This window comes from Hyposmocoma kahamanoa, unplaced genomic scaffold (genome assembly GCF_003589595.1).
Source record: "Hyposmocoma kahamanoa isolate Upper Pololo Valley unplaced genomic scaffold, ASM358959v1 204, whole genome shotgun sequence".
Lineage (NCBI taxonomy): Eukaryota > Metazoa > Arthropoda > Insecta > Lepidoptera > Cosmopterigidae > Hyposmocoma > Hyposmocoma kahamanoa.
Genome location: NW_020653728.1, coordinates 669753 through 726576, shown reverse-complemented (window position 1 = coordinate 726576; position 56824 = coordinate 669753). Strand labels below are relative to the sequence as shown.

The 56824-nt window shown below is 35.2% G+C and overlaps 4 protein-coding genes across 4 annotated transcripts in view; 2 read left to right on the top strand and 2 right to left on the bottom strand.

Annotated features, from left to right (window-relative positions):
• Nucleotides 1-3886: 3886 nt before the first annotated feature.
• On the bottom strand, nt 3887-5452 carry LOC113227243 (serine protease inhibitor 77Ba-like). The gene has a single exon (XM_026460137.1). The coding sequence runs from the start codon at nt 5450-5452 to the stop codon at nt 4259-4261; it is 1194 nt and encodes a 397-aa protein (XP_026315922.1). The 3' UTR covers nt 3887-4258.
• An 18223-nt stretch (nt 5453-23675) lies between these two features.
• LOC113227241 (leukocyte elastase inhibitor-like) lies at nt 23676-30462 on the top strand. The gene is made up of 3 exons (XM_026460136.1): nt 23676-24123; nt 24206-24331; nt 28958-30462. The coding sequence occupies exons 1-3, from the start codon at nt 23676-23678 to the stop codon at nt 30193-30195; spliced, it is 1812 nt and encodes a 603-aa protein (XP_026315921.1). The 3' UTR covers nt 30196-30462.
• A 4220-nt stretch (nt 30463-34682) lies between these two features.
• Nucleotides 34683-48454, top strand: LOC113227237 (probable phytanoyl-CoA dioxygenase). Its single transcript, XM_026460132.1, has 9 exons — nt 34683-34959; nt 36051-36170; nt 36429-36540; nt 38041-38139; nt 39299-39379; nt 41078-41224; nt 43724-43870; nt 45799-45939; nt 47856-48454. Exons 1-9 carry the CDS (start codon nt 34925-34927, stop codon nt 47907-47909), a joined length of 936 nt encoding a protein of 311 aa, XP_026315917.1. The 5' UTR covers nt 34683-34924; the 3' UTR covers nt 47910-48454.
• Nucleotides 48455-55336: 6882 nt separating this feature from the next.
• Nucleotides 55337-56824, bottom strand: part of LOC113227240 — a 108236-nt gene continuing 106748 nt past the window's right edge. The window contains exon 25 of the mRNA XM_026460135.1: nt 55337-55954. Within this exon, the coding sequence (XP_026315920.1) occupies nt 55777-55954 (178 nt within the window). The 3' untranslated portion in view covers nt 55337-55776. The remainder of the gene's footprint in view (nt 55955-56824) is intronic.

Sequence of the window (56824 nt, the reverse complement as noted above, 5' to 3'; positions counted from 1 at the left end):
TTTATTGCCGTGATCCTGGTCACGACACATTAGGGTTTACAACCTTTTCAGAATTAATGCCATCATTGCCGTTCTATTGACAATGAATGAATGAATGAATGAAATGAAAATTAGCACACTTGGGGCCCAGGCACTAAATAAGGCAAAGTCTACTGTTCCTACCTAAAGGGTGGAATTGGAACGAAGAGTTGGATTACGAACCTGCTAAAGAATGGCCTTCGCGAGTGACGTAGCATGCTAAAACTCAAACAGGCCGCACGAGCTCTTACGTACTTTATTGTTCCACTACGAAGAAACATAATTTATAAATACAATATCAAAGACAAGGCAAACTTGATAATAACTTTACACACGTACCTAGTGTCACATTAAAATGCCGTATCCATGTACATGTGACATTATCAGGAAATGATTATGGAAATAAGTGTTTCCGAAATAATTGATTACGCAAAACAGATGTTACTTTTCTTTGTTTTTTCATTTAGTTTGTTTGCCTATTGTTGTCCTGTATTTTTTTTATAATATCAAGTGATGGGACAAACAAGTCGTACGCCTGATGATAACCTGTCCATTACAGTTGGAGTGCCACTCAAAGCTTTAAATCACAAAAATCTGAGTGGCACTGTCACTGCGCCCGACACCCTGAGACTTGAGTTGACAAGTCTCATGTGCCATAATTTCACCAGCACCCTTACCCTCCAAAACCGGAATGCAGTAATGTTAACATTACTGCTTGGTGGCAGAAATAGGTAAGGTGGCAGTACTTCCCTGGACGAACCCTTTCACAAGGAGCTCTGATGCTGCTAAGTATAAGAGAGTGTTGTTAAAATATTTTTAATAGAGTCATTTGCCTGTCAAGTATAAAAAAAACAAAAAAAAAAAATGTTACTTTCAATATGTGTGTTACCAGATTGGAGCTAAAACTAAAAGAGAATTATTATGAAACTTTTGTACAGTCTTTTGTAGTTTACGTTGAAATTTTTAACCGACTTAAAAGAAATTAGGAGGACTCATAGGATAGGGTACCTCAGTAGTGGCCCCATTTAAATTGGAAGAAAATATTCCACCTCTAAGATGATGAGATGTCAGATGTCATTCCACAAACTTTAAGTGGTTGGTTTTTTTAGTACTCTGTACGGATATTATTTTTATATTTCTGTCTACATTTATGTACGTACCTACAGGGAGTCCCACGGCTATGGGACTCGGAAGGAAAGTAACGTAAAATATTTTAGATACGATATTTTGTTTCATACAGACATTATTTTGTTTCTAAAAGTAAATACGACTGCATTCAAAGACGTTTAAAAGTTGATTGCCTTGTATGGAAATAAAACCGATCACATGTGAAAAAAAACATTTTACGATGCCGATCGAAGAGCTAATTTATAAGGATTAGTTCATTAGCAATAACATAGTATCATAATGATGAAGACTAGATACCAATGGTAATTTTTTACATTAATTTGAATTAAAGCATCGTCAACCTTACAATTTTGTGGAATTACGTTTATTTACCAAGGTTTGTTGAAATCCAATAAACCTAGTTAACCTAAAAGAGCTCCTTGTGAATGAGTTCGTCGAGGGAAATTCTGCCACCATATTTATATCTGCCGCCAAACAATAACGTTGGCAGTACTGCATTCCGGTTTGGAAGGGTAAAGGTGCTGGTGAAATTAGGCACAAGGGACTTGTCAACTTATGTCTCAGTGTGACGGGCGCAGTGGGAGTGCCCCTCAGATCTTTGCGATTCAAAGCTCTGAGTGGCACTGCAACTGTTATGGACAGGCGAGTCGCTTACCATCAGGCGCTCGATTTGTTCGTCCCATCACTTAGAATTATATAAAAAATAGAGATTTATACACATTTGTCATTTACTATATTTATTTCAATCATAAATCGAGACAACCTTGTAAGAGCTAAACCGGTCACTGTAATAGATTTTTGTCATTCAATTACGCAGAATCTTTATAGTAAGTAAACTTTGGTACGAAGGTTTTGACTCACTATAGTTTTAAACCTCGTCAATGGCAAATTTTGAATACAATCCGGAATCTTATTATTGAGGCGTAAACATTGCCCTTTGTGTCTTTGTGAAGACGAGTGTCAAGTACTGCCATTTTATATATATATATTCCTTGTGTTAATAATGATAATGTATGCCTGTCACTACATTTAATCAACAAATTACTTATTGTTCTTAACAATGAACTATACAGGGTTATTTGTAAAAACTAACAACCTTGCAAGATTATATTACTAATCTCTTATACGACAACTTTTGTTCCATAAATTTTAATAATTCAGATTTTACTTTCGTACGAAAATAAAAATATGTAAATAGATCCCTCTAAACGGCGATAACTCTGTGCAGTAATAAAAGAAAACACTTGAACGTTTAGCGCGGTTCGTATTCGTATCGAATCCGAGACTATACAAATCCAAAAAACTCGGTCCCACTTCGGATGTCGCTTGTACACCTAGAAATAAAATGATCCCCGTGACATTTCGGACTGTTATTTCTTGGAATCGGAACTGATATGAACCGGGAACGTTTGCTCACTAACGGACTAACTAACTTACAGATTGACTGCATTTTTGCAGTTAATGAGTGAAGTCGTAATCAACTTCATGCAGCTGAGACCTCGACTGTATGAAGTTGATGACGATTTCACGCATTAACTGCATGCAGTCGAAACTAAACTGCGTGCAGTTGAAACTTCAACTTCAAGGGTCGATGTGAACGATAGTCCGGTAATCAGAAGTAGTAATTGACATTCTTACTCAAACTTAGCTCCTGAGCGGCCTGCAGCTAATGTCGACTGCGTGCTTTCGGTTTCGTCTGCACAGAGTGATATTATACGGACGTATGCAGTTCGTTTAGTAGCAGCCTAAATATCAGTCCGATGCAAATACGGGAGCGGGGGCGCGATCGTCGGGGAGGAAGCTTGCACGTTTCAACTCACTACCTTATCTACCCAATTACAGATCTAAAAGATATTAAGCACTACAACAGAAACTTAATAGTTATTTTGTTATGCAAGGCTGCGAAGTTGTTGTGTGACGGAACTGCTTGTATTGAAACCAGAACAAGCGAAGGAAGCTAAGATGGATTCAAAAATGGATTCTTGAGTATAGCGAGGGCTTCAAGGCTCGAGACGAGATTTTTCACATCACTATACCGAGGAAAATGGTAAATGAAAAACAATTTGAACTATAAAACATCAGTTTTCTTTAATTGGAAGAAAAAGTTTATCTACGGATACGTTCTGAATTTACACCTTATCAATGTTTATTCTTGCTTGTACTTTTGTTTTGTGTGATTATTGAAATTATTTCAGCTCTTCGATGAATTAAAGCAATTTAATAAACACAATTAGTTATCATTGTCAATTTAATGTCAACAATAATAAGAACAAAATATACCAACGGACCTAAACTACGCAAGTAAGTAATGTACGACAAATCGCGTAGTTGCACGTGTAATTATCTTTTTTTTTTCATCGAAAGAAAGAGTTAGGTGCACCACGTCCACCGTCAAGTTCGAATTTCAAAAACCTTCTCCACGCTAGCGTGCAAGAAAAGCTTTTGTGCCCAGATTTCTAATGAGAAAGAAAGCCTTTCCAAGTTAGTGGCGTGAAAAAGTATGTTTTTGGTTAATATATGATGTCTTGTAAAAAGTCATGGAACAAAAGTTGTTGTTTATTATGATAATAGTAATATAATTTACAAATTATCATGTATTACTATATCGAAATTAATAGAAGTATAATAATCTATAGGTATGGAAGCCACACAAATTGATACGGCACATTAAACCCGATTGAAATGAATACAATGCAGTATTCAGTACAGGCTCAATGTAGCGGAAAATCTGGCTTGAGGTTTTCAGGAGTCCACCCAACTATGAAATCGTTTTAGATCTAAAATCTTTTCAGTTCAACAGTTTGCTATTTACAGTGACGTTATTGTATGTATGTAATTACATTTATTAGTTGCTGAATTTGGACTACTGCCAAGTCGCAATATTAAATAATTAATGTCTCTGCTGACGTTATGAACGTTCGTATGTTTGTAATGTTATAACTGTACATGACTGTACTTATTTATAAATAAACATCACTATTAGGGTTCCGTATATCAGATTTTAACAAATAATAACCACGGAGTCGAATAGATAATGTTTAATAATTACATAACTTAATTTTTTTTAAACTGATGATTCTCAAAATCTTATAGATCATAAAGGAATCGCTGATTATTGTTTTGATGGTCGAGAATACATACCGGCAAACAAAATTATGTAACTCTTTCTATCTACGAGCATATACGCAAATGGTCTGTTAACTTGGAAATCCACTACCTTAGCAGGATCGAACAGAAACTCCGTTTCTATACTTGCCTGTACATAATGTTCTGTAACTTCTATCTTGGCTAATTGCGTCATCAAAGATACATGGATTTTAAAATCACTTATGCCATTTAACTGTGCTTTCTCGGGATAGAACGCTCTTTCCACTCCCAAATCAATAAGTAGCTCTCGGATATTCGATACTTCTGTGTCAATTTCAAATCTCGGCACGCTTATATTTGCGGGTTTTAGTTTAAAACTATTGAAAATGCCTTTCAAACTTACATGTTTTAGTAAATAGAACAAGTCCAAAATGGACTCTCTCAGAGGCAAAAATATAAGTAAAGATATATCGCCTTTACAAGGTAGTTCCAAAACTTTAGCATTTATAATTGGTATCTGTGTTACATTAAATGCTCCATATTGATGCATCATATTGACATAACCATTTATAACGTTATTTTCAGTGTAAAATGGTTTAATTTCAGTCAAAGCAATGTTAAAGGGATGTTTCCATGCGCTCTTTAAATAAGCAGCATCTGACATTATAAGAACTCTGTTAACAAAGTCATTTGGATACACGACATCGTTCATAACTCCGTTTGTGTTAAATTTGATAACTTCATTAGCTTCCGCGGCTGATTCTTCCATTTTATCAAAATTTAATGATAATACTTTGGTATTTTCCAACATTTCAACAGACCTTTTGAAGCCTTTCTTGACTTTATAGAACTCGTCGACAATTATAACACTGGATCGTTCAGAATCAATGTCTAAATTGTTATTAACGTCGTTGACAATTTCACGAAATTTCTTTCTGTAACAAGGGATTCTTCTGTGTCTAGTTAACCTAGCTGTTGACAATATTTGTTTTAAAGTGCTATTTCTTGCACCTTCTGCTAAAGCAGACAATTGCAACCAAGTGTAAAGAGGAGAATACACAAAATGACCCTTAGCCTCGAATGATATTTTGTCCAATAACCTCACTGAGAATTCATAGACTGGTCTATGCACAACTTCCAAAGCATTTTCCTTTGAACATCTTTGAGCTGTCACTGACAGCATCAAAGACAAGAAAATAGTAAATACTTGCACATACATGGTTATACCTTGCACACTATAACACTAGTAATAGTAATGTCGAAACGGAACTAAATAAAATTAATGAAACTACTTCCTTTTTATACAATACATTGAATTTGAGTCACCATTTATGTACTGTATATAATAAGGCTAATTAACTGAATTAAATAGAAATACTTAACAAGGAAGATAAAACAATTTCGTTATAAATATAATAGTGAATATAATTTATGGTTATTATTCATAGGTTCATTTCATATACATTATGCCATTATTACAACTATATTTTGTCCGGTTATTTGTAACAATAAATCATGAGATTTAACTGTAAATTAAAAATTCAACGAAATTAGTCACTGTTAAAACGAGTTATTAAATAATGTTTTAATTAACCATATAACTATTCTGTGCGCTGTTATTAAAGTATTTGAAATATAATAATTGTTAATATTTTATTAGAGTTTCTACTTTAGAGTTTCTGTTGACTGAGGCGGGATAATGCCTGGATTTGCGCGATCTTTGATATTAAAGTATCTTTCTTCGCGGGATTCACTTTACACACACTTTTCACTTTAATACTTTATAAATATTCCCTTTTGTGTTGAATGTGGAAACTTTATTATTTCTGTCCAGATTTAGGATTTAATGCTAAGTTTAAGAAACAAACTTTCTTAAGTTTGGTAACACTGTTTCTTTTAATTTATTTCATGAATGTTCCGTGAAATAAAAGTTGAATATTTTCTTTCTTATTGTATAACTATTCGAAACCACGTCATCATATATGTGAAAAAGCGCAAATATTCACTTAAATCGTGTTTTCTGTCTCTTCAAGATAACGAATCTTTAGAATGTGCTGCAGTATTCACTTTAATATTAACCTGTTTTAACTTTGTCTCTGCCACGATAACCTCTCACAGGTTTCTTAAACAATTTTTATATTTTTTATTTATTTATTTTCAACTCTCTTCAATAATGTCTGTGTCCAGCAGTGAAACATGTATAAAGTCTCAACTTTGAAATCACAATTTTTATTCACTTTATTTTTATTTTAATAAAAAATCCGAAACTTTTAAACAGAATAATTTAAAAACCAAGCAAAGCCTAGTGTACTAAGTAAAGACCAAACGTCAACTAAAATCTAGTGATCAAACGTAGACGTGATCTCAACAGGAGCTTCAAAATGTTGTCACAGTATACCAAAATGCAGTCATTCAACGTTTCGGACGAGATACAAAAATAGACTTCATCATTATCATTTTTCAAATTTAAAAATAAAAATTTATCACAAAAGGAATATAGCAGCAGTACAGCTCCTTGAGAAAGAGTTCGCCCAGAGAAATTCTGTCACCTTACTTATGTCTACCGCCAAGCAGTAACATGACCATTACTGTGTTCCGGTTTAGAAGGGTAAGGGCGCAATTACAAGGGTGAAATTACAGGCACATGAGACTTGTTAACTTAAGTCCTGTATCCTGATGCAGGCGCAAGTAGTGTCCCTCAGACAGATATGAAACGGATAGTGATTTGGCCGGAACCCTGATACCGGATATCCGGCCGCCGGATATGTGACCCACTGCCGTACGAGTGATTTGTTGTGGTCACTTGGTTTTATAAAAACGATTAATTTATTCTATAATACAAACAAATACATAACAAAAAAATGTTAACAGTGAAAAAAAATTGGGCAATATTTTAAAAATCTGTGCCGTTTGTTTGTGGTGCCGAATGCAAATTTCTCGCGGTTGAGAAGGAAAAAAGCAATTACATCATCATTCTCTGACTATATTAAAACTTCTAGTTATATACTTGACGCTCTTCATAAGCCCGTTATTATTTAAATTCTAAGCCTTGATAATTCGCAAAAAAAAATATGCATACACTTTTCATTATTGTTGGTTTACACATTGAATTTGAAGACAATTCAAATCGATCGTGATCGCAATCCTTTCATTTGGTCGTCTGACATAAACCAAGTAGTACTGAAAATTTAACAAAGTTTATAGTGAAAAACTGTCCTCTGAAACTGGTCTCGTTTATGAAAATAAATAGAAACGACTTTTAAAACTGCAAAAACACTACATAAATGCATTAAAACAGCTACGGCTTTTATTGAAATTTGAGTACTAAATTAAACAATAACGTTACCGTTATCAAACTTTATAGTACTTTCAGTTACAAGTCATAAACAGATTGTCAATGCTCTTGTAGTTGCTGTTTATCCTACTACTATCATCTTTAAACAATAATTGAATTTCTTTGGCGTACTGATTACGAATTTTTATCAGTTTTAAACATCCGGTATCCGGATATTGTTCTACTACCGGTATCCGGCCATCTGGCCGTCTATCTAGTAAAAATAAGACGGATACCGGATAGTTACCGCATATCCATTTCATCTCTACCCTCAGATCTTTGCAATTGAAAGCTCTGAGTTGTGCTGTAACTGCTATGGACAAGCGTGTGACGGTGTGACCTCCTTTCATCGTAATCTCACCTCTTTGCATCGCCTCTCTCCTCTTGTATCTTATCATTTTTTTTATTTTACTTGTATTTAAATTTTAAATTTGAATTGTTCCATCTTCCTTCTCTTTCTCATTCTCATTTTGTTTTCGTACCACGGTCACTCCCAGCTCGACCGCGACAAGAGTCGGAGCGTTAATAAGCTAATCATGTTTAACATTTTATAAGTCATTTTACCTTCATGTATCTATTTCTGTTTCTATTTCTGTAATTCAGTTTCTCGGCCCTTTTGTGGTAAGTGTACCTGTTTTTCTATACATACCTTTTTATTGTTACAGTCTTACTCCTTTCTTTAAACTTTTTTTTACTTCTTTAATAAATTTTGTGGACCGGAAGTTTCCCATTTTAATTCCGTGAACCTGTTCACGGCTAGTTAGGGTTACAACCCTTTCAAGCGTGACGCTTAACAGCAGGCGCACGACTTGTTTGTCCCGTTATTTGGTATAATAAAAAAATAATTCATAAAATGTTAACAAAGATCAGGTAAATCAGCTTCCCATTAATATTTATTTTGAAATCTGCTAAAATAAATTTATAACTACAATGTATTATAAGGTTCGATAGGCAGATGTCCCAACTCGTATTAGACTACTGTAAAGGACCAGAGCCTGAAGCCTAAACTCATTTCTTAGATATGGATTTTTCCATACTATGTCTGTCAACCTTTATAGCATTAAACCGAAGGTCATTCTCGTTAATCCAGTGATAAGCATTCCGGGCATAATGTTTCACTCTCTAATAATGTGACGTATTTGAAAAAAAATGAAACTCACAAAACAGATTAATAAATTTTTTTTCCGTGCCCGAAAATTATTGATCCAAAACATTTTTTTATAACATCAAGTGACGGGACGAACAAGTGCTGCGCCTGATGGTAAGCTACACGCCTGTCCACAACAGTTGCAGTGCCACTCGGAGCTTTCAATTTCAAAGATCTGAGGGGCATTACCACTGCGCCCATCTCCCTGAGACATAAGTTGACAAGTTACCCTTCAAAACCGGAACACAGTAATGCTGACATTACTGCTTGGCGGCGGAAATAGGTAAGGTACTTCCCTGGACGGACTCTTTCTGGAGCTCTACTGCTACTAAATATTAGTAAAACGGCATTATTAAAAAATAGGGTTGTCGATATGTCACCTAAAATTGACAATAAAATCCCAGGCGGAACAAAAAACCTAATGGAATGCGATTCAAACATGTATTAAAACAACTAAGATTAATTGACAAGTGTTACTACAGCATATGACAGTTCCTTAAAGTAGGCAAATGCTGAAAGATGGATACCAATTATTAGTTATTAATATTATTCTATTTTTTTGACATTGTACCAATTATTTATTTTTATTACTTTTATTTATGTTTGACATTGAATTCTCATTTCATTTCATATTTCATTTCATCTATATCATGTACCTGTAACATCGAATGAATAAATTAATTGAAAAAACAACGTACCTGGCGCCAACCTTGTACAAGCCATTTGTCTTGTGTCTAGTTATCTAGCTCCAGTAAAAAAGTTCGTTCAGGGAAGTACCTTGCCGCCAAGCAGTAATGTGAGCATTACTGCGTTCCGGTTTTGAAGGGAGGGTGCTGGTGAAATTACAAGCACATGGAACTTGTCAACTTATGTTTCAGGATGACGGGCATAGTACCAGTGGCCCTGAGATCTTAGCAATTTGAAGCTCTGAGTGGCACTGCAACTGTTGTGGACAGGCGAGTCGTTCGTCATCAAAAAAAACTCGGATCTTACTACTGACTTACCAAGACATAGATTACCCTTGTCAAACTTTATCAATGTGTAGTAAGTGTAAGTACTTACAAATGGCAACAACAGTGAAAATCGAAAAAAAAAATATCTTTGTGTACTACATATTAGTGTTGCTATTAATATTAAATTTCCTGGTTATATTTAACTCATAGATTATATAATTAGAAATAGAGACGAAATAATGGTCATCCATTCCTGGCAACACTTTTAAATATGAACTTTCCTTTGCGCTAAAACCTCAAATTAAAAAGCTGCAATAATACAGCGCCAACAACTGACCAGCGTGTACGTCACCGTATATTTCAAAAATATTCTGTATTTATTGTAATAAAGATAATATCTCTAACAGTGGGGGGCTGTTCGATTCGGCGGTGTGGGAAAAACAGCAAAACATCTAATTACAAAACAAACGAAATCACGTTTAATCGGTAATTAAATATGTAATTTTTCAATTTTCGTCCATTATACCAATCCTTAAGTTAAACTGGTTGATTTGAAGACGTACTTAAGTTTAGTGCTAGTGGGCTCCGTAGTTTATGGGAGAGATTTTATCATTATTATTGATCCTATGTACATACAATAAAATAGTGAGAATTTATTTTTTGCCTTTCTAATTGGTTCGATTCCCGGTGAATGCAGCTATTCGTATTAAGAAAAATAAAAGAATATTTTCTTTTAATAAAATTAGCTATCTTCCTCTTCATGTGCCATTGATTTTTTCCACCCTGTATAGTGTGTGTGTGTGTGTGTATTATGTGAAACACTATACAAATCCCCAAGATAATGCAGTGTTTTTTGAAAAGTCTGGAAGGTTTAACTTTTTTTATACCAGGTCTAATTTGAAAATAAAAAATTAGTGGACTGTCACTTTTTACCTACCTACTGATACAAATTTGTCGAGTTGTTCTAGGTTGGCATTGCGTTCTTGTAATTTCCGTAAACTTTAGTTGACAAAGTTTTTTATTTATTAAACCTTGAATTAACCAACGTCAAAGAGTTATAATTTTATAACTAAACTAAAAAAGTAATTTTGTTCAATTTTGATATTTTTTGAATAAAGGTCAAGTAAGGCTTGTCAAAAAAATATTCAAAATTGTTTTATTCAGAATCTCAATCATTACATTCTTAGTTGTATGATTTTATTGTGGTTCGAGGCTCCCTTTTAAAAATATATTACGCTTGTGATAGGAATTCCCGGTCTTTCTTCCTTCCTTATGCTACCTTAAAAAAAATTAAATTAAAATTAAAAATTTACCGTGAAAAGATTACAAAATATAGAATGATTTTCAGATTATATAGTATGTAAGTGTGTGTCGCGTGGTGTTTTTTTATAACATCAAGTGACGGGACGAACAAGTCGTGCGCCTGATGGTAAGCTACCCGCCTACCCACAACAGTTGCAATGCCACTCAGAGCTTTAAATCGCAAAGATCTGAGGAGTACTTTCACTCCGCCGGTCACCCTCATACACAAGTTGACAAGTCCCATGTGTTTCTGTAATTCCACCACCATCCTTGAAAACCGGAACGCAATAATGCTCACATTACTGTTTGTTCGGCAGAAATATGTAAAGTGGCAGTACGTCTCTGGACGAGCTCATTCACAATGAGCTACTGTTACAAAGGACCTCTACAGCTGTGTGCGTGAGTTGTTTGAAAATATTTTGGCATGTGTTCTGTTTCGCTTGTACTTAGTCGTCATTAAAAGATGTTAATTTAATTGCTACTTTATGCCTAATTCTTGTTTATTTAAATTGGGTCTTAGCATCCAACACCCGTTTCTGCCCGCCTCCCGGTTCTGGGCCTGCTGCTTTTATCCGAGGTCCTTGAGATCTTTCTGGACTTCATCGCTCCAGGGCTACTTAAGACGTCCAACCGGTCGTCCCACCAGCTCCCTTCGCAGCACGATCCTTTCCCATTCTCACCAATTCACATTCTCTCCACGCGTCCGAGCCAAAGGAGTTTCGCAGCTTTAGTTTACAATATTGGGACCGGACATCAGATCTTCAGGGTATGGAAGAACCTTGAGAATGAAGATCTGGAGATCTTATATCTAAATATAAACGTTACTGTTTTATATTCTCGCTTCTTTTGTTTCTTTAAATGTGTCGATGCTTAATGTAAATTAACTTTTTCAGTCAAAATTTACATTCGTGATAAGGAAACAAAGTGTCTCCAGACGTAATTTAATGCTCTGGTATCCAAAGTTCTGGGAATTTCCTAGTTTCAAGGACAAATAACTAATCTGGCGCCAGGCATATTTATTTACGTTACAGTGTTTGCTTTGTTGGCCTTGCTCCTCCGCACTTCCATTAGCAGTCAGTCAAGATTCAATGTTATTAGAATCTAAGAATTTAGGTCAAGTATGATATTTGGAAAAACATGGTACAGTTTATGTAGGACAACTTGTATGAGTTGATACCAATAGTGTTCTTTTTACAAGGCCTATTCTGGTATATGTCTAAGACCCGTCTGGGAATTTTTAACGAAGTAATACACATAGAGTGCATAATACGTATTGACTAAACTAACGGTTAACTCACGGATTTAAGTATTTTGCTCGACACAATCGTGATTTTTATTCGTGAAATTCCGCGGCAGTGACTCGACGAAAACTGCATTTGCGACTTAAAAATGATCATTTTCGCCGAGTCAGTGATCAATTGTAGGAATAGGGTAACATATAAATACAATGAGTGACATGGATACAAATATAAATTTATTAGTTTTTTCGAATACTAGATTTCTGGCATAGTATTTTATGCAATCGTTCAATAATGAGGGAATCATATAGTCGAGCACCGTGTCTAAGTAATAGGTACGAGATATTAAGACCTAATTATGTAATGGTTGCATACAATACTTTCTCTACGAGTGAATTAAAATAATATTTAAAAATTAACTTGTCAAAAAACACGGTACTCTACTTTAAGAACCCTCATTACGCAACGATTGCATAAAATACTATTAACCAATCAGGAGGCAGTAGAGCATTTGGTGAGCATTGAGTAGCGTCTTTGATGTTTTATACTGTTTTTAAATACTTCTTTTTTGCCAAATGGTTAAGCCTTTTTACCTCTTATGTTAAATTTTATGGTATTATTTAATAAAATAATTTGACTTTTAATAATTACGCGCGTGGCTCCGCGCTCGACTGGCTCATTGCTACATCTTCTCCATTCTGTTGTACGAAGCAGAAGCTTGGACACTCACAGAATCAATGTGCAAAAAAGTGGAGGCCTTCGAAATGTAGGTGTATAGAAGAATGTTGAGAGTATCGTGGAGAGGCAAAGTCACGAACGAAAGGGTATTGCAGTATCCTTGTGCTGGCCGAAAGAGAAGTGTTGAATAACATCAAAAGAAGGAACTGGAGTATCTGGGTCATATGCTGAGTAACCCAAAGTACGGCCTATTACAGTTAATAATCCAAGGCAAAATACAAGGAAAGAGAGGTGTAGGGAGATGCAGAATATCCTGCCTCAGAAAATTCCGCCAGTAGTTCGATAGGAGCTCCCGATCACTATTCAAAGTTGCAGTGTCCAAAGCTCAGATTGCCAACATGATCACCGACCTTCATTACAAGATGGCACTTGAACAAGAAGAATAATAATTTCGCAAACATAGTGACGTTATTCTGTTCTAGAACACAGTGACGCGTTTAAGGAGAGTCTTTTAATTAGCAAAAATACAACCTTCTTTTTAAAAATTCGAATTTCCGAGTACCATAAACAATAGAATTCTGATTTTAAACTAAAAAGAGCGCCTTTGTGACATGGTTCATGAAGTTAAATGAAAAGATTTAAAGTACAGGAGTAGACAAACTATTACACAGGCAGTTCTACCGCTACTATTCATTCTTATCGGGGAAATCTGGCTTACGAATGAGTAATAGAGTATAATACTTTGGAATAGCCGATTTCGCGTCGTGTGGTGTTTTCCTCAGAAGATGAATCGAAACGTTTTGTTACAAGGAGGAAAGACGTAATATGTAATGTCACCAAAGCTAAATATAGCCGTGGTAGTCTAATGGTTTGACCTAGTGGCCTCAAGCTGATAGTTGTGACTTGCACTTGCACTGAGTGTTGATGTTAATTTGAAATTGACCATGAACTTTTCGATGAAGGAAAACATCGTAAGGACACCTGCACACGTCTGCAAAGAAATTTAATGATGTTTGTGGAATTTCCAATCAGTATTGAGCCCGCGTGGGAAGTATAGCCCAATTCGTCCCATTGTGAGACTTCTCTCAGGCCTTCGCCTGTGCCCAGCTGTGGGACTATTATGTAGGCTAACTATTATCATTATTCCAAATTCAGTTTTGGTTTTTTTTTCTTAAATTACAAACTCATTTAGACAATTTTTTAAATAGCAGTAGAGCTTCTTGTAAAAGAGTTCATCCAGGGAAGTACAGTCACTTGTACCTATTTCTGCCGCCAAATAGTAACACTTCTGCGTTCCGGTTTGGAAGGGTAAGGATGCTGGTGAAATTACGGGCACATGTGACTTGTCAACTTATGTCTCAGGGTGACGGACGCAGTGGCAGTGCGCCTCAGATCTTTGCGATTAAAAGCTCGTGAGTTGCACTGCATCTGCTATGGACAGGCGTGTAGCTTACCATGAGGCGCAGGACTTGTTCGTCCCGACTCTTGATATAAGTAAAAAGTTTAAAAAATAAATTTAACGTTACATTAAAATTCAAGTAAATTAATGCTAAAATGAAGCTCAACAAACAAACAAAATAATAACAACGAGAACAACATAATAATAACATACTTGCTTCTGTATTTTGACAACCCTAACTGGGTGAAGTCGTAGAGGGGGTGGTGCTGGTGTCGTTTGGGCCAGTTCAGTTTATCAGTCAACTGACGTGGTCCTATGATATGATGATCGTCTGCAGGGTTACCATGTCGAAATAAGAATGCGAAGTCGATTAACGAGAATGCATTGACAAGTTACTGACTAAATCATTGATAAGAGTATTTCCCTCAACGTTTCCCTTACGATTATATTCCGATGTGTCCTTTCTTTATCCTATCTTATCTAACCAACCTCAAAAATTAGTGGAATTAGAACATCTATTTGCCAAACCAAAACAAGGAAACATCGCCAGAAATTGCGCGAAACCTGATTCATCCTGGTTAGCCTCTCTTAGAGGTAGAAATATTTCCTTCAAATTTAAATGGGACCAATGCTGAGGTACCCTCTTTCCAAAAAAAAAAGAATCATCAAAATCGGTTCACAAATGCCGAGTTATCGCGTAACATACATACAAAAAAATGCAGTCGAATTGAGAACCTCCTCCTTTTTTTAAAGTCGGATAAATTTTAAAAAGTAAAATAAAAACTTCAGTATAAAGATGAACAACTCCAAGAAATACGCTGTAAGACCCCATACCATAACTTGCTACGACCAATTTTGACGGCGCGTCTAATTCGTTTAATTAGCGGCTTTGTGCACGCAGCCTTACAATCTCGAAACCTGATAAAAACTAGAGCAATAGAGTAATGGAGCGATATTCCACATTTTGTAAATATGAAACATAGAGTCGTGAGGCTCCCGGTCACGAACGGTGCCATTAAACTCAGTTACAAATATTTCCCTGTTCAAACGGCCTTGTTTGGAATATATGTTATACATTGGGTCCGTGATATCCAAAGTCCAGGAACCAAAAAAACTCATGCACGTAAAATGTAGAAAAAATATACTGTAGTAAAGCGTAGTACGGGTGACAGACGAAACCAAACTTTCTTCCGTATAGCACAAGTTTATTGCTTATACAGTCGGTACAACAGGTATTACTATAGAGTAGTAAAGTACTACCCCTAGACAACACGAAACGGAAGTACCATACACTGTTTCAAATAAGAAGCGAGTCAGGGTGCAACCGCTGGTGTTCAATAATACCCTTAAGCCTTAAGTCACTAGCGATAGATGTGTCGATCGTGTTCGATCTAATCAAAAAGATTTAAACCGCACCTGTGACCCGATAACCCGGTTGCTAGCTTCTAAATAACCCGATCATTTTATAACTTCTTGAGTCATGCGCGCAATATTCGACTTTATCCCTATAATTTTAGAGATTATTCAACAATTCACAACATTATTGTTGTCTCGTTCACTCTCACGAGAAGTCCCCACTCACGACACGGTTCGCCTTCTCACTCGTCGTTTTGGGTTGATAATTTATGCGATAGAGCATTCGGTCAACAGAACCTTCGTTCGATCGAACCAAAAAGTCAAGCAATTGATCAATGAGTCAACGCGTCAACGGGTTAACGGATCAATGAATCTACCAATCATTCATCCTAATTGCTCCGTGGCGTAGTGTTTATTACATGGTAATTTTGTAAGTTTCATCTGTTTTTCGGTATGTTGTGTTTATTTAAGGGTGCACGAGCTAATATTAAAATATTAATGAATAATAAATTAATAATTTTGAATGCTCATAAGTTTTTTGTTATGTATTTTTGTTTTGTGACACCGTTAGTTTTCCTAGAAGGAAATTTTAGTGTCTTAATTGATTTATCAATTATGCACTTGGCTATAGACACATTACCCATCAGCAGGAAAGAATAAAAGCTAATTGTATAATTTGACACTTTAACGCCATATGGAAGTATCATAAAGGAGGGGTGACCCGCTAAAATATCGAACATACGATCGAATCATTTGACCCGATCACACTACGCATGGGTCATAATCGACCGACACAGGTCTAGTAGTACTAGATGCGTACGAGGTATATAGTAGGCTCCTCACATTATGTTCAAATCGCCGACAGTGGTCATTCCGCTAGGGAAAATCTTAACCCCGCGATGCAGAATTTGCGATTTCACCGCCATCTAGCGGTGCGTGACGGAACCAATTTGTGTTGCATGTCATGTGATTTTTTTACAATACCTATTATGACTGAGTGGACTCGAACCATTGACTTTTGTCATGCCGGAAACACCGTTTGATGTGCCAATAGGTACCAAATGCCCCGCTACGCTGTCTTGTATCGCGAATGGCAGTCCTATCGTATTATTGTCCATGATTATATTGAATAGAAACAAGATACTTAAAACTTGCTTAACTATTAATTTTTAATCCACGAAACGCAACAAGCACTGCCGCTGCACTTAACTCTACCTCATTATTACGAGCTATTAATTACTTAAGTGGCTCTTGATGGAGCCATTGGACGCCTTTATTATGGAACTTAATCAGAGCTTAGACTGTGCTTGGAACTAATAAGTAATTTTGCCCTGTATAAGGCTGCCTTTCCACACACAGAGATATCCGACGTAGCAAGGCGGTGTGCGAGGAAAAAATCCACCAATAGGATTACTTCATTTTCCTAGCCTCGCAGCTCCGGTGGAAAAGGGTTAACGGAATTAAGTATTTGTACATACGCAATAGCGAGAGATGTGTGCGAGGAATGTGTACAAAACGGTGTAGGAAACTAAAGCTACTGAAAGTATGACACTAACTGACACTGACACATCGCCACCGCTTACCACACCACACCGTACCCCGCCCGCGCATAGCTGGAAAGAGTCCGTAACGCATCCTGACACCGCGCCGCTGCACACCCTCTCACTGCCTCGCTGCCTCGCACATCTCTGGTGGAAAGGCAGACTTAACAAACTGGAATGCGTATCGACTGAGGTACCGCTCCGAAATTAACATTATGGTCGAGCTCTCGCGTATCAATTATCTTCATCATCATCATCGTCTACTCATTATACGCCCCACTGCCTCTGTGACCATGTAGGGAGACGCTTCGGCGTCGGGAAGTGAGCTAGGCACGCTCACTTAGTCCGTCACTAACGAGGAAAGTTGGTACTTGAATTTAGATTCAATGGCTTAGCGGTGGCAACCGTTAGTTGTGCAATGAACAACGAGAGGTGAGTGTGCCAACCACAGTTGAGCAGTGGGTTAAGACCTGATCAACCCGTCTGAGTTTTAACCGGGTTTTTACCCAAAGCGCTGGGTTTTGACCCATTTCTGCCCAAAATTGAGGGCGGAAACCGCGAATACAGATTTTAGTATAAGTCCATAGGTACTTATTATAAATTTCAATGTAAAAAATTATTTTTAAACGAAAAAGACTCAACCCCACCTTGCCATTATGTATACGTATAGTCTTCGTTATCGATTTCAATAACAGCTACCCTTTTAGATTATTTCCTAGGGTGTGCCTTCGGTTATAACTCGCCATACCGAATTTTGTATCCGATCACAAACAAAGCAATAAAGTTGGCCTGCTGAGTTGAAAATATATGTATAGGATGGCTTCGGTCTCTATTTACTCATTTGACGTTTTTATTTTAATGTTTCGATTGGCTTTTGTTCAAATATTTTTACATTTTTATGGATAGTACTCGTAGACCGCCAAGACAACCTATGTGTCCTTTACGCAAGTGCTTTGGTTACTTACTTTATAATCGGAGCATCGTATGTGAATGTGATGTTGTCTAATATTTATTATTTGTTTATCTACCTTCTCATTTTGCAGGTGGCCTTATATTTCAGGCTAGATATTTCACAAAGGTGTGAAATATCTAGCCTGAAATATAAGGCCTGAAATATAAGGCCACAGGTTCCATTGGTTAAGCAATTAATAGATTCAGGCCTTACTTTGCGGAAGTCCATGTCAATAAAAATGGAAGTAAATTAATTTGCTACTCCGCAAATCGCGTGAGAGAGTTGTTTTGTTCTAATTCTTTCTTAAACTTAATTTTTGGATGTTTGTTGGTAAGGTCGTTTACAAAATTGTCCAACTGTCTCATACTTACCGTCCAACAAAATATCAAATCATCAACATACCCAAAGTAATATAATATGTATCCATTACCTGCAATGTATTGAGTTTCAAAATGAACCATAAATATGTCTGCTATCAAAGGACAGAGAGAAGAACCCATTGCTAGGCCATCACATTGCAAGTATTCAAATTCAAATTCAAAATAATCTTTATTTCATAGGTAAGCATTATTACACTTGAAATCGTCACAATGGTTAAACTCTACCGCTCATTCGTAAGGCAGATTCCCCCGAGAAGAATGAGCAAGAAACTCTAGGGGTTGCTCTTTGTAAATAGCATTTGTACACATTCAACATTTACAATATATTTTTTTTTATTTGAAACATCAGAGATCGAGACTACCTCCATGAGCTAAACGGGTACTACCACGGATTTTTGTCATCCAAGTACGCAGAAGTTGTATAATAACCTGCATAACGGACAAGTAATATTGTCCGTTAAACCTAAAGTAGTTTTGTTATAGTGCAAAGAGATGTCAATTCTATCAACTGATCAACTTCACCTTGATATAGTCGTCGCCTTTCTAAGTGTCGGGTATATTTTTGATGGTGGTTTGTGACGGTAGCTCTTGCGCTTATGTTATTTATTTTATTAATTTTATGAGGGTGGAATAATTAACTGCATGAGAAAATATTCAACACACGCGCAGCTATTTTGCACGATTTAACCTTCACTGATTTCGCGGAGTAGCAAATTAATTTATTTCCATTTTTATTCCACTGGTTGACAAGAAAAAGCAAACAGCGGGTGGTGGAAAAAACTCTTAAGGTGGTGGTTTTCTAATCAAGGTTCCTTCACCATTAGGTAACAGATATTGCTAAGCAACCATTGCAAATTATTAATAGACTATGATCATCGGCATCTCGAATGATATCATGTGACCAAGACCCTGAGCTTGACTGGTTACGACTTAATATGCCACTTTGGCTTATTGCAGAGATTCCATAAAATTATTATTACCATCTATATCATGTACCTGTAATAACGAATGAATAAATGAATTGAATTGAATTGAATTGAATAAAGATGTCGAGACGTAGTTCACCTACTGATAACTGAAGTTTATTAATAACCAGTAATTTTAACAACTCTCAAATGATCAAACCCAGTATCTCTTATTAGAGTTGAATCGAACTTTTATAAATTGGTCCTTGTCTCGTTTTTTTTAATTTCGTTGCTCTGCTACTCGTAATACAGAGAAAATCGTAATGTGAGATCAAGTAATTAGCGTGGTTCTCTATTACGACGAAGAAACAAAGAACAAGTCCTTGAAACTTATTTGCCATCTCTATAGTACGTACTGATCACGCAGCTTGTCATGCAAGAACACGAAACATTAGAGTGTACATTTGGAGTATTGCACTTTATGGATATGAAACATGGACACTGACACAAAGAGATAGGGAAAGATTAGAAGCTTTTGAGATGTGGTGCTGGAGGAGGATGAAGAGCATATGTCGAATAGAAAAGAAAACCAATGAAGAAATATTGAAAAAGGTAAACGAGAAAAGAACGATTCTGAATACTACAGAGTATAGACGCGGGAAAATGATTGGATACTTGATACGACACGACAACTTCTTTAAGACCATTTTGCACATAGACCAAATAAAGGAAAAGGCCAGTGTCAAGGAGCTGGCTTGTAAGAGAGATGACTGGAAGGTGCTCCACCGACAAAAGTAACGGTCAATGGAAAAGTACGTAAAAGAGAGTCGGTACCCAGAGAACGAATCGTTACCGTATCCATTGTTGTTCTGTTTTTAAGCTATTTTTGATAAAATACTTACATAACTATCAAATCTTAGAGTTAGCTACACACGACGACCTTGAGCAGCGATGCAATCGCCTATAAATAAATCCCAAACGTAACGATGTAATCGCGCGTTTGCATCGATGCAGCAGTAAAGGTAGACGATTAGCGACTGCATCGCGTTTGCGTCGTTGATAAAAGTCACCGTGTGTAACCGCTCCTAGGCGTGTCACCGGAGGAGAAACGGAGAAAAACTGTGTAGTATCAATGTTTTATTTATTTACGATTAAATAACTTAAGGTCTTACAAAACATTTACAATAAACCTAAGGATATTGTCTAAAAAATGTGCTAGTTTGGTACATGACAGGATGTACTTTACGCGATCATATAAAATCCCGAACGCAAGTAAAATAAACGACTAAATCGAATTATGTAAGAATTAAATATCTAACTTTGCACTTAATTTTTATATGGAGATATTTCTCTTTATGTACTACAAGCAGCCTGCTAAATTTTACTTTTCAAATGAAACCCTGTAGTTAGTAAATTCGCATTTATCCTAAACTTGAAAATTGCCCAGCCAGCGATTTAACGACACGTCGCGCAGCCCGATGCCCCATACTTCGCTTCGCTTCGCTCGCCAACGTCGCTTGTCAAGGTCGGATCTGAATAAAATTTTCTCCACCCACCTTATTTAATCATATTTCTGCGCGTGGACTGCGAGACGCGCGGGCGCCCTCAAATCTCCTAAAATCTCGGTTCGCGTGGCAAAACTATATCAGAAATATGTGCTTATTTTGATGACGACTACGATTCAAGGAACATGTGAATCGCTAAATGTTTCGGTGCTCTAACATTATATAAATCAGAGCAGCACTAGGTGTCTGCTGTGCTTCAATATTGCCCCATTAGTTTACGGATCATGTCTGTTCAAAAACCAAGCAGATTCAAAAATATGTATCAAAATGTATTCTATAGCATTTAAGTTTATTTGAAAAGAGCAATCATTAGAGCTTCTTGCTCGTTCTTCTCAGGGAGGTCAGCGTAGTAAACGAGCAGTAGCTTAAAAAATGACGTTTTCAAGTGTAAAAATTTTACCTATGGCTTAAATGTTTATCTGACTTTGACTTTGACTTGTACACATTTATGTGTTTCTGGCATGTAGTTTCAAGAGAAAATATCGTTACTAGTCATCGTATTAAAATAATAGGGGTTAAAGTATGAAATTGCCGATTTGTACTGAAAATCTAAATTGTTTATTTTTTAAATTTTTAACAAATTTATTTAATCAAAATAGTTGCCATTATTATCTATAAATTGCTGCCATCTAATGGGAAGGTTATTAATGCCTTTGCGATAGAACTCCGACGATCTAGACTGCACAAACTGTGTGAAAGCATTTTGTACTGCCTCCTGGGAAGAAAACTTCTTGTCACGTAGATAATTGTCCAAATCACGAAAAAAATTGTAGTCCGTTGGAGCAAGGTCTGGTGAATACGGAGGATGACGAATGGTTTCTAACTGCAGTTCCTGAAGGGTCAAAATGGTTTCTCGTGCTGTGTGAGGTCTCGCGTTGTCGTGGAGCAATAATGGTGAAGATCGATTCATGAGTCGGGGCTGTTTTACTGCTAGTTTTGTCAACATGGTTCGGAGTTCGGCACAATAGACATCTGCCGTTATTGCTTGACCAGATCGGAGAAAACTATAGTGAATAACACCATGCTGAGACCACCAAACAGTTACCATTACCTTTTTATTGGTAAGTTTTGCTTTAGGACACTGTTGTGGCATTTGACCTGGGGTCAGCCATTGCATTTTTCTGTTCCGGTTATCATAAAGAATCCACTTTTCATCACATGTTACAATTCGATCCAATATTCCTTCATTTCTGTACCGGTTCAACAAGGCAACACAAGTTTCAACACGCGTTTCTTTCTGCAGATCACTCAAATCATGAGGCACCCATTTTTCGTATTTTTTTATTTTATTGATTTGACGCAAGTGAGTCAATATTGTGGGTAAGGTAACGTTAAACCATGCCGCTAATTCTTGGGTAGTTTGACTAGGATCGGCTTCCACTATCTCTCTTAATTCATCGTTATTCACCCGTGTGGGCGGTCTTCCTCGTGCCTCGTTCTTTAAGTCGAAATTTCCATCACGAAAGCGTTTAAACCAAAATCGCACGGTGCGTTCATTAGTAGACCCCTCTCCAAACGCAGCATTGATATTGCGGGCTGTTTCTGCCGCGTTAGTTCCGCGTCGGAACTCGTATTCAAAAATCACTCGAATTTTCGCAGTATCCATCTTTCTTGTCTAAATTGAATAACAAAAACAATTGAAAGTCGATATTCAAATGTTTCAAATTAAAAAAAAAAAAAATCACAGAAACCATTTGAAAAAAGTTTCATTCGAAAACCTCAAACCATGAAGATTCTATGAAAATTCAAAGAACCTATTGCAATAAAACGGCAATTTCATACTTTAACCCCTAATATGTGTGCTTTTTACATTCTGTATTCAAAAATATGTACATTTAATATTAAATTTATTAAATCTTTTTTGTGAAATTACTCCGCTAGTTTGTTATAATTACAAACAAATATCAAGAAAAATTCCATCGATCCGGCTTTATTCGAACCACGCCTTCATACACTTATGTCTAACAGTGTCTGAGTGGCACTAGTATTTATTTGGTCTATGATGGCATTGCAGCTGATATGGGCAGGCGTGTCGCTTATCATCACGAGATGAACAAGTTGTGCAACTTGTTCATCTCGTGATGATAAGCGTATATGTGTATTTCATCCAAACTAAAATTGTAAACGCGAAAGTAACTCTGTCTGTTGCGTTTTAACGCCTAAATCATTGAACCAATTTGGATGTATTTTGGTATAGAGAAAGAAAATAAACATTACAGGGTGTGAAATAATGGATGAAATTTTGTATACAGAACCAATAAAACTATGAAAATAGTATAGTACGCAAGGGATGTTAGGACGACGTACCTCCACGCGTGCGAGTGGCTTCCATTTCTATGTAATCTACTTGCATAGGAAGGGAAGACATGAGCCGGTACATCCTGGGCAACTCCTAGTAAATGCTTGGACTTTGTTCGAGCATTTGCTAGGCGTTTGCAAAAGTGTCGTCACCCAGCCTAAGGGTGTCAAACGTACCGTGCCTAAGCATGCGTGTCTGGGGGGGGAGCCCAGCTGCTAACGGTGCAACCTCGATATCAGGACACCTCGGGGGAACTTTATACCCTTCAGCCGGCAAGCGGGGCTCTGCTGGCTGTGACCTTTTAATTCCCTAGCTTCTCGTGGGACGTGTATGGAGAAAGAAAACATAAATATTTACGCTTTAATTTCCTCCTTGGAGAAAACGATTGCTGAGATGGATAGTCCAACCAGTAATAACGACGTCACTTCGGTCACGGCTATGGATACGAACCAAGCGGATCCTTCGGATCCCCTAGTGTCGGAACCCAGCGCTCAGCCGCGCATTCAGCTGAGCGGGTCTCGCCAGAAGAGACTGCAGGGCCTGATGAGAACAGGTATGAGCTACGCAGAAGCTCTGCCTATATCTGAAAAGCCCTGGAGTGATGTTCCGGTGTCCAAACCACCTTTAAAACCAAAAGCGCAGAAGCGTGAACGGTCAGTGGAGGCGTCGCCACGGGAGCATGTCGGAAAGGCTCCCAGGGCCATGGCGCCAGCTGATAGCAGGAACAGACCTACTTTCAGCGAAATGGCGAGCTCCCTGCGCGTGGGTATCCGGAATTCGGAATCCATGTCAGAGGAGCAAATGGAGCTGATGGAGCTGTTCCTGGTCCACACTATAGCGAGTACTACATGGCGAGGGACCGAAGTTCCTGGGCCTCTCTCACAAGCTAGGCTGGATTCTTGTGACCTGAAAGGACCAAGCAGGTGCAGACTGGCTTGTGGGAAAGATCGGCAATTTAAAGCCGTGGCCGGAAGCCCCGCTGTCCTTGATTAAGGAGAGCAAGCTTCCGAAGCCCACCACCGCCACCACCTACATTCCCAAGAAGGGATGTGAGTCGGTGCAGATGGCCATCAGCCTGCTGGGGACCCAAATTAGGAGGCCTCTATTTTGGGTCCCCAGCAATATATAAGTCCGGCTAGCCTAGCCGGACTTATAGCCGGCTGACATGTTAGTGACGAGACGTCGATGTCGGATCATAAACACATAAAATTTTATCTGGGAGCAGGAAACGTCTGCCACCCCACTACATTTAGCCTTGGGCCTTGTGCGACACGCCTACTAATCCAACAACGACGCTACATTCACCTCGCAACGAAGACTGGAACAGAGCTATAAGCTCGTTTAAATCGTATAACTCACCAGTCACATTGGGCAGTCCACAGCGTGTCGCGTGCCTGCTTGCAACGGAAGCCATGTCCACCACATCTGGGGTAGCCCTAAATGCATTGCTGAACCTGACTCCTCTGCATTTATTCATACAGAGGGAGACCATTACCAGCATGTACAGGTTTTCATGTACAGACATTAAGATCAGCCCAAGACTCAATTCTGGAACACTCTGTTCTGGGAATGATTTCTGATGTAATGCTTCCCAAACAAAACTTTAAAAATCTCTACCAGGTAGAATTTCCAACCAGGGAGGACTGGGAAACTAACAGTCTCACCTGGAAGGACGGCAGCCTTGTATGGTATACCGACGGGTCTAAGATGGGACCCAACGTAGGCTGTGGTATACACGGTGTGAGACCCAGGCTCAGCTACAAGCTGAACATAGGACGACTCTCTTCTATCTTTCAGGCTGAAATATAGAGAAGCTCTGTCATTGGACAGGAATGGCATAAGAATGCTCACTAGAACCTTAACAGGGTATTGTGGCTTAAACAAGCACATGTCAAATATTGGGCGGAGAGAAAATAGAGAATGTACATTCTGCCACACGGAGGATGAAACTCCTATGCATCTACTCACCCAATGCTACCCCCTGATGGAAGTACGAAGTTCCGTACTGGGAAGGCACATGCCACAAGCAGAGGACATTAAATCTGTCGGAGCCAGGAAAGTCCTTCAGTTTTTCAATGCTTTCGGCCTTGCCTCTGCACTGTAATTAGTGGTGATCACAATAGATCAGTCAATGGTCGCAGTGATGAGGGGATGCATAGGCCCTGAGAAATAGTTGTATGGCCTACAATTATTTCTCTCGTGAGTTTGGGTGTAATTTGTGGTTGTGTATGTGTGTGTCCATGGCACCCGCGACACAGGGTTTCCCTAGTGCGGGGCTATGTTGAGTGCGTGCGTTATTTATTTATTATTTATTATTTATTTATGCAGACGAAGTCACGGACAGCAGCTAGTATCAAATAAACTAATATTGAATACTTAAGTATGTTTAATAAACAATACAAATTCTTGTCTGTGGAATCGACTAATAAATATTTATTATTTTTATTTGCGACCATAAAAATGTTATTCAGGAACCAAAGCTTAGGTGTGACATTTAGTGGCTACATGTTAACAGTAGTGTCTTCGATGCCACCAACATAAACAAACGTACTTCCGTATCAGTTTATTTATAAGTCACAAACAGGCATTTGTGAATTGAAGCAATAAAGTTTTACAACGTTCCGTAGTTGTTTATTATTTTAATCAACTTTCTTTTTGTGTCATATTTTAACATTTTCATAAAATAAAATACTATAAGATTGTAAATATGTATATGTATATTTATTTTACAAATGTTTTCGACTGTGTTTAACCTAAGCCAAAAAACTACTAGGTATTGAATGAAAATGAGTCATTTTTAATGAAAAATGTTTGCGAGAACATGGGAACGGGTTCAATAGACTATCGCAACAGAACACGATTATACCACAATTGCGAACAAAAATAGTGCTATATAACTCCCTAGATTTGAACATGATGCAAACTGAGACGATACGGTTTGCACAAACATCTTTTCCAAGAGCTTTCCGTGCTCATCGACCATTCATATTTGTAATTATTGATAGACAGACTGATATTGCAAAGGGATGAGTCACATTACTCGAACGATACAAAACGGTAATTTAAAAGCTTAGAAAGAAACAAAAGTGAACAACGACGACATGACGGTAATGACGTGACACGATGACGTGCGATGGCGACGAATGGACCACGAAGAAATTTTACGCAGACCCCAAAGGCTGAAAGAAAGAAAAAAGAATGAACAACGACGACGTGACCCGATGATGTGTGATGGAGAAGAATGGATCACGAAGAAATTTTACGCAGACCCCAAAGACTGAGATATGAACAGGAGGAAGACGAAATAACCTGTTCCAAATGACAGTAGAAGATCAGAAAACAAGGATTGCTTAAAAAAATTAATGTATATGAAGACAGAAAACAACGAGGTGACGTGTAATAGGGACGAATGGACAACGAAGACTTTTTACACAGACCCTAAAGATATGACTAGAAGGACGACGAAATAACCTATTTCAAAGGTCAGTGGAAGATCAGATAGACGGATAGTGGTGAAAGAACAACAAAATGTCGTATGATAGAGACGAGTGGACGACGAAGATATACTGTGCCGACTCCTAATATCAGCAACATAATGATAATCTTTATGCATGTTGGTCATTGATATCTACTGGAATCGTGATTTATGCCGGAACTAATTTTAAAAGAAATATCTAGACAATGTAATGTTGAACTCATCTTTGTTTTCAATCAGTTTCATAAATTTAGCTGTAGCCTATGAGTAAGTTATTTAATACTAAAATTAAAGATATTTATAAAATCTCAAAGCTCAAAATTAGAGATGCGCCGAGTACAAGTTTTACCGAACAACCGAGTACCGAATATTACTCGGTTTAACATTTACCGAGCCGAGTACTTGGCCAAGTTACTCGGTTCATTACAACTGAAACGCGATGATCCAAAAGTCCCATTGCTCTAGAATTAGACCGATATGTCAATGAAAGTATTTTGTCGCGAGAGCAGAGTTTTTCCAATGGTAATTGGAAAGGACATAAAACAAGATATCCAAAACTGGCACAGTTAACACGAGTGTTTTTATGTGCACTTGCTAGCACTGTTTAAAGCGAGCAACTATTTTCCGAAGCGGGTAATGTGTATGAAGAAAATAGGAACAGACTATTACCTGAACGCGCAGAAAGTCTTGTATTCCTACATCATAACTTGTCTTTGTTAAATTTTAAATTAAACATTTTACCTTACGTGAGAGATGTTATAGACAAGATCGAAAGAGTCCTCAGGCGTGCATCTATCAAAACCTATTTCAAGCCCCTGAGGAAGATTTCTCAGTTCTTGAGACCCGTGAAATGTAATATCCCCTTACGGGATGCAGGAGTTTAGAAGCTTGACTGTGAGTGCAGTCTCTCTTATATTGGACAAACGAAGAGAAGTATTTGTACCCGCGTCAAAGAACATATAGCTGATGTCAAACACCGTCGCGTAAACAAGTCTGCAGTCTGCGAGCATGTCATAGATAAACCTACACATTCAATGAAGTTTGACAAACCCCAGATCATTGCAAAAGAAGTCCGTTCTACAAAAGATGCTGCGAGAGGCCATTGAAATTAAAAAAACATCCTAATTTAAAAATTCATTCATTCATAAAATAATTTATAAAACGTAATGTAGCGTAAATTGGAATGTTTCTTTGTAAAATTAAAAATAAGGTATTTAATTAATAACTTTTGTAACTATAGTGAAAAAAATAGGGTGGTTTGCATTAATATTAGACGTAACTGGTTGATGACTGTACCACGTCAGTCAACCATGACCATGGGACCTGTAAAGGACCCGAAACGTCGGTTTGTTTGAAATAACAAATATACGCGATTCAAATGCGGAAAAATGGTTTCATTTCCTATGTGCAACAATCGCGAAAACCTAAGAACTCGATAAATTTTAAATATTAGTAATGTAAACTTTCTTTTTAAATTACTAAATTGCTACAAATTGTTACAGTTGTCTAGAATTTGTAGTAATAAATCTCTTTTGATTATTTTAAATGTATTGTTGGTGTTACTTTATTATTTCTATAGCTGTAATGCTTTATTTTAACCGAGTACTCTTCTCGTGAACCGAGTTATTCAAGTACCAAGTACCGATTAATACGAGTAGTAAAAAACGGCCGAGTACACCGAGTACCGAGTAGCAAATAAGTACTCAGCGCATCTCTACTCAAAATCATAATAAACAATTGCACTAAAAGAACGCAAAGAAGTATGCCAAGGTGAATGTGGAGTCTTTGACCTGTTACTGAGAAATGGCGGAGACGTTTGCGATTTTGCACGTTGACAACATTCATAAATGAGTAAGAGCAACTTTTTGAAGACTGCAAAGTTTACTAAAGAATCTTTAAAATTTTAATCAGGTAATTGTTACATGACGATTGATGTTACATTACGAACTTCTATTCGTAGCGGAACTACTTATTGTTTCGTAAAACGTATCGTATTTTTGTTCTAACTTTTGACCTTTTTTATCTTTTTTAATTCACGAATACGATTCAATAAGGTACGATATTAAGTTTTAAGATTTTTATTAATAAGTTCCATTTGAATAGACCTCTAAATACCAATTATTGTTAAATTTATTATCTTCGGGTCAAATTGTGATAACTCGCTCTTATTTTCAACCATTTGAAATGACTATATCAGTAGTCGCCAATCAATTGCCAAGTACAGTCATGGCTTTAATACTGGTGGTACTTTCGGTAGTAATACCAGGAATATTTTCACAGTGTACAGTTCAAAATGCAAAACCCTACTTTCGGCGGTCAGTGTATGAATTCACAACGGATCTGGTGCAAAGAATAGCTACGGAAACAGATAACCATTTTGTGACGTCAGCTCTATCACCTTGGACATTGCTTTCCGCTGTATCTTTAGGAGCAACTGATGAAACTTTGGATGAAATAATTGATGTGCTAAGATTACATCCCCACCAATGTTTTAATAACAAATTCTTTGAAATCGTTAAACAAATGACGGCTACAAGTGAAGGTACGGTGTTTGAAAGAAGTTCAAGTCTATTTCTCGATGACAGATTCCCATTAAATCCAGTTTTCAAAGCTAGAGTGAAAAGAACTCAAGTATGTAATATAGAAACCTTGCAATTCGATAACTTTGCTGAAACGGCCAATACTATTAACGAATTTATAAACCAAGCTACACATGGAACTATAGATGAAATGATCACACCAAATGACTTGGAAGGAGTTTACTTAGTTCTTGTAGACGCCTTATATTTCAAAGGCAGTTGGATGACCAAATTTTCGTCAGCTGACACCGAAACAAGCGCGTTTTACGATGAAAACGGTAACCAACTTGGAGACGTAAATCTCATGTTTAGTACACAGACAGTGAATATGGTTTCTATAAGACAAATTGGAGCAACGGTATTAGAGCTGCCATACGGTGTCGATGGTAGATTTTCAATGCTGTTTATTCTACCGGACCAACATAAAACTATTACTTCTGTGATTGAGAAACTTAAAAATATAAGTCTAAGTTCTATTTTCATTCTATCCAAACAACAAGGACCTCAGCATGTAATGGTACAAGTACCAAGATTCAAAATTAGCACAGATTTGAATAATTTGAAGGAATTATTAACAGATATGGGCTTGAAGACTTTGTTTGATAATGTTAAAGCTAAATTAGCAGATATTTCAGATTATTCTCTGTACATTTCTAATATTTTCCAAAAGGCTAATATAGAGGTCAATGAGGAAGGTAGTGAAGCCAGTGCGGCATCGGCAGCATTATTCGAAGGACGAAGTGCAACTGTGAGAATTGAACAATTTGTAGCAAATAAACCATTTTTATTCATGATTGTGGATAAGGAAACGGAAATAGCCTTGTTTACTGGTGCTTATTCTAAACCTAGCCTTTATTAAGATTGAAAAGAAATAAAAAGGCGTTCCTCAAGGTTCACCACTAAGCCCGTTCTTGTGTCGCACGTAAACAAAACCTACCAGTCATTTTATAAGAGCATATTCCGAATTCACAACTTTATGTTTGTATTGTATACGTACCACTGCTAACGCACTAAGTCAAAGTCAAAGTCAAAGTCAAAGATTATTTATTCCATAGGTAAAATAAATTTACACTTGAAAACGTCACATTTAAGCTTAAGCTACTGCTCGTTCACTACGCTGACCTCCCTGAGAAGAACGAGCAAGAAACTCTAGGGATTGCTCTTTTCAAATAAACTTAAATGCTATGGAATACACTTTGAATCAAATTTGTGTGGATTCTGAAGCCATGTCGTCTTTCCATACATCTTTATCTAACACGTAGTTTTCAATTTTGTAATATGATTTTTCGATCAAAATATTTTTAATGTAGTTTTTAAACTTAGGAAATGATAAACCTAATATATGCTCCGGAATCTTATTGTAAAAACGTATACAGTTCCCCATAAAAGAGTTGTTTACCTTGGTTAAACGAAATCGTGGTACCATGAGTTTGGACTTAGCTCTAAGGTTAATATTATGGATATCTTCTTTCTTATTGAAATTATGTATATTTTTACGGGCATATAAAATATTTGAGTAAATGTACTGTGATGCCACAGTCATGATACCAGTCTCCTTAAACTTTTCTCTGAGAGATACCCGAGAGCCTAGACGGTACACAGAACGAATCGCTCGTTTTTGCAATACAAATATGGCTTGAATATCTGCCGCTTTACCCCACATGAGAATCCCGTAGGACATTATACTATGGAAGTAACTAAAGTAAACTAGTCTAGCAGTACTAACATCGGTAAGCTCACGTATTCTGCGGACTGCGTATGCAGCGGAGCTTAATCTGCTGGCCAGAGACGATAATGTGGAGTTGGCTAAGGCCATAGTCCATTACGCAGATTCAATGCAGCTTGACTATTTCACAGTGTTCAATTTCTACATCGTCCTCTAAATAGTCTTAGCTTTCAAATCTTCTTCTTTGGGTTCCTTTTCTGATAACCGCTCTAAAGAGCGAGATGGTATTCCCTCAAATTCATTAACCACCACCACCACAGGAGTGCCGCTTCCACCAACACTTCGTTTTCCTGCGATTTTTCCCTGGATTAGTACTTATTGTTCTTCATGACGTGGCCGAATTGCGACATCTTCCTGCGCTTAATAGTGTTCATAAACTTCCACTAAGATCTTCACTAAGGAATTAAAAATAAATAGTCTACTTTATGTACGTTTATTTTTTCACTACAACTGTATTTCATTTATATTTCTACATCATCCCTCCTTTTCTCCTCCCTCCTTTCTCTAGTGTTCACGTTTTAGGGTGTCACTACACTTGTTAACGCGGAATCAGCTTGAACACGTCAGAAAAAGCCTTATATGCATGACGCACAACTTTTTCGGACCGGTTTAAGACGAATCACCAGAGGAGAAGCGGAAATACTGTTTTGCTAGACCAAATGTTTTAGGTATTTACTATTAAACAACGGTCTTACAAAAAATATAAGTCATACCTCAGGATATCACCTAAAGAATGTGCTAATGTGTTACACGACAGGATGTACTTTGTCCGATCAAATACAATCCTGAAATCAGGTTAAATTAGACTTTCTAAAACGAAATATTTAAGAATATCTATCTACCTTTGCACTTTTACATGTAGATATTTCCCTCTAAGTATTTCAGAGAACTTGCTAAATTTTGGTTTGGTAAACCCTATTAAATTCACATTTGTGTCAAAATTTGCCCAGCGGTTTAACGACACGCCGCGTCGTCCATTCCCCTGTCAGTCGCCATCTGGCGCTTGTCGACGTCGGATCTGGAGGTCTACTCTCGATCTCCGTCCGACATCCATCCGAAACAATTACTGTCAAATAAGTAATATTCGACAAAATTAAAAGACAAGTATCAAGAATGAAGCTTCATTCGCATCACGCGTCTTTTCATTTGGTCAACTATTGCTTATTTGGCAATAATTGTTTCGGACGGAGATCGAGAGTAGACCCCCAGTATCAAATTTTCTCCGCCTGTTCTTATTTTATTTATATTAATTTACAATGCGCTGATTGCTGGAAGCTAGGGGCAACCCCCGCCCCGACCTCATAGAATGTAGGCTCGCGTTGAAATGCCTAGCTTTAATTCAATTCCGTGTCGATAAGTGTAGTAACTCCTTTAAAGGATAGATTATTTTGAGTCATTAGGCAATAGAGATTTTTTTTAAAGTATATGCATACAGAAATCAATATCTATCGATATAAATTGAACCTTATGTAACATGAAAAAAAATAGAAGGTTAAATTTTTGACTCATTGTTAGATAAGTTCGAGAATACACACGATTATGACAACATAGTTCTGTTTATCTACTTAACATTCGGTAGGTATGCAAAAATGTTAGCATAATTACAAGTTACGGCAAACTCGAGTTTTTTATTTGTTTGTCGGTAGCTTTTAAGGAAACAATGAAGCTAATGATTTATATGTACGAGCAACGATTCATCTCCCTTACACGTAGATTTAAATTCAACTACTTACGATGAGACGGTTCAAATACAAAGTGTACGCGAGATCAACGCTGTTACTATCTAACCCAAATAAATAAAGGAATTGGATATAGGAAAGGAATTCTAGACATTTTGAAGGTTCAGACAAGCCACGAAAAAAATATGATGTATCCTACACAAACATTCATATTAAAATTTTAATTTCAATACCTGAATTCGTGAGATGCTCTGATTTATTCGTTCATTTTAACATTTTTGAGTTTACTATAACAATGGCATCAAGCGTTCTAAATTCACTGCCTTCTTTTCCGCGATACTCCAACTATAAACGGTTGTCGTCCTGGCCAACTGATTGGCCGCATTCGTTATCCTGACTGAAGTCGTCATTCGAGAACTCGACTGCATGAAGTTGATAACAATTTCACACATTAACTGCATGTAGTCGAAACAAACTTCCTGCAGCCGAGATCGACTTCTACAGTTAATAAGCAGTCTCATTTATTCTGTTAGCAGCCTATGTGGTCTTGTTTATTATTTTGTAGTTTACTACAAGTTATTTGAATTCAGTAACGAATATAAATCTGTCTCACTCTGTTAGCTTTTTTTAGTTTCAGAGGTCCTTGGTCTCCCTGTAATATCGCAATGAGCCCGGTCATATTGCTCTTTGTAAAAAATATTTGCATGAGTATCCGAACATAAGTATTTGTAACGTGTATCGAAACATAACAGCTGTCAGTTTGGCAGCGACTTTCACTAGAGATGGGCAAACAATCGCTAGTATTAGTAGGTATTATATTTATGAGTAGCGCGAAATGAAAAAAGATGTAATAATAACCTACCAATAGAACTAGATGTCTAAATTACATACTTATACTAATACAACCGTATCATATAAAAATAACAAAAATGCTTTATTACAGTGTATTTTTTTCTTCTTGATTTTACTTTTGTACTCGTAAACGTCACTTTCTAGTCTAGCTTAAAAGAATACAAATTAGAAAGCTGTGTAAACTACGTAAAGTACAACTTTGAGAAATTAATTTGGAGACCAGTTCTATGTTTCTTTTTGGTTTTTTATTTTTTATTCGTTTCGTTGTGTGTACTGTTTAGGTTCTCGGATTTCTCTCAGAGAAAAGTTTAGGGAGACTGGTATCATGACTGTGGCATCACAGTACATTTACTCAAATATGTTGTTTGCCCGTAAAAATATACATAACTTCGTTAAGAATGAGGATACCATAATATTAACCTTTGAACTAAGTCCAAACTCATGGTATCACGTTTTCGTTTAACTAAGGTAAACGATTCTTTTATGGGGAACTGTATACGTTTTTACAATAATATTCCGGAGCGTGTATTAAGTTAACCATTTCCTAAGTTTAAAACTTACATTAAAAGTATTTTAATTGAAAAGTCATATTACAAAATTGTAGACAACGTGTTAGATAAAGACGTATGGAAAGACAACGTGAGTCTAGATTCCACACAAACATGATTCAAAATGTATTCTATACCATTTAAGTTTATTTGAAAAGAGCAATCCTAGAGTTTCTTGTTTGTTCTTCTCAGGGAGGTCAGCATAGTGAACGAGCAGTAGCTTAAAAAATTATGTTTTCAAGTGTAAAAATTTTACCTATGGAATAAATGATTATTTGACTTTGACTTATTGCACTTTTAACAGATGATGACATTTTTGAGGGACTGAACATAATACCTAAACTTGTTACCTCCATCTCCTTTCCTTTTTTTTGAAGTGACAAGTATTAAATTAAGACGAAACACTGGTTCAAACTCAAATAACATAAACCTTGATATCGTATAACAGGTACTAAATACATCACAAACTTACGTAGGGATATTACCTAGTATACAAAAGTAAGTACTTTGTGTACTACAATTTATTTATTAACACCCTAGTAGTTTGATAATAAAAATATTATTAATGTGCCTCTGTAAATAATTTTTATCATTGGTAGTTCAAAGATAATATTAATTAGTTGATGCTATTAATGTTGTGAATAAAGAACAGTTTAAAGATAGCCATTGAATTTTTATTACATTGTTATTTAAAATTTATTATATACCTACATATAAATTAAAATACAACAAATTTTCAAATCCTTTATTATTGGTCTAAAAGTATTTTTTTGTTGCGAAACAATGTCTTCAAGGTCTTTAAAAGTGATGCCGAAGCTGTAAGTATACCTACCTACTTATTAACTTAATGAAACTTGTTGCTTAACTTCAATTTTAGACTTAGGTAATTAAAGGCAGTCAATATAATGTAATACTGTGAATAAGACAGGCAGTACAAGTTTCAAGGTTTACATCATAATTACCTATAATTACTGCGACAAATGCCAGTGACAGACAGACAAATGGATAGGTAAGCTAACTTTTAAAACTGTAAAAATAGGTCAATACTTATGCTCAATAATGGTAGATAATTATGTAAAGTTGGGAGATATTGCATATATGAGTTTTTCAGTCCAATATCTACGCTCCACATGCAAAATTGGTGCCTCAACATAGAGTTGCGGACACTAGCTAGTTGTACAATTATCATATCTACACCAAGATTATGTCTGTAAACCACAATGAAGTTGTTCCAATGTGGATTGGAGGCCTTGTATAAAATAATTGGAAAGAATTTAACATTCTTACATGTTCGGCCAAGGAGACAGTTATTTTATTTATTATACTGCTTCTGCATACTCAGGTATCTCGTTTAGCTCTTGCAGATAGGCTCAAAATGTTTGAAATAAATAATGTAAATGATAAATGTGTTGAAATATATATTTACAAAAAGCAACCCCGCTCGCTCATTCTAGATCTACGCTACCTTCATCTTACATTAAATTTAAAATCAGGCTACCTTCTTAGATTGGATAGCTAAGTCACTCGCTTGGATTCAAGATCTACACTACCTTCTTCTCTTATTACTGTAATAAACACCATATTGAACTAGGTATTTTAGTAGCAGTAGCGTGCCCTGTGAAAGAGTTCATCCAGGCAAGTACTTAACCTTATCTATCTCTGCGGCCAAGCAGTAATTTAAGCATTGTAATGTTGTAACATTCCGGTTTAGAAGGGTAATGGGACTTGTGAACTTATGTCAGTGGCCATAAGTTCTTTGCAATTTAAAGCTCTGAGTGGCACTGCAACTGTTATGGATCGGCGAGTCGCTTATCACCAAGCACGTCTTGTTGATCCCGTCACCTGGTATTATAGAAAGAAAATTATAAGTAATTAAAATAAGTACTAATTACATTGTTGTATTCTTCAGGGTATCTGCTGAACTTCCTCAAACATACACTGTCTCGCCAGAGCAACTACAGTTCTATGCTGACAATGGGTATCTGGTCATCAAGGAACTAATCGATTTCACTTCACTGTACAGCTATAAGTGAGTACTTAATCTACCAATATTATCACTTATAACAATTATTACCACTGCTTGACATGAATGGTTACCATGCCGGACTGCCACGCAGAGGTCCCAGGTTCGATTCCCGGGCCGGGAGAAATATTTGTATGGCCTACAATTATTTTTCTCGTGAGTTTGGGTGTAATTTGTGGTTGTCTATGTGTGTGTCCATGGCACCCGCGACACAGGGTTTCCCTAGTGCGTTATTTATTTAATTTATTTAACCTATGTTTGCAGACAGCGCTTCGTGCAAATATGCAAGGGTATAGTAGACCGTGGGAGTATCAGATTCATAAAGGAACCTTCTCTTGTCGGCGCGGGGGCTAAGGGAGAGGATGCTGTCAATAAGGTGATTAATTCTAAGGGCTCCCACGTTACTTTAGGACACCAAGATTCTTGTTGCCAACATACACTTGGAATAAATAAACGTAGTACACCAACTGGAAAAGCATTTTGAATTTGCAACAAATCCAGGCTTCCCGATATTTAAAAATATACTTTGTTTGTAGCAGTAGACCTCCTTGTGAAAGAGTTCCAGGGAAGTACTGCCATCTTACCTATTTCTGCCGCCAAGCAGTAATGTCAGCAGTTTTGTGGGCATAAGCCTTAATAAGTTACTACTGTCACTAATAAATAAATAATCAACGTAAAGAAAGTTTGTAAAGTATGCTAGCCACGTTAAGGCAACAGTCGCTGGTTTGATCCCAAAGAATTTCTCTTTAGTTAATTGTTTATTTATTTAATTATTTATTGCCCAGGAAAACACAAATCGCATTTAGTAAAACTGGTACTGCTTATTTCTAAAAGAAATTTCTTGCGGCATCGGCAGACTAAACTGTACAGGCCACATTAATTACAATAAAGAGTTTACGTGCGCAACAAAACAAAATGAAATTATGTAATAAAATAATAATAGAAAATAAATGATAAACAAAAAACAATAGCAGAAATATTAAAAATAATTTCAAATTTAAACTGTTTATTTCGAAAGATTACAAAAGTTATTTCACGTTACTAAAGCTATAATTTTTATGTTGTAAAATTATGCACCTTAGTAAAGTCCACCACAGCGACATCTTGACATTATTACTTATTTCAAAATCTAGTATATTTACTTACACAGTTCTTATGTAATATTACTCCCTAGCCAAGTGTTGTCTAATTTTATTTTATTTTATTTTATTTTATTTATTTGGCACAGCTACAGAGCACAAACTAATAAGTAGACTATACAGGTAGATACATAAAAACAGTAACTAAATTTGCATTCCTTATAACAGCTATGCACAACATTTGAATAAGATAAATTCATTTAAATTCTAATCAATCTGATACAGATGCTTTTATTTGTTGATTGTAATATTTGTACCAAGTTCTTTGGTACCCTGTTTAATACATCTGGAAGTACAAATGACCATATTCTCCTACCTTATACATTGTTATAATTTGGAAGTTTAAATGTACGATTGCTATGCAATATTCTTAGTCTTGATGGTCTTTTTCTCTTGTCCAAAAATGGAACTTTTTCATGGTACTCAGATACAATTGCTAAATTCTCAATTACTACATTAGATAAATACATATTTCATATTATAATATCTATAAAATGGATGGAACAGTGGATAAATAGTACTGCTTGACTCTCATTTTAAAGACAACTGAGGATTTACTATGAACAGTAATAAAAAAGTGCGTTCCATAGTCTGACCGTGTGAATTCTTTGTGTTTATTCAATTTGCATCAATAATAATAACAAATTAGTGACGTAAGTTACTAATTTGTTATTATTTAAGTTTCGAAACTCTGGAACTATAAAAATAAAATATTGCATTCTGTTTTTTTTTTTCAGATTCAAGACATTCTCTTCGATGACGTGTTCAGCCAATATATCGAGAACCCCCGCCTTCTGCACGTTGTATCACAGCTTATTCCTGGCGACACCAAAAAGGTATTTTTGTCAAAATACTATCGTAATCCAAACTCCTGCTGTATTTTTACATTCGTTGCAATTTTTATGTGCTCTATGTTTATAAATAAGATAATGAAAACGTGGTTTCTCCGTACCACCAATATTTCCTCTATTTCTCTCTATCTCTACATTTGATCGTCCACTGAAAGACTTTGTAGGAAGAATATAGAGACATGGTCTTGTAATAGGTATATTATGTTGTAATTTATAGATTATTAGGTATAAGTATTATTTTACAGAAATGAATAAATTACATAAACTTAATGCATACAATCATCATATTGACATAATTATTATTATATTATTTAATATGTTCCTATATTATTTCGCATAACTACATTGACTATGTTAAAATTACGTAGTACAAAACTTGTACTGGATATTTGTAATTTTTTGAAATGTAACATTTATTACTATTTGTAACGATTCTTGTAATATAATATATTGTATATAATAATGTAAAGTTTACAAGATAATAAATAAATCTAAATCTATTGAAAAAATCCCAAGCAGACATATGATTTCATACAATTTATTGAAATGTTTTAATTTATTTCTAATTTTTTCATAATTAATAAATTAAATTAAGTAAAAATTCATATTGTTAAACTAATATATAATAAATAAATAAACTGGAATATTCTTTAATGTTAGACTTTTTTTTATGATATCAAGTGACGGGACGAATAAATCATGCTCCTGATGGTAAGCTACACGCGTGTCCATAACAGTTGCGGTGCCACTAAATCGCAAAGATCTGAAGGGCACTGCCACAGCTTCCGTCACCTTGAGACATAAATCGACAAGTCCCATGTGCCTGTAATTTCACCAGCACTCTTACCCTTCGAAACCGGAACACAGTGATGCTGACATTACCGCTTGGCTGCAGAAATAGGTAAGATGGTGTACTTCCCTGGACGAACTCAAGGACTTCACAAGGAGCTCTACTGCTAGACATAATTGATGGATAACTTTATACCTGTAAAGGACCGTTGGTTTGTTCGAAAAAACTAACATAATTGATTTAGATCCCAAAAATAGTTAATTTCTTATATAGATATAAATATCTCTAAACCCTAAGAACTCAGTGTGTAGTATTGTCTATTAACAATAATTTATTTCTATCCATGGCTTCTAGATAGAAGATGTTAGCCTCACAGCGATGCACACCATGTTCATTAACAAACCACCAGGCACCGGTCGCCATCCTCCGCATCAGGTAAACATTCATAAAATTTTGTTGCACTCTTGGAATTCATTTTGATAGGCACTTCCGTACATTCATCCATAAAGATAAGTATAAATTTGTTCTACATAAAAACTTAGCTTTAAATACATGAATCTTATTAAATAATTTTTTCACCTCACTAGCTCGGAAAGGCTTTCTTTCTCATAGATAATTGCGTTTATTAAATTATTTTAATTCGTCGAAGAACTGAAATAATTTCAATAATCAATCAAATAAAAGATTGATAGATAGGGAGGGGCACTATAAACAAAACTTATGTAGAATGATATGGAACTGCTCAGGTCAGGTCAGGCACAAACACTCGCGTCGAACAACAACTCTGCAGCCTTGCATAACAAATAACTTTTTGTTTACATATATGCATAGACTATTGCAAACAGTGAAACGGTTATGTTTGTATATTTGTTACTGTAGAAGTCCGTATATTGGTTAATCTTAGGTTTTACTTAAGTAAGTATTTATAAAAGACTTGACTATTGTTTCGGGCTTTTACCATTACAATTTGGTGCATGCTAGGTTTTACCATTGACGGTTGGTAAACGTTGGTTTTACGAAAAAAACAATGAGTACTTTTTAATTATATATCGTCTCATTCGTAGAACAAAGACCTATGTGCAAGACTGCTTATTCGCACGACATTGTACTTTTCGTGCGCTGCTCTGAGCTGTGGATATCAGATCGACCTTTGATCGATTTTATATTTCCGAAACGAAATAATACATAAAATTCTGAAAACACCTAGGGCCGAATTTTCAATAACGAGATTATGTATTTATCCTCTTTTCGTCGTATAATCACATCGGCTTCTGTTCTTCGGTTGACTCGATGTTTCAATGAACTGTCGGTCAAAACCTTACAAGTTTTTGTGTATCATAAATGAGAGTAATTTATATTAATCATTTATATTACTAATCAGTCAAATCCTTACCTATTTCAAATTACTTTCATTTGGTATTTTTAAACGACTTCAAAAAAGGTACGTAAGGTACGTAGGTAAGGTTGGAAAGAGGGTACCTCAGTTGTGGTCCCATTTAAATTGGAAGAAAATATTCCATCTCTAAGGGTGGCAAATTAAGGGATGAATGACTTTTGAGATCGGTTTTTTAGTACTCTGTTCTGAGATTATTATTTATAAATATTTATTAACTAGTCATTTTAAAACACTTTAAAATATGTCTTACCAATTCGAAAAACGAACTTATCTACATTACCAGATTTTATATCGCTGCTAATTTAAGATCAACTTTATGATGTGACTGTTTGGCACATTATTATTTTTATGACTATGGTGTGGTATGTAACAATTTACTATTTAAATGGCGATTTAAATTTGAACCTTGCACTGATATTGACTTTTGACGTCAGGAAAAAATGCATCGTCTGCTTAAAGATAAAACCACATAAGTGACAGTTTCCACAGAAAGTCTCTAAATTATGTACCTGTTGTAAGAAAACCACCATTTTTCTGAAGATAAAACTCTTATTAAGTTTATAGCTTTTTTGTTATTGAGTTTCACGTGCAGAAAGATAATGATTTTTGTACCATAGCTGTATAAATTAAAGACTTTTTGTTTAAAATGTGACTTATGTGGTTTTACCTTTAAACTGACGATATGCATGATGAAATGAAAGTTATAATTTTCTCTTATGTCGTATTGTCATTTGCAGGATCTGTACTACTTCCCATTTCGTCCCGCGCATAAAATCGTGGCCGCGTGGACAGCAGTGGACCATGTCCATCTGAAGAACGGATCCCTATACGTCGTACCAGGGTCACATAAGCTAAACAAACTTTACGCTCATGGCAATGTCAAGGTAAGTCTAAAGTAATCAAAATCAAGACTAAGCAATGAATTTACTAATTTGTATTTATTTAACTATACTACAACTGCAAGTATTTCCGTCAGAAAACATTTTATACCAAAGACAAAGTAGTGCGACTTATGCACTAAAAAAAATTAAAACCTGTCGTTACAGATTCCATACTACGACAAACATATTTTGCATATTTCCACTCCATAATGTCGTATGGTACCATTCTATGGGGTGACTCCACTGATTCTGACAGGGTATTCATTATTCAGAAACGAGCAATGAGGATACTTGCCGGAGTAACACGAAGAGTCTCTTGTAGGGACTTATTCGTGAGACACAGGATAATGACCATGTATTCGTTGTATTTATATGGAATAATCACATTCATACGAAAAAACTTACACAACTTTGAAAGGTATGAAAGCCGTTATAACACCCGCTCCACAGGACGACTGAGGGTCGTACCGCGACGGTTAGCACTCACTGAAAAAAATCCGCGCGTAATCGGCCCGGCCTATTATGAGCACCTACCCGTTGACTTAAAAAATGAGCCTAATGATGAAACATTTGATCGTCGACTGAAGGACTTTTTGTTGGATAATGCGTATTATTCCACTGAAGAATATAGGGACATGGTCTTGTAATATATGTTGTAATTTATAGATTATTAGGTATAGATATTATTTTACAGAAATGAATAAATTACATAAACTTTATGCATTCAATCATTATATTGATATAATTATTATTATTTTATTTAATATGTTCCTACATTATTTCACATAACTACATTGACTATGTTAAAATTACGTAGTACAAAACTTGTACTGGATATTTGTAATTTATTGAAATGTAACATTTATTACTATTTGTAACGATTCTTGTAATACAATATATTGTGTATAATAATGTAAAGTTTACAAGATAATAAAATAAATCTAAATCTAAATCATAGTCTTCTTTATTTCATAAATAAATTACACTTCAAATGGTCATATTGATTAAACTCTACTGCTCATTCACAAGGCAGATTCCCCTGAGAAAAATGAGCAAGAAGCTCTAGGGGTTGCTCTTTGTATATACGGGGTGTAATCGTTAATTATACCCTAGCGATTATTCCATAAATATAAGAGATATCAAAAAGCTTTAAACTGATATCGAAAGTACGTTACCTAAAGAATAAATCGACATCGAAAACTTTTTAAAAATAAATAAATATTTGACCCACTTCTGCTATCCCGATTTTTTTCGTTCTCTACAATGAAAATGACCCTTACATAAAAGTGAGTCGATCAGCACTAAAAAAATTGATCAATTTTATTCGTTTTATGAACAACTCGCACTTGACCAAATAATTGACTATGCCATTCTATTTTTATTCAATTAAAACATACTTTTATTACTTTATTTATAGCAGGTTTGTTATCTGTTAACTTATTGGTACCTCTTAGAGTAGGAAAACTAAAGCCTTTCTACGAATGTCATATTAAATGTATGGGAGCGTTTAATGTTAAAATTTTGGATGTTTCCAGTTTTATTTTCAAAAAGTTTTTGATGTCGATTTACTCATTAGTTACCGTACTTTCGATAAAGGTTTCGAACTTTTTGATATCTCTTATATTTATGGAATAATCGCCTGGGCACACTACGATTACACCCTGTATACATTTGTCATTACAATATTTATTTCAAACGTCTTAGATCGAGAATACCTGCAAGGGCTAAATGGGTTTTTCTCGTCCTAGTACGCAGAAGCTGTATGAACTTTTAGTATAATCTCATTATTCTCATTCTTCCTGATTCTTTTCAGGGGAATCTGGCTTACGAATGAGCAGTAGAATTTAATCAATATGACGGTTTAATAATAAAGATTATTTGACTTTGATGTTACCAAAAAACATTTGCTTTTTAAACCCGAAAATATAATTAAATTTTTATTGAATTGATATTCAATTATTTTTTGTGAAATTACTCCACTAGTTTGTTATAATTATTAATACAAAGATCGAACACTCAGAAAAAACACTCAGAAAAAATTCCTTCGATCTGGTCGGATACGAACCGACGTCTTCTTGCATACCGTGCCAGACGCTATACCAACTAAGCAACGGAACGAACCAACGGACCTCACGAATTTTTCTATATGCTTGCGTCGTGTCTTTGTACTTGGTTTTTCAACGACTTTTTAGTCGTAGCGCCATCTATGAGAAATCTTTGACAGATTAGTACCCAGTTAGTACCTTTACAGCTACCAGTCCTGGCGAGAGATGTCGCTATTCACTGTATTAATTAAATTTTTATTGAATTGATATTCAATTATTTTTTGTGAAATTACTCCACTAGTTTGTTATAATTATTAATACATCCGATTGGATCGAAGGAATTTTTTCTGAGTGTTTTTTCTGAGTGTTCGATCCCGAAAATATAGTTTATTTTCCTATGTGTAACAATTGCGAAAACCTGACAATTAATTTTGTTATGTTTAAATTAAAATTCAAGGATCAAAACAAACCCCTGTACCACGGCATCTTGGAAGAAGATTCGGCGGCGCCAATGAACAAGAGGGTGCACCTGGACATGAGTCCTGGAGACACCGTCTTGTTCCACCCGCTTTTGGTCCACGGATCGGGGCCCAACGTTACTGAGGTAAGACAATCGAGGTTTTTTTATGATATCAAGCATGAATAAATAGCCGAACTTGTTTTGTCTAAATCTCTTTTGTTATTTATTAAGTCTTTTAAGCTAAGTTATAAATATTACAATTTTACGTTGCATTTAAAATTTTTACATTATATGTCTTAACTCAGCGTGCCTGTTGGCATAGGCCTCCTCCAGATCTTTCCAGGGTGCTCTATCAAGCTACCTTATCATCCTGCGATCTTTGATGTTGACGCCCTTTATTACGTTTTACATCACGTGGGTACCAATTGGTGACTACTTTGCTCCATTTTTCCGGCCCACCCAATGAGGCCATGAGAGAGGCCATCACCATTTTTTGGGCTCTGGAAATGGCGATCTAAATTATCATCGGCCCATTATTCCTTCAACTGCACAGGTTCATTTGAATTTATGATTTTTGAAAGTTCGCACATACACTAAATTTAGCAGTACGTGTTTAAAAATACGAATAGGAGGCATATTTTAAAATTTTTCATTTGAATTTCATATATATTGATATAATAAATAATAAAATCCGCCTGTCGTTGTTAAAATGTGTATGACTAAAAATTGTTATAATATATCAATTGCCAAAAAGAGAATGAAAAATACAATAACGCAATTAGTAAAACTTTATAAAAACTGGCAACCCTGCAAACGTCATTTTACTCCATCTTCAAAAAACAGATTATACTTACTTCGCTGGCCCAGCGACCCGAATCTTGGTTTCTGGCTAGGGATGCAACATCGCTCATTAAAAACGTCCATATTAGAACATCGATATTTTTAAAAGTGTAACATAACATCGAAGTTTATGAACGATTTTTGTCACTATTGTATCCGTAAAATTGTGAACTCCGTCAGTTTATAATCGCAAACGTTACAATTTTACAGTCACATGATTATATCGAATAAATACTATTTTTTAACAGAAATTGAACAAAAAAGTATAATAATCAAAGTTATATTATTATCGAAAGTTTTTGCGCGCGTAATTTGTGTTGCAGAGCGAACGAAACGCAAAACAAAAAAATCTGCGCTTATGACAGAAAGAAGTATCTGTTTATGTGTGTAGCTGTAGATCAAGGACGGGACGGAAGATGGCGCAATGATAAAACATCGTTCATAAAATATCGCTCATGATGAGCAATGTATTAACGATGTTTCGGGTTTCATCATCGATGTGAAAACATCGATATTTATGAACGATATATCAAATGTTTGAAAAAATCGATGTATCGTTTGCATCGCTACCTCCGGCACCAAAGTACGTCTATGGTCTTGTGCCAGTTCCGACCATTCGGACAAATTCAGCGCCCTCAGGTCAGCGGATATATCTCGGACGCCCCACTAGACGATGCCCCAAATACGCTCTTTTACCAGCTCGATCCTCTTCTATTCTTTGTAAATGTCCCGACCGCTTGTTCGGTATAGGACAAATTCAGGATTCGACAGATTCGTGACTCGGTACATTTGTTATTGACAGACTCATGGATGCGGCAGAATTTTGGGTTCGACAAACTAAAAACTACAGTTGTGCACAAAATAAGCCAGGGATTTTATTTCCCGATTTATGTTTGGCTCAAATATATTCAATAAATAAATGTTATACATTTTGAATGAAATATTCTTCGCTGCAAAGAAAGACCTGACCTGAGCACATAAGGATTTCCCCCGTAGCTCACATGTATGCTCCAAACATGCGAATATTTTCGTTTATTATTTAGTGTCTGAAAATTATTTTGTGCTACCTAAGAAACATTTCTTCCTTAGTTATTTTTTTATTTTTGATATTACAATTGTTAGTGTCTTTATCATATAATACGTTATTAAATAGTACATAGTAATAGTGTAGTCATGTGGGTGGGCCTAATATATAAATATTCGTTGAGCTGTGGGATTGCCTGCGTTCGCAGAGACACCGCAAGTCGATCTCGTGCCACTATGCGAACGGCGAGTGCTACTACGTGGACGTGGCCGGGTCGGTGCAGGCGCCCATCGCCGAAGAGATCGTGGCCACGGCCAATAAGCTGGGCTTAAGCAACGCCACCATGCAGGTGCGTACGAGTTTCACTATTAAAAATTAGAGTATGATTAAATAAGAACAGGCGAAGAAAATTTGACACAGATCCGACGTTGACAAGCGCCCGATGGCCAATGACGGTGCAGCGAAAGGCGCGGTTGTCGTTAAACCGCTAGACAATTTTCAAGTTTTGGGATAAATGTGAACTTAATAACTATAGAGCTTCAGTTGAAAACCAATATTTAACAGGTTCTCTGTATCGCTTAAAGAGAAATATGTCCATATAAAAATTGTGTGCAAAGTTAGATGTTTTATTCTTAAATAATTCATTTTAGATTTTTATTTTAGCCTGTTTTCAGGATTTTATAAATGATCGGGTGAAGTACATCCTATCGTGTAACAAATTATCAGAGTCTTTAGACAACATTCTTAGGTGTATCGTATATTTTTTTAAACCGTTATTTAATAGTAAATTCCTAAACCATCTTGTCTAGCAAAACTGTTTTCCCCACTTCACCTCCGGTGACTCGGCTTAACGTGCTACTAGGGTGAAGACGCGATGGAATGAGAATACGACCTTTATACTCACTCATATAAAACCGAATAATGTCGTAACTCAAAAATTGTGAAATTGAGAAAACGCGAAGAAAACCAATACATTTATATTCTCATTTATCAGAGGATAACTAAATATTATGTAAAAGTAATCCCATTCTTCGCAATAAGATTAAATCAGGTTTTTTTTCAAATCGTATCTTCTGAATACCACCATTTTCGATAATATTTTGTTTCATGTACAGTATAGCTCTGCAAGAATGTCCTGACAAATGGAAAAATTATTTGACATTGGCCACACTGGTTTAGTGAGGCTGAAACGTTATCGATAGTTGTTGGGTTAGCTTGAGAGGTGGGGAAAAATTACATTTTGATATAAGGTGTTATTTATTTTATCTACACATAATATCATAAACCTTCTATGATGTATTTAAAAACCGCAAATTACGACCAGCATAAAGATCTACTGTTTTGTTAGAAAAAATTTCTTATCTGTGGAAAAGTTATCATTGCATATTAATAACATCAAATTCGATTTTAATATTACATACAAATTTCGAACATCTGGGAAAAACAAAACAATTTGATTCGACCTCAATTCTAGTATCAGTCGAGAATGAAGTTTTATTCGAAATGAAATGTCAATAGCAAATAATTTTGACAAATTTCACACGTTACTTGATATCGAACGATAAGATAGTTGGGCCGACTCTAGTTGTCTATGAATTAAATAAAAACTACGGTTGTGTGACATGCGTGAGAAGTTTTTATTTGCCACCATTTCGCCAATCGTAACATGCGGTTTCTGAACACATCATAGAGAGCTTATAATATCTGTATAGATAAAGCAGTGTGATGTTCGTATTATACTCGTATTTGAATGCCTTTCATTATGTAACAGTCACATAAACTACTATATTATAGCTGTTATTTATTTACACTTAAACTTTTCCGTTTTTGTTGTACTGTCTGACACTTTTTAAATGTGTTTGGTAGGACGTAGCAATGGGGATTGTTACTAAAAAAATAGCGAACAAATCGATATCTGCACTATCCTACATTCGATTTTCGATTTAGTCGTTATTACTGAAAAATAATCGAATATAGTTAGTAATTTAGTAATTACTGATGTTATTAGTAAGTAATTAATATCAATAATCGAATTGTTTTGATTATGTTTAGTAACTATCGCCCATCACTCGTAGGAAAGTAGTAAGTTCAAACGTGCAAGCCAAGCCTAATCCTCGACGACGGAAAGTTCCATTTCTTTTAATAAAAAAATTATGTCATGGTATACAAGTAAACTATTTCATTTTTCGTCTTCACCTCTCAGCCATTAAATATAACATATAATATAATGACAAAAATATGTTAAACAAACTTTTTTTTTTTCAGGACGTATTTAAATTCCGAAGCAAACACGTCAAAGGTACAAGGTCTAATTTGTAAATATATCTTGCTTATAATATAATATAATATAAAATAAGAAAGGACAATACACTTAGCCACGTCGTACTGATGTAAGCAGGATACAAAAAGGTTCGACCACATTTCAGCTGATCACCGTAGTGATAAAAATAAACAAGTTCATAATAGTAGTTTATGTGGCTGTTACATAATGAGAGACATTCGAATGCGAGTGTTTTAATGCCTAATTATGTACAGTTACATACACTGCTTTATCTATACACATATTATAAGCTCTCGACTGATGTGTTCAAGAAACGAATGTTATGACCGGCATTACGGCACTGATCAGAGCTATTAGCAGTAATTAGTAAAATAATGCAAAAAAACTTATTTCTCACGCATTTTTTTTAATTCATAGACAATCTAGAGTCGGCCCCAACTATTATATCCTTCGATATCGAGTAACGTGTGAGATTTGTCAACATTGTTTGCTATTGACATTTCATTTCGAATAAAACTTCAAACAAATTGTTTAGTTTTTTAGAGATGTTCGAAATTTGAATGTAATAGTGAAATCGAATTTGATGTTAATTTTAAGCAATAATAAAATTATCACAGATAAGAAATTTGTTCTAACAAAACAGTTTACCTCTAAGCTGGTCGTAATTTGCTGTTTTTGAACACATTATAGAGAGTTTATGATATGTGTGTAGATAAATATATTATAGTAGTAGTATATTTTTGCTGAATTTGTTTTCATTGGTAGTCTTATGTCGAATAGTTGACCGTGGGTCGTTCTACGTCGAGTCTATAATCTCGCTTTGAATTTTAATTGCCACTAATCATATTACTATACATAATTATGTACATAGCTTGTATTGCTAATACTTTTATAGGCTTATATATATATATTAAATATTGGTTAACGTGTTATATATGAATTGTCAAGTCAAAGAATTTAGTTTTAACTCAACCAAAGCTATTATTGTTGTAAATTGTATATAGGTACTAGTAACAATATGAACGTGAAAATAATTATGTCAATTATAGCGATTTATTATCTGATTTTTATATTTAGATTACTACCCTATGTATTATATATAAATAATTATCAACGCTTTGTTTATATACAACTTATTCATCTATATTGCAGTGGTTACATACTGAATTTAATCGGGAAGCCAAACAGATTATAATGATCTGTTTGACATTTTTAAGTGCTCTGTACCAAACTTGACGAAAAGGGAATAAGGAAGTGATGTGCAACCACGATTATCGCGTAACAATATTCTATATGATTATGACGTATAGTGATCTGACATGGTGGAAACCATTGAAAACGTAATTTTGTGAATAAAAAGTGTATTGTAATTTTTAAACTATAGATGTGGGAGCCATTGGGTAATAAAAAAACATCACCACATTATCTTCGATATGGATGATGTTGCTAGTGACAATTTAATGTTGATGAATTTCATGGAATGGACTTATTCATTTGACGTTTTTCGATGTGGCTGCCTTAGTTCCTTTTAAAACTTTATCACGGGTGAACTGGTGACATGCAGGTAAAAGGTTTTACAGGTATTTCTTAGGTTTGTTGATATAATGTAATGGCAGTTTTTGTTTACCTAGAATAAGAACAAGAGATTGTAATATTTACGCCTACAATGCGATGACATTTTATTGTAGTCCATATTAAATATATATAATGGTAGCAATTACTAGGTACTTATTGTGATAGTCGGGCTTAACGGACAATGCAATATATGTATAATGAAATGGAAATAAATAAACAAATTAGTAAAATAAAACACTTTTATTTATTATTACTGTATTTATTCATATAGTCTTAGGTCTGGATTTGTTTAAAAACATAAAAAAAACTCTTTCAACTAATATGAATTACAGATGTATGCCAATTTGGCGGTACAATAAAATCTGTCAATGTTACCTTCAAATTAAATGCTTATAGAAACATTTGCAGTCACAATTAGTGAACTAAAATTACTGAAGCACTTCTACAAACGTCTAATTTAAAAGCGCCCTACAATTTTGTTAAAAAAGATAGAATAGTCTTTCTGTTACGCACGCAACACACGTGGATTCTGTTTTTGTGGGATCACGAATTATGACGTCACTGTGACGCTGCGTGGCCATAAATTGTGGCCTTTGACGTTTTACAACATCGTCTGACGTACTGAGATAATAGCTGAACTGTCGTTTCAAAATGTTTCAAATACATAATATTCCAGGTTCGTTTTTCGAATTGTCCAGGAACTCATAAAACGTTCGTACATTAATTCGAAATCCGTCGCAGCTAGAATATCAATTGTTCAAGAAATTATACCTTTATTATATATTATTATTTAGCTGTCACCTTGTATAGATTGATAATAGTTAATTATTGAAATCAATACGCGCACATTCTACTTATTTACATCTATAGAATACTATATTAAAAAAAGGTTTTGCGCTGTCTACTGGAGTAAGGATAATATCTAAACGGCACTTCAACACATGTTGTGTAGACTTTGAAAATAAAGTTATACACACAACCTCTGTATAAAAATATCATGCAAGAAAACACCGATATCTACGAAAGTTTACAAGTTTGCCCTAAGTTTACACTTTTATAACTTTCTGTCTATTTTACACTTCTTTGTATACATTAATTATTATAATTTATATAACTTAAAAACTATATTAAAAAATAACTATTTGGAATGTTTAGTCTAACACTTAAGTGAAACAATAAATTCTTGTCGGATTCTGAAATATACAAAAATATTTGTTTTCTCAATAATGTATATTGAACATTTATTATTGTATCTAAAATTGATACACAAAAACATGTTTTCGCGTAAAAATGAACATATTTCCTTCAATGATTTAAAAAATGTCTTAAGTAAACGTATATTAAAATTATGTTTTATTCTATATTCTGCCAAAATATACAGCGATAGATATAGTGTATATATGTTACAAAAATATTTATTTACATTTTACATTTAACTCGATATTTTAGCATAGATACATATGTGTTTCATAAATTGTGATTATGCCTCAACCATTTCGTATTGATAACACTGGAGGGCACTGTCTATTTGTTTACCGCATTGGAATAAATTAGCCCAGCGGTTAGCGCTGTGAACGCCAGTTATGAAAGTCCCGTGACAATTCCCGGTGGGACCAAAACGAAACGAATTTTGTTCCTCTGGTAGTACAGGAAATTCACTAGTTTGAGACCAGGTAATGTGATCGCCTGGCACTTTAAAAAGTTCCATCAGACCCAAATTTTTTTTTAAGAGACGCGCGCTTGCACCTGACTATGGGACCGACGATGATGTGCGTTTGTGTAAAAATGCCTATTCACTCTAGCGTTGAATGGCCCTAAATTGTAGTTTTATTATTTATTACTATTGGTCACTATATCAGCTTAAATAATACACAAAATTAAGTTACGCAGGGAAGAGCCCGTATTCAACATGCTTGTAGTTTTCTAGCCGAAGCATAATCGCATAAAAAGTATTGTAATTATACATTTATGTCATAAAATAAGAAGTGAAAAATAACTTATTTTTTAAAACTGTGACACGAGACTAGATCTGGTTTGAAAAATAAAAATTAAATTATACAAAAAAATAATAACGTGCATTTATAATTTAAAAGGTACATTTGTTCGGTGTGCGTGTAAGATTGTTTTTTATTGTTGGTAACTGAATACAGTCTGAAGACTCCGTTGCCCCTTTCAAAAATCTGTAAATGAAATGCAACGCATTTTAAATTAAAACTTATTACAAGTATACAAAATTATACCATCACCTTTGGAAAAGAAGCGTTTCATACAACAGCTTCAAGGCTGAGAAGATATATGTTAACATTTCAAAAGGTCACAAAAAAAGAAATAAAATAACGCACACACTCATATCCCCGCACTTGGGAAACGGTGCCATGGACACACGCATAGACCATCACAAATTACACTCTAACTCACAAGAGAAATAAATGTAGTCCATACAAATTCTTCACCCCTCCCCACAACCTAACCCGATACCTGCACGAGGCAGTTAAATTTCGCAAAATTGTGCCCTCACTACCGTATTAATCTTGTCAGCCTTTAATAGTGCCTTATTCACTAGACAACTTTTAAAAGAATGACATTATGTCGTATTGTCGTACATAATAGAAAATAATTTATTACGAGTACATATTATGTATACTTTGCGAAACAAGCGGAAGGAAATAATAAAATATTGTATAATAATACGCATAACACACCAAAAGCAATAATTTTTGACCCATGCATTATTAGTGATTGCCTAAACATGTTACGATCTTCCTAATGGTTAAAATAAACTTGTATATAAATCAACAAAAGGTTAAGCAGTGTACAGGCATCTTTAATTTACAATTGCCACCACCTTAATATACAAGAATAATAGTTACCTTTTCTTCGTTTTTTTAAAGATCTATCAGATAAAATAAATAATTTTTTGCAGAAATAAATAATAAATTATATCTTTTTTCATATTTATTCGAATTATTTTGTCATTTTAGTCAGTATTCATAATTATACAATACAAAAATTAGGGTCAACGATACACATCTTATTTATGCTTATGATACAAATATGAAAGCTTAGGTCTTTTCAGAGGTGATAAGTCTCAAACAAATAATAGAATTCAGAATTTCATTATTTTTACTGAAGGAGGATGCAATGGGATAATAAAGGAAACCATTTTCTTTAAAACATAACTCTCTTAACTTCGATAATTAAACTTTCAGATGTTTTTTAAAGTTTTCTCACGTGTTTAAAAATAATGTACAATCCTTTATTAACTCTCACTTTGCGTAATCTGAGGTAATGTTGACCTCGTTCTGTACTAAAGTCTATTAAAAAAATAGTAGTAACTGTTTTTTTGTTCGGGACAGGTTGAGGTCCGATGAGCCATACTGATTAGATTTTAATTTTTCTTCAGTATTTTAACTTAAATGCGAAGCCTTAGGAAAGACATTATTGATTTTCTATTTTTTCTTTTTTCTGGCTTCACGCGGCAAGAGTTTTATCCACTAACAATTTTATTTACATTTCAAAAAAGAGAAGAGAAAAGAAATTGGAAGAAAGTATTCATTTTATTTGCATGACTTAATAATTGTTTATGAGACAAAATAACAATTATTCGATAATTGCTGTCGACTGACAATGGCCTGTCAATTGCCAACATTGTAGAGATTGTTTTTAAACAATAGACGTTATATTGCGATGTGGCAGAACCCTAGCATCAATTGCGGTATATATATAAGCTTACAGCCTGGAGGACGATCAGAGCATCCAAAGCCAATCAAACTACAATTAGAAGCAAGCTGGTGTCATTTTAGAACATTAGTGAAAAGCCAAAAGCATACTATTTAGGTATTACAGAATTTGTTTTTTGTGTGAGCTGTGAGCGTCCCTTACAATATGCCTTTTTGAAAATGCAGCTATTTCATTGAGATAAAATGGGTAAGGATAAGGACTTGTTCTTTTACGAAACAATTTTATTTTTTATTCACTCGTGTGAAAGTCAAATCTTGTGTCAGCTTTTTCTCTTATTTCCCGTTACTGAATTCCACATTCGTAAACGTTAAAAATCATCATCTAAGTGTCATTTATATTCTAGAACACTGAAAATAATCGACGCTTGTTACATGAACAATAAAAGAAAAAAATACCTGCATTTTCTTCAAAAAGGGCTTCAAATTATTTTTCTAAGAACCGTTAAAATCGCTAGAAATAATACAGAAAAGATTGAAGACAATTTCTACTACAAAGTATCAGAAAGTGTTAGTTCCCCGTAAAACTACATAATTATGTTTAACAAACACAACCGATAAACGTACACTGCTAGGCGCGGATTCCCTTTTAACTTAAAAAGAATATTATTCATATACATCATAGCTTTAAAGCTACTATAACTATAACACTGGCACTTCTTTTTTAAATCTACCACATTTTTTTTGTTATCGCTTAACTACGCTTAAAGCTCGTAAACCTTTTATTGCATATATTTATAATTATTAATAAAAATAATACCAATTCCCGGTTTATTTACAAAAATATGATTACTAAAATTATTGTTATTCTTTGTCATATTATTTATTACAAAATTCTATTAATATACTTAACACGAAACTCCGGTTTTGTACGTATTTACTATTTAAAAACCTTGTTCGGTACTATAAAAAAACACTATGTCGATAATTCTCATCTCCCCTATTCATCTATCTCATTTCTTACACCCTAATCTAATCTTTTCTTATCTACATCATATATTAAGAACCTCTTTCATTTCCAACGTCTCTCAGGCACTACTATGTTCCTCTTTTTATAATTTTGTTCGATAATTCAATTTCTAATTTCATGTTATCTTATAATTACGCATCATCTGTCAATGTCACCTAAAACATATCCTAATAGCATCAAGAAACCTATTCATGGCTTCAACTTTACATTTTCAGATTAATATTCGTCAAAGAAAGTTCGAGAAATTTATTTATTTACAACCCTCTCCACAAGTCTACTCTCTTTTCTATACATATAATCTTTTCCATCTACTATAGAAATGATGCCCCTATACTATTACTGTTATGATTTTGAGCTCTATAAACTTCGCCTTAGCTTTTTTAATAACTCTTTTTATGTACATCGTTATTCGTCAACGTAGTCTAGTAATAGTAATTGTCACGCCTAGAATTTTTATTAAACACTACCCAATAATCTCTCTTGATATCCTATCTCTCCCATTATCACAAATGGACATAATTTTAAATTTATGCAAAAAACATGAAATTCTGAATGTATGTCAATAAGTATGGTATGTCCACTCCAACCTACAAGGAGCCCATGTCAGCGAAATAAATAAAGGTGCATGAGACGTTAATGGAACCTCAAGAGTGTAATCTATATAGGCAGGCCATGGCTAAAATTTTCGTCTTCCGTAAATGGAATAATCCGTATTACACAGAAAGTACGTACATATTATAGTCGATAGAATTGCATAGATACTTACATAATACTACCTCATAAGAAATTATATTCGGTTAAATAAATCAATAGTTTTCTAAAATAGCGGCCTATCTTAAAATCATCTAATTGATCAGGACGATGGTTTAAAAAAAAGTACATGACGTGTTTGCTGGGCCAAATTTACAATTTGTAAACCATACCAATGTTGCCGTGTAATTAATTATTTCAACCAATGAAAAGGTTGGTATCCTATTCACGATAAAATTTAACATTTTATGAAAAAAATTCAATAATAGGTCAAAAAGGAACAATTTTGTATTAAGCCACTGTTCCTGAAATGCAGCGAAATGTATAAAACTTAACATTTTTCTTTATAAAATTCTCACTATACAGCTAAATTTATCAAAATGAGTAGAAGTGTCAGCTGTCAAAAACAAATAACAGTTGACGAATTTGTAAAAAAAAAAATTAAAAAGGCAAGGCAATCTACGCTAAACCGACAAAATTGGAACGTGGTCTACAAGACAAAAACTTTGGGAATCTTTGCTGTAAATAATTATTACGTTTCATACCACGGAAAACTTACACCTAACTGACATCGCAAGAATTCAAGATGAGGGTAGTCGTCGACAACAAAAGAGGGTAGACAGATTTTAACAGTTCTTAAAACCATAACCAGTGACCATAGAGCGTGCAACCGTTCTGATATTTCGTCATGTCACGGTATGGTAAGAAACCTATTCACATAGTTTTATTCAAAATTTCATGTCCTATGTTGTGATTGTCAAAGTTGTAAATGACTTCCATTAGTGTTGTTTGGGACATTATAACCCCTTTTATCTCAGTGCTTAACTCTATTAAGTACATAACTGTAGCACCCTTCTCCCCCTACTTATAAGGCTACTCATCTCGCCGCCTATCTTTATCTCTGTAGTCAACATAAACTCTAACAACTTCACCTTCGTATTTTCTCTGCGATGGCATGAAGTAAAAGTCTGGGTGTGGCGATAGAGTTGTATCTGGGCCTCTGACGCCTCTGGGGAGGGAATACGTCGCTCTTTCTGGGCGGGGGCCGTAGCTGTAAAGGAAAAAGTCATTGTATATTTTTTAATTATTTTTCCATAATTACAACACCATGTAATACGATTTTTGTTTCCGGATTATCTAATTGGTTCTAACTTGAAAGAAATTTTATTTCCCTGCAAAATTGCTTTATTGAATACGCGATAAATGATCGTATATATTATATATATATAACATTGCATGCAATACAATAAAGAAAAGGAAATTTAAATTGATAACAAAACAAAGATGTGATACGAGGCTATGACTCAGCTACAGAAGGCTATGAAGTACATACCACTCGCCAATACACTGTCATAATGCAATGGTGAAACAAAGACAAACATTAACAAACATACTAAACACTTATAGTCCGTTTTTAGTGAAGATGGAAAAATTTGACAATTCGTTGCGCAAAAGTGTTGCCCGTTCTCAAGTAGCTAGTGATTGCAGTCGATAAATATGAATGAATGAATGAATGAATTATCGACTGAATATTGGTTACGCTTACGCAATGATTGTCCGAACTTGTTAAATTTGAATCATCATCGGCCCATTATTCGTGCCACTGCTGGGCTACTATTGCTTTTATTTTTTTTATTATAAATTAACATTGAAAAACGTAAAAAACTGTATAATAAAAATATACGTCATCTTTACTTATGCTGGTAATTGGTATATGCGAGTCGTTATTATATTACTTATTATAGACAAAAGTAGCTACTAAAATTTAAACAAATAAATAAATTGCCGCACGGGCACAGCGGGCCGGCAGAATTTGCCGCATTCGACTACCACTCTTTGGCTTGTTCGGATGTGCTCACTTGCGCTCGCGCTTATTACGTTTCTTTTGTTAGTTCACGTTATTGTTTTCTGTTATCGTGTT

Bases quoted from the DNA above. Each gene is read 5' to 3' on its own strand.
- LOC113227243 (XM_026460137.1), bottom strand. From the start codon at position 5,452: ATGTATGTGCAAGTATTTACTATTTTCTTGTCTTTGATGCTGTCAGTG.
- LOC113227237 (XM_026460132.1), top strand. From the start codon at position 34,925: ATGTCTTCAAGGTCTTTAAAAGTGATGCCGAAGCT. The intron at 34,960-36,050 runs GTAAGTATACCT...TGTATTCTTCAG, and splicing joins TTAAAAGTGATGCCGAAGCT to GGTATCTGCTGAACTTCCTC. The intron at 43,871-45,798 runs GTAAGACAATCG...CTGCGTTCGCAG, and splicing joins CGGGGCCCAACGTTACTGAG to AGACACCGCAAGTCGATCTC.
- LOC113227241 (XM_026460136.1), top strand. From the start codon at position 23,676: ATGGATAGTCCAACCAGTAATAACGACGTCACTTCGGTCACGGCTATG. The intron at 24,124-24,205 runs GTACTACATGGC...AGGACCAAGCAG, and splicing joins CCTGGTCCACACTATAGCGA to GTGCAGACTGGCTTGTGGGA. The intron at 24,332-28,957 runs GTGAGTCGGTGC...CTATATCAGTAG, and splicing joins CTACATTCCCAAGAAGGGAT to TCGCCAATCAATTGCCAAGT.